General features: G+C 40.4%; 2 protein-coding genes across 4 annotated transcripts in view; one reads left to right on the top strand and one right to left on the bottom strand.

Annotated features, from left to right (window-relative positions):
* cd7al (cd7 antigen-like) overlaps positions 1 to 9877 on the top strand; it is an 11508-nt gene extending 1631 nt beyond the window's left edge. The window contains exons 2-5 of one of the 2 annotated variants that reach the window (XM_016671300.1): positions 1 to 252; positions 2162 to 2521; positions 4616 to 4737; positions 5194 to 9877. The exon at positions 1 to 252 is cut by the window's left edge and continues 102 nt beyond it. In XM_016671300.1, the coding sequence (XP_016526786.1) occupies positions 1 to 252; positions 2162 to 2521; positions 4616 to 4737; positions 5194 to 5403 (944 nt within the window). In that variant the 3' untranslated portion in view covers positions 5404 to 9877. The remainder of the gene's footprint in view (positions 253 to 2161; positions 2522 to 4615; positions 4738 to 5193) is intronic. The other variant, XM_007551549.2, reaches the window with a different exon arrangement.
* A 4623-nt stretch (positions 9878 to 14500) lies between these two features.
* On the bottom strand, positions 14501 to 64153 carry tnrc6c2 (trinucleotide repeat containing adaptor 6C2). 2 transcript variants are annotated; one of them, XM_007551547.2, is made up of 22 exons: positions 63310 to 64153; positions 50881 to 50981; positions 50605 to 50626; positions 39135 to 39527; positions 27312 to 29735; positions 26698 to 26901; positions 26057 to 26220; positions 25860 to 25937; positions 25583 to 25640; positions 25289 to 25431; positions 25029 to 25175; positions 24116 to 24259; positions 23770 to 23889; positions 22478 to 22561; positions 21811 to 22090; positions 21373 to 21540; positions 20569 to 20760; positions 19206 to 19355; positions 18065 to 18280; positions 16861 to 16934; positions 16619 to 16758; positions 14501 to 14982 (listed from the first exon to the last, which is right to left on the bottom strand). In XM_007551547.2, the coding sequence occupies exons 2-22, from the start codon at positions 50941 to 50943 to the stop codon at positions 14628 to 14630; spliced, it is 5619 nt and encodes a 1872-aa protein (XP_007551609.1). In that variant the 5' UTR covers positions 50944 to 50981; positions 63310 to 64153; the 3' UTR covers positions 14501 to 14627. The 2 variants fall into 2 exon arrangements, with proteins under 2 accessions (XP_007551609.1, XP_007551610.1); XM_007551548.2 differs by lacking the exon at positions 39135 to 39527.
* Positions 64154 to 72089: the final 7936 nt, after the last annotated feature.

Genomic DNA, 72089 nt, shown 5'->3' with positions numbered 1-72089 from the left:
TGAGGCGCAGCTGGCTCCGTCCCGTGGACGTCCTCTTCAAGTACACCAAGAGCGACGCCACCGTCAACGAGTCCTTCAGAGGCCGAGTGAGCGTCAGCGGAGACCCGAGCGATTTCTCCGTCAATGTGACCCTCTCCCAGCTCGGGGCCGCCGACACAGACCGCTACACCTGCGAATTCATGGTGGAGAGAATTGGCGCAGAGGATGAAAAGATCCCAGGCAACACCGAAGTCTTCCTCCAAGTCAGCCCTCGTGAGTCTCTCTTTTTTTTCTTTCTTTCTTTCTCTCTCGTTTGTTCGCGCACGACTTGGAGACAGGAAGTAGTGAGGAAGTGAAACTTCCAGAGAGACCACTCGGCTTTCCTCTTCTCACAGATGGACAGTCGCAAGGGCGTACAGAGGCCTTTGAAGGGACAAGGGCTTCTGGACTTTTTATGTCTGATGATTGAACTATTCTGATCCATGAAATCTAAAACAACATGGAGTCAAACACTAAGTTAAGCAGGATAAAATAGTTCACTTTATATATTTTCCTCATCTGTTTTAACAAGAGATTTTTCCAAACAAAAACACCAAAACCCGAGAGATTTTCTGTTATTTTTTTTTTAGTTTTGTTTCCTCATAAACGATTACAAACATATCCAACCCCACTTCCAGTACGATAACCTGACTTAAACTGCTGAACTTTTGCTGTTGCTACTGGAAGACGTACATTTCTCCTCTGTCATTTTTATTTGAATAAGAGAAGAAAAAACTTTGAATATATTCTGAGTTGAATATTTGACCACCAGTGTGCATGTTGGTGCCAGTGTGCAAAAATGTCTTTGGCACACAGAGGAGCTTGTATCAGGTTTTAAGTTGTTGGTGACTGTTTAAAGTATAGATGAAATTAAAACAAAACTCTGCATTTTATATACATTTAAACAAACTAACAATATTCAGGGACATATGATGTGAGCTTTCATATTTTTTATTTCATTTCCTCATATTAGTGACCATACAAGCTCTGAAAGTGACTGATGAGTATTATTAAGACATAAATAAAGACAGTGTTCTCTTCCTCTGCAGAAACAATTAGCAAGCTGAACCTTTTGAATGTCACTTAATTGTGTCTCTTATCATTTTAGGGTTATCTCATGTAAAATGATTAAAAAAAACATGATAAAGATCTAGTAATCAATAGCAAACTGTCTGATCCTTAACATAACAGGAAACTAGAAATATTCTTCATTATTCTTCAATTGTACAAGCAGCAAAGTGAAAGGTTAATGGAAATGTGTAGATTCACACAAAGGTAATCAGATTTAACAAAACTATGATTTAAAAATGTACCAAATATGAACTCTCACTTTACTCATGTTCTGCTCCACTGGCCTTGCTTAAAAAGTCTCAATCTGGTGATTTCAGTTTCTGTCTGACACATATTGTTAGCTAATCACTTAACTTGTGTAATTAGAGCCAAAGTCATCTTAAAAGTGGACTTGTTTTGGTCTAAGTGTCAAAGAGACACTTGGTTTCTATATTTCTGTATCGAAACACTGCTCACTGGAGAGCGGTGTGCAAACTGGGACCATTTCAGTTTTCCCTGGTCGAATGCAGCATTGTTTTAAACCTGGACACATGCAGAACGTCTGCATGTGGAGCTGAAGCGCAAAACTCTAACCTCCTCCACCGCAGTGGACCATAGCGGCAGAGTAAGAGGACTCCACATTTTCACCAACGTCTGCTAATTGAAAACATTAAAGTTTCCCATTCAGTTCCTGTGACAAATAGGTTAAAGTTCAACTTGAGCGACGTTTAGCATTCAACCAGCCCCAACATGTCCATCTCTACGCCACAGAAGACATGGAGCCTCACAATAACGTCACAGTCTTACTCAAACATGCTGAAACCACACTGACCATTTCCAAGTGGGTTTAAGAGAACCAAAATTTCCACTGGGTTCTTTACTGTCCAACTATTTTCTGAAAATGTTAACGCCTCATGTTCACCTTTGACTGAAGTATGTTTCCCGAAAATGTATTGAACCGTGTTTTTGTCTGCTCTCTAAAATGTGTCACTATAAATCATTATGAGAGACATTAGACTCAGTATGATCGTCTTCTTTAAGTGATCACGTCCACGATGTCGCAGCCATTTTTAATTCCCTTTTCTCCCTGGAGATGCTCAAAGCTCCGTGGACCTGGACCTGATCCAGACCTGCTCCGGAGGTTCCGCTGTGCTTCCCTGTTTCACCCCAAATAGCGAAGGCTCGGCTGTGGAAGGTGTGGTTCTGAACAGGCAAAGGGGCCGGGCCCCCGTGGAGGTGGCCTACCACTCTCAACGGCGCCACACTTCCCTGTTCCCCACTGAGAGAGTCCTGCTGTCGTCTGCGCCCGGTCCGGGCGGCATCACCTTCAACGTGACGCTGCTGCAGCTCCAGCCTGAGGACAGCGCCCTCTACAGCTGCCAGCTGCTGCTGCGCGGCAGGCCCGGCAGCAGCACCAGTCTTAGGGGTCAAGTGTTCTTTATTTCCGTGCAAGGTGGGTGACATCACAGGCTGAGCCGTGACCGAATATCTGCAGGCTCCGTTCTCAGCATGTCAGGACGCTTCCGGCTTCAACTAACACACCTCTTCATTTTACCAAATGCTCTCAAATGCGTCCACTGCCTCACCTCAGCTCCTTCCACTTGTTTTATTTGTGCAGCCTGGCTGAAAATATGTGAAGTCAAGAACACAAATTGGAAACAAACACATTGTACATCAGCTTCGTGCTTAACCTTGGTTAAGGAAACGCCCCAGCAAAAATGAATTATCACAAAAAAGAACATGAATTAACATGTATATATGCATTTTTTTTTATTTCCAGGAATGTGACAGAAACCCTACAGCAACTAAATTTGTTTTGTTGTCCTTGCTCTCTTTATGCTTCCAATTTGTTCTTGACAAGGAATTCCTAACACTATTTCTGGTGACAGGATTTTGGCTGTGGAAACGTTGAAATTTTGAATTTGGGTAAAACTGTGGTCCTATCATCTCCATCTGGACGTTTGCACATCAAAAGTAAAGAACAAATTTTGCTCAGTGAGCCCAGTTCATCAGCAGTGTGCATGTGGAAGCACAGCAGGACCGCATGTTTCATTACCGCTTATAACGTTTCTACGTTTTCAACAAACTAATAACAGGAAACTTGAAGTGTTTTCTGTTGAAACCACTTGTTTGAAGTTTCTAAGATCGTCTTGGCAACTAGCTGCCAATTGTTTTTCTGTTTTCTTATGAAGCAGATCATTTGGTCCCATGAAAAAATAAAAAAATAAATTAAAAAAAAAAACAAGTATAAAGGATTTTTGTCAACAACATCTTTTAAGCTAATAAGGCTCTTTGTGACCTTTCATGTGTAAAACCTGCATATTAATCTAAAAACACCCGGACTTATTCTAAAAAAAAAAAACAAAAAAAAAAACAAACTTAAGTAACGACTTCTCAAACCACAATGTCTGTCTCATGAAAACATTTGACCATGACTATAAATATCTGGAAATAATGTCTCATTTGCTCAACAGGAAATATGCCCACAATGAGACTGCAGTCAAGCTAACAGTTTATCTGAGTTTTTCATGAGTTACTTAATGCAAATCACTAAACACAGGGGTGGCTGTAAATATTGGTAAGTTGAATCGTGTCAGAATAATAATATTTAATAAGAACAATCAATATGCAATTTCAATTTTTGCATTAAAATAATGAAACGGAATAGCTGAAATGAATTTTCAGACAGTATCAGTTCTTCAGATTCATTAGATCTATTTTCCTTATTAGTTTAGGAACCGTTCACTTTCTTCACATCAAGTTCCATAAATAGCAACATTCGACTGAAGATTCTTAATTTTTTTGCTATTTAAAAACCCAAAACCAGAAATAAAACTGTGGTCCATTGAAATATTTTCTTGAGCAGATGTTTAGCAAAATTATATAAATAGTCTTGTTTAAAATTTTTTTTTATCAGGTTGTGTAATGTTTGTGGCTCTAAACGAGTTTAACTTACCTGGACTGATGGGGAAAAAATGTCTCTTTGCAGATTATAGATATTTTGTTTTAATGCAACTTCAACCTCGTGGTTCTAAAAGGCTGAAATGTGCAAAAGCTCAGGGGGTGTGAATACTTTTACAAGGCGATGTAAATGTTTTCAGAGTTGCTTCTTTTTTTGGGGGGGGGGACAAAGAATAAATATATAGAAATCTTCCGTTATATTTTCATTCAGTCAGCTGACAGGTATTAGAATCCGGTTGTAGAAAAACATTCATACAGTCGTTCCTGTTGTGTTTTTTTTTTTTATCTCCTACTACCAGGTGAGCGTCTCTTGATAACATGTGGGTTTCTATGAACGGTTTTGCTCTTAATCTTTTCATCTTCATTAATGCTCCTGCTCTCAACAATGGCTGCTTTCGCCTCTGTCAAATATGAAAAGACATCCAAACTGCAGCCCGAGTAGGAAGGAAATCTGTGGTTTCTGCTTCTCGGCCGTCATAGATGGGCTGTTTTTGCGCTCCTTTTGTTATCGCGTGTTGTTTATCTCAAAACCATCACTTCTATTTATCGTCATTCTGTGTGTGTGTGTGTGTGTGTGTTTCTGCAGGCGATAGGTGCGGCTGCTCCAGCTACCCCACGCTGCTCTACGCCTTGTCAGGAGCCGTGGGCGTCCTCTTCCTCCTCCTGCTCCTCGTTGGATGCGTGGCGGCGTGGAAAGTGAGTGGTCGTGTAGGTTTTGTTCTGCTTCTTTGACACCGCGCTCAAACGGGGAGGGGGCCCTACTACAATCAGCACCTGCAAGCCGAGAGCGTGCCAGAGGAGTTCCTCTCCAGCTCGCCACAAAAACCGCAGCGGTTTCATAAGTTTTGCTGCAAGTTGTCAGCATGTTTTTCTTAAAGTTTAGCACCAACAGAAATGTAAATGCAGTCATTAGTTTCGAAATATTACGTGATTCTTGGGGTTACTAAAATGAAAAAAAAAAAAAAGTAAAAGAAAAAGAGTATGTTTCCCAACTTTTGCTGTGGGATTTAAGGGAGTTTCGGGGCCAACATCAAAAGACGCCGTCTGGTCTGAGAATGACAAACTTTGATTTTGACACAGGAAATCGAGATGACATATTTACAGATTTCGCTCAGCTCACTGATTTTTTTTTTTTTCTTCCTGTCTTGTCTCGATGGTGTTCAGGGTAAAACCCGCCAGGGTGCCAAGTCACGCTCTCAGGCGCCCATCTACGAGGAGATGATCGGGGTGCAGTCTCCCAGCCGAAAGCTGCCCGCTCACCGACTGGAGGAAGTCGAATCCACCGAGTACAAAAACTGCTCGTTGAAAAGGGCCAGCCCTGGGAACCATTATGAGAGCCCGAGTGGGGCTCTCTTTCCCAGGAGGGATTTCTGAGAAATGACATGTTAGATCAGAATAGGATGACCCAAAACTTTCTGAAATTTGCAGAACTCTTTCACATCTGTCTATAGATTATCAGAAGATATATTTTTGTGGCCTTTCAAAGAAGAAAAAAAAAGCACAATTCCCCTTGCAGACTTCTTCTGTTTTTGCCGCATTTGAATGTTTCAGAACATCAAACAACAAAATGCAAATTAATTGGCCCTTTTTTCTTAAAATGTGAATTTGTCCTTATCGACCACATATTTTGGAAAGTTTCACATGACCTCATTACGGCTACACATTTAGAATCAAGAAATCATTTAAAGAGCACCTGTCCAACAACAGGAAGGGAGGCCTAATGATCTCAAAAAGCAAACACAGCAGTGGCGAAGAAATGTTAAAAACAGACAAGAAGCAAAGTGCAAAGGTCACAAAGTCATTTCTAAGGCGTTGGAGAAATGTCCACAAATGAGTGAAACAACAGCGGCCAGCCTACAGAAACGACTCCAGGGCCTCATGACAACTGACCCAGAAGGTGGCAAAAGAGCGTAGAACAACATCTAAACTGCCTCGGTAAATCTGGAAAAATATTCTGTGGAGACAAAAGTAGAACGTTTTTCTTGTAACATTTGGAATAAAACTAATGCGCCATTTCAGGAAATAAACCCAAAAAACGTCACTCACTCACTCACTCACTCACTCAGGGTGCTGTGGTGGCGCGGTGGTAAAGCACAACCCACATATGGAGGCCTTGGTCCTCAATGCAGACGTCACAGGTACAAGTCTCAGCCTGATGATCTTTGCCTTATCGTGACGCAGCTTCCTGTCTAACCACTCCTAAATAAAGGCTGTTTAAAAAAAAACAAAAAAAACATCACACCCTCAAACAAGCATGGTCTGAGTCTGGAGATGATTTCTTCTGTAGGAGCTGGATGACCCAGTGCAGTTGATGGAAGAATAAATTCAGTTTCTGATCTTATGACAGAACAGCAACTCCTTTAGCTGATCCTGTTTGGGTTAAGCAGCAAGATGCCAGTCCTGCACTGAATGCCTAAAAATACCCAAAAAACTTGAAAGGTTTTGGACTGGCCTAGTCAAAGTCTACTCTTGAATCTAATTGGGATGATAGGGAATGACCCACAACAGGCTGTTTCTGTGGCCGAATTATAATATCGCTCCTAAGAATAGCTGGCAGAGTGATGTAAAAAGACTCGTTGCCAGTTATTGTAAATATTTCATGTTTGCGAGTCAAGTTTTATATTTAGGGGATAATTACTTTTTCCCACTTAATATTGAATGAAATTACTGTTGGACAACTATATATACCTATATATATTTTTTATCTAGTCAGTTTATCTTTTGATGATGTCAAACATTTACAGGTAACAAAAATCTGGAAAGGGGGGCAAATATTTTTTTATTGGACTGTATATATGAAACAACTCTGTCATTCCTTCATATAGTTTTTTTTCCCCTTGTATTTCATTAAAAGTGTTGAAACAAAAAGTTCAAACTTGTGGGATTTCATTTTCATTTGTCGTCACACCTTCACACCTAGAAACGTTTGGTGACCTGAGGGGGGGTGAAGCTGGTGTCCAGCCGGACCAGTTTAGTTCAGTTCAGTTACGCACAACTCCTATAAAATTGCAATAATCTTGGAACTGCAATTTTATTACCAGTAAAAACAAATCTTATCTAAACAAAAGATGTTAGGTACAACACAAAGTATTTAAAGCAAATATGACCACATCACATACGGAGTGACTTTAACTCAAAAGTTGACTGGTGCAAGAAAATCTCTGAATCTGCTTAATTATTTATTAAAAGTAGTTATTATATATGACAAGTGATTTTAAAGAAAGGGTGACCCAAATCCTGCTATTGCTGAAAATTGACAAAAATATTTTGTACCTTTTTTTAAATAAACAAATTACAGATACAGTTCCTAAAAATATATATATATAAAATTTGGTCCACATGACAGAAAATGTGGAACACCACTGACTGAAGACATTTACCAATAAGAACAGAACAAACCTAAAAATGGTCAAAAAAAATTCTACACCACTGTGATATACACTTTTTTTTTTTTTTTAAAGAAAAGGACAAGACAACGAGTAACAGACGAGAAAATGTGTATTTTATTAATATAGTCTGAAAGAAGCTCCATAATTCATGGAAACATTGTTTTTTTTCCAATGCATGTTTTCAACAATCACATTCTATGAGGAGAAAAAAAGAACATTAAAAGCCACAACTTTGCATTAAATGTACAGACATTTTTCCGTAATGTTTTTTTTTTGTTTTGTTTTTTTTTTCCCCCCCCAAAGTGAAGAGAAAGGCAAAGGCAAAGTCCCCACATCCCACCCTGACCCTCCCACCTGTCCCTAAAAAACAGACAGCCTTAAAAGTCATGGGCTTTTTTCAGTACAACCCACAGTGCTTTAGCAGAAAGATAAGCGCTCATTGGTTAAGGATTACACAGCATGACGACGCAATGTAACGTTTTGCTTAAACATTAGATAAAGACGGGGTTTTTGGGGTGGGGGCGGAGATGAAAGACACGAGAAAAACAAAAACAAAACAAAAAAACAATAACCCCAAAACATCAAACCCCGAAGCCCAGAGTCTTGGTTGACCATCACCTGCAGTACATCTGCAGGTGATTGGACTAGTCCCTCCCACTTGTGCATAGATCAGAATCCTTTTACAACCAGCTTCATCCCTCCACTTAAAAACCACCTGTTACATGGGAGGAAACGTCATCTTAGTCACAGGAACAAACATGCTCTACAACAGACAGGAGAGATTATTAAAAGAAAAAGAAGGGGGGAAAAAATGGCTTGCACCATGCTCCCAAAAAAAAAAAAAACCGGATGGAAAATAAAAGGACATGAAAGAAAAAGAAAAATCTATTTTGTAATAAAAAAAAAACAAAAACAAAAAAACTGATCATTGTTCCAATGTAAAGCAATTTCTACTTGGATTTCACATGTAAAGCGCTCCACTTTTCGCAAAAAAAAAAAAAAAAAAATTGATTCTCAGTCTTATTTGGTAAACATTTAATTTCTAAAAAAAACTTTTTTTTTTCTTTTGTGGTTTGAACTAATAAAACTTTAGTGATTGCTTGGAGTAGAATAGTTGTCAGTTCCTTTAGTTTTTCACCACACTACCATTAAAACGCAGAACTGATGAGGTTTTGGATCTGGAACCCTGGCCTTCCTGAGACAAAAAAAATCCACGTCTTTTTTTGTTTTTGTTTTTTTTTTTTTTGTTTTTTTCTAACAAGTGTGCAAGAAAGTGAGCGAACTGTGTCGCGGTATTACAGGAAACATCAAATCACAACTCAATACACGTACAGAGAGATAGTCACCAAAAAAAAAAAGAGAACTTAAAACCATTTTCTTTTTTTTTCTTTTTTTTTAAAATACGACACAAACACTGATCGATCCCAGAGTTTTGAAGTAGCGTCAAACCTTCGTTCGGCAAGATTTTCATGTCCGTATTTGATGGAAGATTAGCTTCGTCCTTTTGAAGAACATTCCTGTTGTAGAGTCCTGTTTTCTTGAGCTTCAGACAAAATGACATGCTTGTAAACGACAGGTGGCTTTTTGCAAAAACAAAGAAAAGATAGGCACCTCTGAAATGAGTCGTAACAAACTCGCCTCCCATGCTTTTATCCCTTTACATTTCTCCGACAAGTTCACTTCTGGATTACTAGTCCTTCTACAGCTATCTATGGCCACAGTTAGCTTGTTTCCTTCTTCCTTTTTTTTTTAAAATCTCCATTTTTTTTTTAAAAGGTTTTATAATTTTTTTTTTGAACATTTTCCTTTTTGTGTTTTTTGCTACATTTTCTTTACGTAACTGAAACGAAATGGTGCAATACTCCATGATAATCCTCAAATGGGATTATCTCACAATAAAAGCCACTATAAGGTAGATAATTCTTTTTACAGATAGAACGGGGGAGGAGCAAAAAAGATAAAAAATAAAAGTCCTTGAGTAAACATGTACACGTGAATTGTCGCCATCGCCCCTTTGCCCTTAGACGCGTTTACCTACGATTAGCCGAGCAAGGGGTAGAAGACACTCAGTGCAACATTAGAAGATAATCAGAATGAATTAGACCAAAGAAAACAAAAAACAAGACATAACAGAGTTGAACATAACAGCAGGCCATGTGCCGAGTACACAGTTTTTAGAGCACACATTCATACAAACATCTGAGATGAGTTTTCTTTCTTTTCCAAATCTGTAACCTAATGCAATACATATCTGATATTCTCTACACAAAAAAAAAAGCCCATATATGTACCTGTCAGCTGGACAGAAAAAAAATTAAAAATTACTGACTTCACATTGTTATTGGCGTTCCATGATTCAAGTATTTCGTTAAATAACTTTTTTTTGTGGTTTTGATATGTCTGCGATTTAACAACAGGGTAAAATATGTAAATTAGCAGGTGCTTCGGGTCGGGCTTTTTAAAAAAACGTACGCAAATCACGCGCACACACACACACACACACACACACACACACACACACAAAGCGTGCTGTGGTACGCCTCCAAAACCAGAACGTGCATATCTAACGTCGCTTTCAATCAATCAAGTATCAGCTTCCGCTCGACCCCAAACCCTTTCCTTTCTATCCCTTATTTGCAGGGAAAATACATATTGCTCTTTATCGGCTGTAATAAACCAGGACCTTTCAGGGGGACAACAAAAGTCTCAGAGTTTATGATTCAAGAAGTTTGAAGAGGTGATACCACATGTTGGAATATATATTTATATATATGTGTGTGTGTGTGTGTATGTATGCATACAGTTGCGGTTCTTGCATGTATGGTCTTGCCCCCTTCTTCCGTTGCCTCCCAGGAAATGATCCGAGTCCTGCCTGTCCTCAGCACCAACAGGGAACGCCCGCTCAACACGCAACGGAAAGGGCAACAGAAAACCTGCTAAGGAGACAACTGATGGATTTAGACGACTTCATCCGGTCCTCAGACGCCCCGTTTCTATCGCTGCCCTGGGCAGCTGCCCACATCGAAAACCGCCACTGTGTACATGAACGTGAATACATTAGTTGTGGTATCTAGAGAGCTGTGGAAAGGAGACGCTCTCGGTGCTGGTGCAGCATGGGAAAAGCCCCGTCGCTGTCGGGGTTCTCCGGTCAGTACGGGACGCAGGGAGCTTGGATCAAGGCAGTTACAGAAACAGGCAATAGTGATTTTTGCTTGTGTGCTGCAGGACTCCAAGTCCTGAAAGGTAGCCTTTTCTCTCGTTTCTTAATTTCAAATCATTTTTAAGAGATTTTTTTTTGTTTGTTTGTTATTTTCTTAAGACTGTACCTCTTGAAGTGTGCCTCTCTCTTCCTGCAGCTGCAGAGGAAAAGAGAGCGAGGCTGAGGCCTGAAGCCGTCTGTGTGTGAGTGTGTGTGCGTGTGTGTGTGTATGTGTGGAAATGTACAGTTCAGCGGGGGCCCCGCTTTGAGCGGGACACAAACACAAACACGAGATAAATACAGCATCCACAAAACGGCGCCCCGGCCGCTGCGTCCACCCCTTCAGGATGGCGGCGGTGGAGGCTGGCGACCCGGATACGTTTCAGCTAGAAGTGCAGAGCTTTAAACATATCATAGATTTTCTTCTTTTTTTTTAAATTTTTTTTTAAACCATTTAGATTTTTTAAGCATTTTTTAAAGATTTTTATGTCAAACTTCATAAAAATGACGTTAAAATGCGATTTTTTTCATTTTTGGTTTTTAAAAAAATATGTACCCGGGATTACCCATCATCAACTGTGCACTGTAGCAAACTGGAGCCCCTAAACTGAGTAAAGATTTTTCTCCTTAGCATGGGGCCTTCCCCGAAAATAAAAACCAACATACGAAAAAAAAAGAAAAAGAAAAAAAGACACATTTAAAAACTAAACAAACGTCTCAGAGGATGAAGGGAGGGGATGCTGCCACTCTTGTGCTGCTCCTGCCTTCTGCACCCTCTGCAAAAGCTCCTCCAATACAGATAAGAGATACAGTATGACACAGCTAATTCATATTGGCACAATACATTGGCAACTTTCATGTGCACTAATAGCATTTACTGGAGGCGTCAGCTCTATATATATATATATATATATATATATATATATATATGGAGAGCTGCGTCTCATACTTGCAAACATCAACTCCCCTACCCTGAGATTCGGCTGGACGGACGTCTTCAGCACGGAGAGGAAAAAAAATCGACGGAGGCGGCAGCAGCCGGTTTGACGTGTCGACAGGGAGCTCAACGGGGGGGAGGGAGGAAAAAATAAACAAACAAAAAAACGTTACTTTTGGCTCCCCTTCCCCCCCCTCCGCCTCTTTTCTAGTATTCCTTTTGCATAGAAATGTATAGGAGGGTCAGTTGGTCAGGGGAGAGCTACTGGGTCTGGTTGAGGATGAGGAGGAGGTTACAGGGTAGCAGCCGGGCAGAGGGTGAGAAGCAGCGGCTCCGAGCGGCACGCACCTGCATCCCCCGCGTCTGAGATTACCTTAACTTTTTACACGTCGAGATTACTACCTGGAAGTGCTAACGAATACTGTCGACAACAAAAAAAAAAAGCACGAGCAGTTCAACACAATCATTAACGGTCTGTAGTATTGATCCTCGTTTTGCATTCAATACACAGGATGAGCGTACAGAGGCACCTCCGACCAAAGTGTTTCTGCATATGAACAGTGAAGGGCTAGTTCAGCAGCCAGGTATCGTGTAGACCACTGCATGTAGACTAATCATAAAACAAACACACACACACACACACACACACACACACACACACACACACACATTAAACAAAAACAACGGTCTTGTCCAAACAATACAAAGTACACTGGCAAAAAATTCCAGGAATATGACTCTTACATCTTCCAGCTAAAGTGATCTTTGTGTAAAAGGACTGAGAGGCAGAGGAGACGGCGGGACGACCCCCACTTCCTGCTCCTGGTTGGAGATGTGTGGCAGAGAGAAAGAGAAAGAGAGAGAGAGAGAGAGAGAGAGAGAGAGCGAGAGCGAGAGCCGTGATTGGCCAGTCTTTGAGGAGCCCAGGAGAGGAGGTTAGGGTTAGGCACTCAGTGGACACACACCCCACACACACCCCCCGCATCCCGGATCCACTCCGCTCCTTCTCGACTGACAGCTGGAGTCTCGTGCCTCCGGACCAGAACAAGGCTAATGATTTTGGAGTAACAGTGATATTCACTTTAAAAACCGTTCAGTTTCTTTTTTTTGTTTTTTGCTCCCCTCCAAACCACCCCTACCATTTCTTCGCCTCAGAGTGAGTCGGGCTTCCCTTCATCCTGCTAATGGAGGAACGGCGGCCGACACGTTTCCATGGAATCGATACAGTACGTAGAGGAGCAGGAGGTTTGCAAAGTTTCTGCTGCTCTCTCAGTTTTTTTTTTTCTTCTTCTTGATTTATTGGATTGCAGTTGAAGCGATTTGCTCTTCATAAGTGCTATGCTCAAACCCTTTGAATTTATAAAAGTCTTAAGTCTCTTCTGTTTGTACAGTACCAAACGCAAGGAACACTCGTAGGTCTACTGCATTAGGAACCGCCTCCCCACCCTCCACCTCTAATTTGGTATTGTGCCAAGGTAACCAGAAGCGTCCAATCCCGCTGCGGTTTCAGTCTGTGTTGGGTGTGGCTGTGGCGAGCAGAGAGGAAGTGTGCATCGTTCTACAGTTCTTTCAGTACAGCTTGCAGCTCCTCCTCCTCCTCCTCCTTCCTCTTTGCTTTAGAGTTTTTGCTTTTATACCCCCAACAGCTTTGCAGGGATTGGAGGCCTGGAAAAGGAATCAATTGTTTGTTTGTTTTTTCTCAAAAAGTAGGGGGGTGGGAGGGTTTCGAAGTTCCAAAGTCTTTTGCTGAAATCAGCAACAATCATAAAAGAAAATAAAACAAACAAAAAAAAACCCCGGCTCCGTATGGAGCATGGACGGAAGAAAGGTTGATGGTGTATATTGCACAATGTAACTGTCACGTCGAAGTAAAACTGAGGAGTTTTTTTTTTTCTGTTTGTCCTCTGAAAAAAAATAAAAATAAAAATAAAAAATCGGCAGATCGGCGACAAAACGGAGCAAATAAAAAGATTCGACAAAAAGCACCAGTAAGCGACTGGGGTCCAGGCTTCAGGTGATGATTAGATCCAACCGGACGTCACGCGCGCAGCAAGGTTCACGGCTTTAATCTTCTCGCAGCTTATATCTTGTGATAAATGACAACAACAAGAGAGGAAAAATAAGAAACGGCAGGGTTTTGCACGTAAAAAGTCTACAGCTTGTGCAAACCCTACGTTTGAGACGAGTTCAAGGATCTGAGCGGATGATTGGTAGTGCCAGTCAGGCGGTCCCGGAGCTCTTCGCCGCCTCCTGGACCGCTCGTTGGCTCAGAGGTGAACTGTGCAAGATTTCAGCTAATTCTTCACTTACAAAAAACAAAAACAAACAAAAAAAAAAACAACTCAAAAATAAGAATAAAATCAGGTGGCTTGGGAAGGTCCTGGGCCAGAGAGCACTTAAGGCTAATATTAGTGCTGAGAAACAAACATCCACAAAACAAGTAAAGGTCTTTGAACAACATCATTGGCCATGGATACGCTGGGAATGGTTGGTTTCAGTGTTATTTTGGGAGGATTTTCATTTGTTTGTTCATTAAAAAAAAAAAGAAAAAAGTCTCAGGTGGCAGCTTTGATTGCTTCTTCTAAAAAACACTTTGCGCAAAATGTTGTGTATACTTCTGGAAAAACTTGAGAGAAAAAGAAAAACACCTACAAGGGGTTTTTGTTGTGACCATTTCCAGTTTTAGACGCTGAAACTGAAATCCAGTTTGTTTCTGGAAAATACTAAACGGAGACAAAAATAAAAATAAAAATAGATTAATGAAACAGAAAGAGGACCGGGGTAAAGCAGAGGCATCGGGGGTCTGCAGTCTTTGTCAGGGACCCTCAGCTTTCTGATTTACAATTCACAGTTTGAAACAGTTTCACTCGATACTGATTATCGTCACATGATTTGCTTGGGTTTTGCTCTTGCTCATTTCAACCATTTTTTTTTTTTTCTTTTTGCTCTTACTCATTTCAACCATTTTTTTTTTTTTCTTTTTCTGTTTTGGACTTTTCCTTCACTTCTGATCCGATCCCCCACCAGGAAGCTGACACAAGAGGGCGCTGATTGGGTATCGTGGCGTCGCCCACTACATGGACTCTCCGCTCAGCAGATCTCCAGGCAGCAGGGTGTTAATGGGGGTGGGGCTCCCGATCACGCGGGCGTCCTCTCCGTTGGGCGGCCCCCACAGGCTGGAGTACTGGGGGACTCCGCCCCACAGCAGGTCGCTCCCGCTGGCCTTGCTCCCACCGCCGCCGCCGCCACTGCTCCACTGGCCAATCGAGTGGGACTGGGAGGCCCCGCCCATCCGATTTTGATTGCTTCCTGGGTTGGCGTGCCAGCTCGTGGTGGTTGCCCCCAGCGACTGGCCTTGTGCAAAGAAGCGGTTGACGTCCTCCTCCCCGGCGAACTCTGCCAGGATGGTGGTGTTTCCGAGCACACACCTTCCAGCACAAAAAAAACATAAAATTACTAGTCGACATAGAAGCATCACAAAGTATGATGGAGTATTAGTGACACACTAAGAAAATCAGAAAGATAAAATTCAGAGGATAATGTCATAATATGGGAATTGTAGTATCATGGGAACAAAGTCGTAACATTACGTCTTTATTCTCATGTCATTTCAACTTCATTCCTGATTGATTTTGCTGCTGCAGTAATGGTGGTTTTGTTTCCTGGAAAACTACGAGCAGAATCATTTTTCTTGAGAACTAAATAACTAGAGTGGGTCTTTTCTTTAATTCCCAAAGTGTGAGCTGTTACAAAATTCACTTGTATGAAAGTCCATCTGATAGCAGCATGACTTCCCCCCCGCTCCTCTTTCATGTGACTGTCACTAATAGAAGCATTAATGGCTGGTCAGAATGGAAAAGATGAAGTACTTCAGACATGGGAAAACACCAAGATGACAGCAACAACATGAGGTTTCACTCAAGTCATCCTTATTTTCTTTTCTCTGTTCCAGCAGCTTGACTCATTCAGAAAACATGCAGAGGGAATGGTGAAGCGAGTGAATTTCCCTGTTTTACAGAAGTTTTCAAAAAGCCACTGAACTTTTTTCACATTTTGTCACATGGCAGCCACAGACTTTAATGTATTTTATTTGACGGAACAACACAACGCAGCGCACAATTCTGAACTGTTTTCAAATATATTCACGGACTCCTGAGTGAATATTTTGTCGAATCACTATATGCTGCAAGTCTTTTGGGAGTTATTCCTCTACCAGCTTCCTAAACATAAATATATATATATATAGCAAATTCTTTGAAAAACTATCTCAACCTCAGTCAGATTGGGTGGAAAGAATATATAGAGATAATTTTTCACATCTTGCTAAATGTTCCCAATGGGATCCAAGTTTGGACTTTGACTGAGCCATTTTAACGTAAATATTCTTAGATGTCTGTATGTTTATGGTCATTATCCTAAACATGTCAGCCTTTAACTGGTTTTCTGTCAGGGTAGAGTTGTGTTTAGCTTCCCATCAACTCACAGAATGATGCTGCCACTACCACAGTTTGCTGTGAGGATGATGCTTTAATGTAATGGGAAGCTAGTTTTCTGCCACAGAAAGCATTCTACCTGCAAAAAAAAGTTGGATTTTAATTCTATCTGACCAGAGGATCTTTGATGTGTCCCCCTACAGAAATGGTGGATTTTTTCCCCCCCAGCAGTAGAGCTTTTATAAAGGCCAGATTTATTGAGTGCTGACAGATTCTTCCACCTGAGCAGTGAATCTGCAGCTCCTTCAGAGTTACCATGGAGGTCTTGAACAACTTTCTGATTTATGCTCTCTGACCTCTGAAGGTAAGAGGCTGCACTACATTTCATTTAAGGGTCCGAGAGTAAATGGGCCACAATTATGCACTGTTTTCTGTTGATCTGTAGCATGAAATCTCCCAAAACACACCGAATTTCAAAGTTGTGACACAAAAAACATGTTCAAGTACTTTAAATTGAGGAAATGTGCATCCTCTCTCCAACTGCCTTCCTGTTATCTGAGGCAGGCAGCTGTAACACAGCGGTTCTCAGTGACCTCCAACGCTAACGCTGCAGAGACTGAAGGAAGCTTACATGTGCAGGGACTTCTGGGCCTTGGCGGCCTCGTCCTTGGAGCTGTAGCGCACCACAGCGTTCCCCTGAGTCAGGTTGAGATGGAATGTGATCAGGGGACCGTGCTGCATGCACAGGGTCCTCAGAGTTGAGCCATCGATCTGACACGCATAAGAAAACAAAAACAAACAAAAATAAGAGGACTTTATTGCAGATATTTCAGTTAGTTTACAGCTCTACAGGATGTAAGAGCAGAAACGTACCTGTGGGGTGAGATTCCTCAGAACCAGCCAGCTGCTGGTCCTGTTGGAGCTGTCGGTGCTCCATGTGGTTCCCTCTGCAACAGAAGCGCTCAGTTCTTCAACCGCGGCTACTCAGAGAGCATTTTTAGTAGAAATTAATGGGTTTCAACATTAAGCATATGCGCAGAACTTTTTGAAGGCTGCTTAAGGTCAAAGAAACTGTCATATACTTCACTGCGCAGCTCCTGTCGGCGTTACAAACACACAAAAAACAAAAATAAAAGCAGGTTCTCCTATTTCCTGCATGACTCTAGATGTTTCGTGTCACAACAAGGTCACACATACAGAGATGGTAAACCCCAAAATGTCAGTTTAACAGGGTGTGTTCTGCTGACATTTTGAAAGCAAGTGATGTGAGAACTGCACCTGTGAACACAGCGTCCACATCCTCAGTGGAGGATGAGCTGGATGGGTGTGAAACAGATCAGACAGAAAATGATTTATGCTGGTAACTCTGCTGACGAGTTTGAAGGAAATCTGCTGAAACTGAGCTGACTTCTCTTCAGAAGTTGAAGAAAAACACACCTATGAAGTACTTAGAATTGCGTACAACAATGAGATAAACACCGAGATTTAACAGCATTATTATTGCTGTGTACAAATTTACCACAGATCTTTTACTAATTGTAGTAGTAATACAAAATGCTTCTGTATCACATTTTATCTGACTGTAGCTGGAAAGGATTTAGTGAATGGTTTGATTAACTTTTAAATAATCCACAGCAAAGTATTTAAAGCTCTTATTGTGAAGGTTTGGCTGGAGGAGCCGTCTCTCTGTTCATTTGTTAACTAAAAGATAAAAATTAGACTAATAGCTGTACTCTGACATTATTCTGGATTTTATTTTATTTTATTTTTTACCAAATAAGCAGACTAAACGCCACTACATTATTAGGCAAATAATAATACAATATGTCACTATGGTAACCATTAAAAACAGTAACAGCGACGGTAGTTTGTGAAGCTGAAATTATTAATATCATTTTATTTGACTGATATCAATATAACACAATTTAGAGCTGCAGACTGCTTGAAAAACATCAGAAAATGAATAGATGGAAAGGAAGACCTCTGTAAGCAAACACTTCATAGTTTAGCTAAATTTATATGCTGATTGATGCACGCATGTGATGGGAGTTTAATGTAAATGACACTTTGTGCTCACCAGAGGAGTAAGTGGCACTCCAGCCTTGAGCCAGTCCCAACGAGCTGCCGCCCCAGGTGGAGGAGGGCTTGGTGTTGGTGAGACCAGGCGGGGGCCGGGAGGGGGCCGTGGTGCTGCGCGGGCCCTGAGGAACCTTCCACAACTCATGCGACAGAGAGGCTTGGCTCTGAGCAATGGGCCCCGGGGACCAGGTAGACTTCATTTCAGTCAGTTTGCCTTTACATGGACAGAAGAAAATGGGGAGAAAAGGAGAATAGAGTTAAGCATAGAGGGAAAACCAAGCCAGGTTAGCTGCAACATGTTATGCTTGATATTTAGAACTGGAACTCAAAAAGCAAAATAAACCTCTCCTAAGGAAATATTAAAAAGCAGAAATGTGTTTGTATTCTTCTAAAAGTTTGAAAGAAGAAAAAAAAACTGATTTTTATTAAGTAAATTGTTCATGCAAAATAAAATACATGCATGTGCTGCTTCACTTAAAAATACTCAAACTTTTGTAACAAAGACGGTAATCTCACAGGGGGAACTTGCACTTGGTTTCACAGATAGAAAATTTAAAAACAGGTAAGCAATAAAAAAAAAAAAGTGAGAGAAACCCACACATTGTTTTTACACACAAACACACAGAACACACTAGGTCAAGGTGTGGTCCTGATGCAGGGATTGGATGGGTGAGGCCTGTTTTGTGGTTTTTGATCTGCAGCACAGATTGTTCACAATCACGTCAAGGATGTTGTCTGACTTTTTTTTTTTTTTTTTTTTTTTTTCCACTACTGGTATAAGTAAGAAGAAACACACAAGTCAGGGTTTGGGAAAGGCTTAGACGTCTACTGGATGAGTACCTGAGCTCTCTCCATCACTGGACAACAGACTGAGAGAGCTAGATAAGTCACTGATTGGCCAATCGCTGCTGGTGGGAGGCAGAGAGCCATTTCCCAGTGGAGAAACTGGGGAAGTGGCTACATTATTGTGGAGATCGTGGTGGTGTGAGCAAAGACAGACAACAGAAACAAGATTTTAAAAAAAGAGAAAAAGTTAAAACAAAAGAAAATCATTCACGATGCACACAGTATGGAGGTCTGAGGCGTAATGGAGGTAACAGAAGGACAGAGTCGCTGATGACTGAGGCTTCGCTCCGTACCTCCGTTCCTGTCCCGCAGCAGGTAGCGGTTGACATCGTGGATGTTTGTGTTGATGGTGGGACCGCTGGGGACGCTGCCAGGGGTCATGTTGGGGTCATTCTCAGGGTCAATATTCTGAAGGCCCTTCCATGGCACACCTGGGCAGAACTCTGAGGAATAAAAATCATTGATGAGGATAAATAAAGAGCTCACATAAACAATTAAATATATATTTTTTGATAACATTGACTGCTCTAATGGTTTTTACAACGAGCTAAAGACGTCTAGAGATGCCAACTCTGTAATCATTTCAAATTAAAATCCAAGACTGCTTTCTCACAAAGATAACCTGTTTTCAATATCAATAATATATAACTGCTATGTATCACTCATTGCTGAAGGCTAGAAAAACATGTTTTTCAACTTTTTGAAAAAGCTCTTATAGTTTTAAGAACTGTAAAGTTTATAGTTCTTAAAAACAAATCAAAATAAGAATCAAAACAAATCAAAATAAGAATCTTTCCAGTTGGTCGCATCAATTTTTTTTTCCAATCATAATTATAAAGTAAATAAAAATACTGTATTGGTAACAAGGGCAAAAAGAAAAAAAAACCACTAACACAGGAGGCTGAATTCTGGTTACATCACTATTTAGCTTTTAAAGAAAATATTTGAAGAAACATCGGTGGAAAATTCAACAATTTTTTTTTCTTTGGCTGGAGTTCCTGGAGTATTTCCTGTGAGGTCTGACCTGATGATTCTCTTTTGTGCATTCTTACAGAGCTGGTGGCATTTATTCACACTAATATTTACAGTCTGGGTAAAGTGGAAATCTTTCGTTTTTATCTGATTTCCCAGGTTTTCACCTGGCAGTCGGGTCAACGATCAGAGCAGGTCAAAACAAAAACGGCAGGTTTTTGTCGCTTGTAGAGTGACTGAAGAAACATTATGTTCAGTGACATAAACAAGCTTCTTTTCCTGTGTACGTGTCAGGTGTCAGTGGTGGTTGGGGTTGCTGAGGTTTTGCTACAGAAGCCCAACCTGTTGAAGGCTGGTACGGCCCAGGGCCTCTTCACCACTTTGTGTTCCCCTGCCTCTTAAAAGTTGTGGTTTTGACTGAGGGCCTCAAACGTTGCACACAGTTTGCAGTTCAACTCTGCAGCTGCAGGCTCCACTGGCAACATTTGCCGTGTCATGGACTAACCTGAATTTGCATGTTGTTAAAGGATCCGGATATGAATTAGTTTTGCTTTCGCCAACAGTCACATGATTGATGATCGGCTTTTGTTTCAGAAGCAACTCAAAAATGTAACTGAAAAAATAAAAAAAAATAAAAATCTAAGTCATCATCACAAAGTTTTAAAATGTGTGTGCGCTCCTCACCTGGAGGCCAGTTAATGTTGGCCCCATTTGAGATCTTTTCATTGGGGCTCTTGCCTTGGCCCCAGTTGTCAGGAGGCACCAGGGGGCTGCTGGGGGACTCTGAGTTAGAGATTAGATTGTAAGGGCTGTACGAGTCCTCCAGCTGGGGGGGCTTCCCTGGGGGTCCAAGGGTAGAGGCAGCAGATATGACACCTGAAAGGAAAGTACGTACAGACGAAGACAAGTTTTTAGACCCATTAAATTAAAAGGAATTCACAAAACTCAGTGAAATGACCACATCTAAAAGTAAAAATTCAAATTTCTTTTAATCTACATATCTTTTGTATCAGAGAGATGCACAATAGTGTACACATATTGCCCTGCAAAACTGTTATACAACTGATGCAATAATAGTGCAAAACGATCTCAAATAGGAAATTCCTTAAGATTATTGAAATTTTCAGTAGTTTGTTGCTCTAAATTGCAGAAGACTGTGCAGCAAACTATGCAAGCATTTAAACATGTCTGAATATAATCAGAAAATAGCCATAAATATCCATACCCATTAAACATTTTCACATTTTGCCACATTACAGCAAAATCATCAATGCATTTAATTAGAATTTGAACAGACTCTAGAAGGCTCAGTCAAAGTCCAGAGCAACATCCAATCAAGTCCCTGAAGCAAGACTTGAAAAGAAATATTCACAGATTTGTACAATCTTATGTTTTTATTTCATATCACAACGCTGTCCTATATTGTGTTGGTCTTTCATGTATTTAAAGCAGCAAGTAAATTGCTTTCCCCATCTTTTTGAAACATACCATGCTTATTATTGAAGTTATTCTCCAAATTTGAAGAATTGCCAGTGAGGTTGTCCATAGAGTTAGTGTGTGTCCACTGGGACAAGCGAGACTGGGGCTGGGGGGGCTCCTTCAGGGACAGACCCCCAACGTCCATGCCATTTACATTCATGTTTGGATTCAGTCCAGCTGCAGAGAAAACACAAGTGACTTTAAAAATTATATTATTATGCATGACAGCATGACTCTTTGCACAAACATCTGTGCATAAAACTGTTTTAGCTCAAAGCAAGTTGACAGCAGCTTGATCACGTTTTTTTTTCTTAATAGGTTTATTAGTCATTCATTTATTGAACTTTACATTTTTTATTGTAACAATTAGAGTTATATATATATACAATTAGTAAAAAAAAACTAAAATCTGACTTCAACACTGCGTTGTTCTCAATAAGAACTCACAAAGAGGGTAGGTGCTGTAGGCATTGGGCGAAGACGGAGGCTCTTTGGTGTGCAGTGTGTCAGCGAGGCCCGGAGCCTGGTGTGGGCCTGCGAAAGGGTCCAGGGTTGATTTTCCGGAGCCAGGAACTCCAGCAGGGCCACCAGGGGGGTGCAGACCGGCGGATGAGGAGGACGAGGAGGAATGCGAGGGAAGCTGCTGCTGCTTCATCAGCAGCGCCTGGTACAGCTGACGCTGGTGCTGCTGGATCTGCTGCTGCATGTTGGTGATTGTACGTGCAACCTGGAGAAAAGACAATATTGAACTATACATAAGAACACAAGAGTTTGCTGCAGAAAGAGTACAAAAGAAATGCAAAGTCAGGGTGGTGGGTGTGTCACTATGGAAACAATTTTAGGGAGACGTTACTATGGTTTCGGTAATTTAAGACCCGCACTATAAAAAAATAGTTAAAAACTATTGAGCAGTTTCTTCGAGCAGTAAAGAAGCTTCAGTAGTTGGTACTTAATAGATTGCGTTGTGACAAAGGATCTTTCCTTTTTGCCATTAGAGCAACATGTGACATTTGAAGTTGTGCCATAGCCATGGGAGACACAACCTCCATACGGTCACACAACATAATGAGTTATGAAATATTGTTTTTCTGTGAGAATGCACATGTTGACTCACTTGCTGCTCCTGTTGCCTAATGGGGCCGGACACATTGCGTTGCGCCTGCATCATCTGCTGCTGGATTTGTAAACGCTGGTATGCCTGAATGGAAAGAAAAAAAACATAAGTAAAAGAAAAGAAAACAATGCAAGGAAGGCTCAAAACATGCCTGAATAATCAAATCTTTGTTCGTAACACAATAATTTATCTTTTTATTGTTTTTGTTAAGGGTTAATGGAATCTAATGCTGCTGTCATATATTCTGGAGTCCCACAGGGATGTAATTTGAGGCCAGTTTGATTTCATTAAAGTCGTATGTCTTATGCATGCAACTATGTTGGGAAAAAATATTACAAAATACATTTTACAGAACAGAGTTTCTGCCATTTAGTTCTATATTCAGACGTTTCCAACTTCTCTCTTTGTCACTTTTTAGTCACTGTTTTAGTAAAAACGTGATATTTAAATCAGATTAAGTTAGTGCTTTTCTTAAAACCATTTTCTTCCACTTCCCTTGACAATACTTTGATTCAGCCACATATATTCTGTGGCTTTCGATATTAAATGCTGTAGAAAGAATTTGCAGAGTTTACTCTTGAAAGGACTATTCGTTGTACTTTTACTGTTAATAAATGGCAGGTTCATGCTCTCTGCTTTCGACGCTCATTTTCTGCCACCGGCAAAGTGCCTTATTTTTCTAAAGTATCAATTATAGAACTTGTAATTAATTAATCACAATGACTATGTTAAAAGTCTTTTAACTACAAATATTGCAACACATACACGTTTCCTGTGTGTTGTGATAGGTAAAAATATAGACATGAAGAGTCATACTTGGTTTGTTTCAACTAAAATATCTGAAAGGATTATTTGTGAATACATCATTAATATCTAGTTTGTTCATCAATAATTTATAAATTGCAACTGTGCATAGGCCATCATATATTCTCTGTTCAGTTCTTATATATAAAATTCTTTACATAAGGAAGGTCTGATAGACAGGAAATGACTTGTTCTGTTATCTGTATCTAGCTCTTTGTTATGAGTTCCTTCCAAATATACGTTTTATATGTATTGCATTAGATTCAGCTTCCTTTTTTAAGTGGGCATTGAGTATGTTCACATGCATTTTTGTTTTCTCTGTGTATTTTTAATATGGTAATGGTATTAGTGGTTTTATCAACCACTGGCGTTTCATTTTAACCTCGACAGTATTTTTACTCTTATAAATTGCGATAAATAGATTTTTGTGCATCTGTGTACCAGCTTGTGCTTTAAATGCAACGAATGAAATGAAACAGAAGTCTTACCATTTGCAGTTGCTGAAGTTGGTACAACAGGGTCATTTGTTGAGGGTTTATTGGTGAGGTTAAAAGTGCAGGGTTAAGACCAATGTTTTTTGCTGCAAACTGCAAGAGTTGTGCTTGGACCTGACAGGAGCAGAGGGATGAGGAAGAAGGAGAAAAAAAAGAGCTTTAAAAATGGCAACAGCAAAACACAACAGCTCCATCTAGTGGGAGAATCAAACTAATACATCAGTTTTTAGATTCTTGGGAATGTAACGGTCTGTATATTATTATATATATATGTGTGTGTGTGTGTGTGTGTGTGTGCGTGCGTGCGTGTGTGTGTGTGCGTTAAATGCCATGTGCCTACCTGAGGGGAAAGAAACTGAGGCACTTGAGCACGTAGACTAGGCTGGGAGGAGCTGAGAGGTGGCACTGGTGGCTGAGGAGGCTGCTGCTGCTGCATGGCCCGGGTTTGTGCTGCTCCATTACCGCCAAACATTCCATTGGGTATCTGAAAGTACAGCAGATGACAACCCAGGAACATTCGGTTAAATTTCACTTACACAAGTATTTAATGAAGCACAAAAAAAAGCAACAGAAATTGACGAAAATGCTGAACCGGTCAACAAATCCATTTAACAATACTTTTAAAAGCATTGAAAGGAAGAAAAACAACTGACAATAAAGGTGCTGCCAATGATGTGAACAACATACCTTTTAGAATATTTGAATCAAAGAATAAAATAAATACAGAAAAATATAATATATCCAAGGACAAAGATGGTAAACTGTAATGAGATCTGAGCATATTTGACCATTTTGAGCAAACAAAAAAAAAATAGAAAATGGTCAGTAAAACTGTCTGGTCTTTATAGGACTCTTTAGATCATTCAATAAATTGAGTGAATGCATTTAAAGTCAATGAAGAGTTCATGAAACACACTCAAAAGCTTGGAAAACTAATATTTATAATTTATATGCAAATATAAAGACTAAAGATATGTATTTTTTGCATTCAACTACAATTTTGTATCGATACAAAATGCTCAGGCAAACTACTGGTAACCCTTAACTATTCACAAGAGTATGCAGTTTTTCACTATTCTAAACCCAACACAAAATAAAAACCTTTTTTTGTTCTGATATCTGATTATACTGTAGTGCATAAAAGCCATTAAGTACAGCTTTTAATATACAGGTGTTTTATTTTCTCTTCTTATCTATTTGGAAACAGTGCTCTACGTTGTATAGCGAAACAGAAAATGCTTCTTCTAATGTACCTGTCTGTTGTTCAAGTTTTGCATGGCCAGCCCCGGATTGCCCTGTCCCAAACCCTGCCCAGGAAGGCTACCGTTGGCCAGGGGGAGCTTCAGGCTGGGGGAAGGCAAAAATGGTGATGGGGGAGCGTCATCTGACAGGACGCCATCCTGGAGAACACACAAACCCACGACCGATCAGAAAGGAGAAAGCGACAACAACAAAATAAAACTTTTTCTCATAACTTCTGTGTAAAAGACTGCTCAGGTAATTGTTTTCTCACCTTGTCAAGAAATGTGTTGCGGTCAGAGGGGTCTTTGGAGAGAGCGGAGGGCCGACACACTAGGGTCTTGTTCATGCCGTTGCTGTAGTCAGACATCCCCAAACCCCGCTTGTCCAGGTCTGTCTTTTTCTCCAAGAGAGCAGCTGCAAGGAGACAGAAGAATGGTGGGAGACAGCTAGGGTTAAAATCAGTTTCTCAACATAAATCATTGACAGTATTTAGCAGTTTTTAATTTACCTAAAATGAAGAAAGTATATAATTTTGACACAATAAAGAAAATTATTCTAAACTTACTCATGGCTTGGTCAAGGTTCATGTTGTTGCTCTTCAAAGCCTCCTCAGCAGGGTCTCTCTGTAATACGAGAAGAAAATAAGACGTATTTTCTAATCAAAAACCTGTTTTTCCCGACTAATTCAAAAACAAAATAACAAAAAAAAAAAAAAACTGCACAGGAATGCAGCGATGCAACTGCATGTACTTCTTTTTTTGGGGGGAGGAATCAAAATAACTACTTCTACCTCAGAATTTACAGGATAGGATATTTAGTTTATTTAAACAATGCATTCATACCGGAAAGCCCATGTCAGTGAGCTGTTTAATCAGACGGTTCATGATCCAAGCCTCATCTTGCTTGCTGCCGATCTTCCCCTGAAATACCAGCAAAATACCCGTCAATGCATTTCCACCCGCGCTTCCATCAGTAGAACAACAAGCAAAACACAGAAGTGTCTCTGTGTTGCACACAGAAGTGAAGATTGTTCTCTGACCTTGCTTGGACACTTTTTGGGTCCGTTGCCCCAGGAATTACACGAGGAACCGCTGTCCTGCGATGTGGGACTGTTCCATACATCCCCATCCTCAGTGTCCCATTGGCTGGTAGACATGCTCATTTCTTCTCCATTTCCCCAGCCATCTTGCATAGGTTTGGGGCCTAAAAACATGCATTGAATGTATAAATGAACTATAATAACAGCAGCAACAACAACAACAAAAACCCTTAAGATTCTCATTTTTCATGAATCTCATATTAACATGATTCGTTCCGTTTAAAAAAGGTGTCAAGCAGGTTGTTCTTAGTCGGACCACTAGGTGCCACTGTTGCCATTTGCCATCTTTACCTTTTCCCAGCAACCCTTCTATAATTTCAAACACTTTCACCCAGCAGTAAAAACAACCACAACCTATTGATGCGTGGAATTGCTTTAATCTTAGCAACACACCACTCAAGGAACATCAACAAACACCTTCTGACTACAATTTGAAATCCCTGAAGTAAAAAAACACATGCATACACTTTTTGAGTGTCATCCTGAAGACTAAATCTCCAGCAAATTCCCAGGTTACATATACAGCAAAGTCTAGAATATATAACTTTAACCTAAAGCAAAATGTTTGTCAAACAGGTTACCTGATTTGCAAGGTGCAGAACCTGTGTGTCCATTTGACCTCACGTAAGGGCCAGGTGGCTCATGGCCACCGTCTCCCCATCCTCCAACACCACCTGGGGGTTTCCCCCAAGCAGATGTACCATTGTCAACAGCTGAAGTTGGAGCTGCTGGCTCTCCCCACGCAGGCTCCGGCTTGGGCTGGACACTGGGAAGCTCTCCCCAACCTGGAAGAAATGTACATCAATTTAGAAAAAGAAAACAGAGCTAAAAAGAGAAGTCTTGGCTCACATCTTGTCTCATCACTGTACATAAGATCTTACTTCTGGTAACCAAAACCAGGGTTCTACTTTCTCTACCTTATCTGTGTATTCATTGCTCAGGCTTATTGGAACTGACTTTTTAACTTATAAATGGGCTACCACAAGGTCTTACGAAGACCCATATTTATATTGCCATCCAGCCCAGGAAAGAGGATAATAAAGAAGGAAAAAATAAACTTCAACTGAGAATAAAGGCTAATTTTCTAGGTCTTAAGCATTAGCCAGAAAAAAACTATTAAAAATATTTTTCACATTTTTAATATCAAACTACTATCAAATGCATTGTTTGAGGTGTTTAAAACTGTTTTCAGTACCTGGATTTGCAAGGGGCGGTCTACCCTGGGGTCCCCCAGCCGGATGAGAGGCAGCATTATTTGGTGACCCATTGTTGTTTCCTTGGTGCAGCATGTGACTTGGGGGCTGGCCATGGTGAGAATGGTGGTGCATGTGGTGAGAGTGATTGTTGTTATTATTGATCATTGCTACTGCACCATTCTTGCTGGGTGGCGGGCCGCTGTTGCCTGGGTTGTTATTTGGATTGTTGCGATCCCACATGTTGACGGTCTTGCTGTAGGCGTTGGGATCACCCCAAGTTGATGTTCCGTCATCGATCTCCATCTTCCGGCGGATGGAGGGAGGGGAGGGCTCCTCCCAACCGGTGGGCTCCATCCCCGGCTCCTGCTTGCTAACGTTTCCCCAGCCAGGGTTGCTTTGCTTCACTGAGCCAGGACCACCCCAGGAACCAATGCTGACACATCCTCCACTACCAGTGCTGCTGCCACTGCTGCTGCTTTCCTGGGGCTTTGCAGAGCCCCAGCCTCCCTGCACTGGACCATTGGCACGTGGGGTCTCTCCCCAGTTGCTGTTGCTCACAGCAGGAGTAGGTTTCCCCCAGCTCCCACCTCCTCTGATTCCTCCTCTCGGGCTTTCATTCCACCCACTGCTTTCTCCATTGCTTCCTTCTCCTTCCCACATGCTGCTGGAGGAACTATTTTTCTTCATGTCTGGGGCCCCCCACTCGCCTGTGGTAGAACTACTGGAAGCCCCATTACTGTTGCCCCAGCTATGGGAGTTTTTGGGGCCTTCTCCCCAGCTGCTAGGCTTGTTTTTCATCATGCCATCATCCCAGCTAGATGACTTCTCATCGGAACCCCAGGATGAGCTGTCCTCATTTTTAGGACCGCTGGTAGGTAAAGGGTCTCCCCAGCCACATGCTGTGCCATTTGGGGCTTTGGTTGCTGAAAGTGGGGGGTCCCCCCATCCTGATCCAGTTTGAATCGGCTGCGGTGGAGGAGCGCCCCAACCAGAGGAGGATGATCCTTCACTGTCCATTTTTCCTCCAGATCCAGGCCTCTGGCTGGGCCCAATGTTTGGGTTAATAGCACCTCCATTGGTTGATGAGGGTCCACCATTAGAGCTGGAGCATGCCATGGTGTCTGAGCTGCTAGTGCTCTTCCCATCATCAGAATTGGCTTCTTCCATCTCCCACACAGTGTGCTGCCGGATGGGGGTCTGTCCCCAACCCGAGTTACTCAGCACTCGGGGGTCTAGGTCCTGCCGGGGGAGCAGAGGGGCAAATTCCATGCTGGAGGACCTGTCTCTGCATTGGGATCGCCCTTCACTGCTGTCTCCGCTATCCTCACTCGCTGGAGCTGTTCCTGATTGTTTGCCCCATGAACTCATTTGCTGATCCTGGCCTGGACCAGAATTACCAGCATCCACTGAGTCCCAGCCTTTGGATATATCCCCACCTCCAGAGGACTTCCCCCAGTCTCCCCAGCCACCACTGCCACTACTTCCACCACCACTGCCATGGCGGCCCCAGGCAGAAAGGCCTCCAGAGGGAGATGAGTCCCAGCCCGAGTCTTTTGGAGACTCTGTTGGCTTGTTTTCTCCTCCACCCCACACAGAGCTGCCTGTTGTGTCCCCACTGAGCTGGGAAGACTCAGTGGGTGAATGACCACCCCAGCCAGTAAGACCGTGGATGGGGCTCATAGGCTCCTGAGCTTGTTGTTGTTTAGTGTAGTTTGGTCCATCAGTGTTAAGGTTACCAGGCTCCATATTGAAAGATAAGTTTTTGTTGGTTGAAAGGTGCTGCTGATCATTGTCATTACCACTTATCATGCTGACCCAACTCCCCCCACCAGTGTCCGCATTCCCGTTTCCCACATTTCCATTTCCATGTATGCCTGGTGGGAGGGACGAAGAGCTGGGTCCATTAACACCTCCCGTACCACCTTCATGGCCCAAGACAGGCCAGGCCGATGGGTTGGCATTGGGGTTGAGGTTCAAGTTAAAATTCGGTGATCCCCAGTTACTGGGGGCTGCTACTCTTCCACCATTCATGCCATCTTGTTTCCCATCTGAACCCCAGCCTCTACTAGCTGCTAACGTGCTGGTTGACACAGGTCCCGTCATCATGGTACCGTTTGGTTTGAGAGAGTTATAGTGGGCCTGCTGGCCAGTGGCACCTGCGGCCATACTCAGAAGACCACTCCTACTTCTAGAAGCGACAGCACTGGTGTCTAAGTTAGAGCTAGCTGAGCCCAAGGAGCATTCTGGGTTTGATGGCTGGCCGGAGTCGATATTATGCTTAATGGATGGCCAAGCTTCTGTATCACTTCCGTCAATGATCACTTTGTCCCAATTGTTGGCACTGGAAGGTCCGTCAACAGGTACTGAAGTGCCCCAATGAGACTTCTCATACTGGGCACCAGAGCTGCTCAGTAGGGATATGTCTGAGGGAAGACAGACAAAAGAACGTCATTAAGGAGACGTCACCTTAAGAGATGTACAAGGACATGAAATAATAATAGTGAGGAATTCCAATAAATACATAAATTGGGAATAATAATGGAGATTAAGAATGTAACAGAATGTCTTTACATAAAATCAATCAATACTGAAAAGATAGTAAAAAAAAAATGTCATGAGAAAAGCTGTCTAGTTGTCTAGTGTCTAGTCTAGTGTAAAATACTGGGAAAAATGGAGAAATTATTTGCTGAATATTACAATATCATCACATTTTTATCAGTTTAAAGGACAATAGCAGTCCATCTAAACGAACGTATACGTTATAGGACGTTATCGTTCAAATCCACAGCACCTGTAATGTAGCCCATCAAATATTTGTAATATTTGGAGCTGAAAGGAATTTGCGATTGTAATATTGAAAATAGAAATAACGATGATGACTGGGATTCAATATATTGTACCCTGCTAACAGACAGGATGAAAAATGGGGAGGGAGAATTGTTATATGGCGAAGAGAATGCATCATATTCAATTGAGGAACACCATGTTTTACAGCAAGGTTCACTGTCAGCCTATATTTAGTTGCCTGAACCAATTTTGATCTCCTTCGTTTATTAATGCAAGCTATCTGCCCTGACAGGCAGAGACGGTCACGCTTCCACTATGTAAAATTTATCACATAATCAAAATGTACAGTCAAGCGTGTTCCATGTCATATCAACTATGGCATATCCATATATCCCCACAATTGTGCAGTGGACCAAATAGAAACACTTAGCAGGCGCCTTCCTCTTCCAAAACCCATCCTTTTAGTTTCTCTTGTATAAAATCCTTCAGTTCACCTCTTTTTTAAAAGCCGATTCTTCTTTTGTGTCCTTACAGTACACACATATCAGTTATTTTAATGTTCCTTCAGAGCAAATTGTTTCCTCCCTCTTTTTTCCCCTCCCCTCCCGTCCTTCCTCCTAACCCCCAGCAGTAAGAGGCCCATCAGTCTCCATCGGAGCTTTGCTGGCTGGCCCTGTGAAGGTAAGACCAAGTGGAACGCTCCTCGTTTACTGGAATGAAACCAAGGCGGCTTCTCATCCATCACTCCTTATGCTTTGCCGGTTCCACTCCTCCTCTAACTACATGGCATTAAAACCAAAAATAGCATCTTACTCCAACTTGTTTTCACTACCCGCATATAAGGAAGAGAGTAAAATCTATTCAACTAATGCTTTTCTTCTTGTTTTTACACACCAGGTACCTCAAAGTTACTGCAGGTTTGCAATCAGCAGCAAGCAAATTTATGGAGCACAAAAGCTTCCATCAGATGGGGATGGGGGCTTAACTAATAATACATTAAGTCAATGGTGTAAAAGGGTAATCAATCATTGGGGGGGCAGCTAATCAATGACCTTATTAATGCTAGTGGGTGAGAGCAGGGAGACTATCGATTCAGTATGCAAACACCAGGACCGCTAGGCCAGCCGCAGGCAACTGAATGGGATAAAATATATAAATACCACCAGCAAAAAGGTCAAAGACGCGAATAAAAACCAGACAGAAATGGAGCAGCACTTATTCATCAGAGTTCATATGAAATACAGCAGTAGTGCAAGGCTCAAACATCAAACCAGAGGATGTTATAATTCAAATAAAAAGTGACAAAAGGTGGTTCAGAAAATGGCAAAGCAAACACCTCATTCCAAATGAAAATACAAAAAATATCTGCAAGGGGAAAAAAATGAAAATTCCTCACAGGCTTAACTGTACTGATTTGTTTGATCGTTCCCTGATTTAGAAAACACGTTACATTTACTTTTTCTCTACTGGAAATTTCCATCCGACAGTCGGACCATTGTAGTCATTTCAAAACAGCTAAAATAACTATTAGAGAAACAGGTCAAAATGATTCCCGCAGATGAGGAGAAAATGTTGATTTGCTTGAGGCGTGTGGACTGCTACAGAAATCGTGGAATATTTGTTGCGTTAAGATGCTAAGATGCATGGCATAAGGGTAGCACAGAATAAAAACATGTCCTTGTGTATCTCTTGTACCCTGGTGGCATTATTGTTGAAATGTAAACCTGCCAACAAAAAATCTGCAGTTCAGTTCAAATCAGAAAAAGGGAACCATATACAGTGATTATGCTTTTCTCTTTAAATAAAGTTAAAAGTTGGTGTAGCTTGAATGGAAATGGGAGGCTTCAGTTAAAATGATGGTTTTTATGAGCACTTAACAGTGATTGCTTTTTACAGCAGCAGTTAAGGATAGTTTACATGACAAACACCTACAACAGGGGCAACCTTTGCACATTAAGCTGCACAATAAATACTCAGCCTTAAAAAGGAGCAGAAAAGGCAAACACAAATTGCAAAACCAAATGGAGCAAATTAAATTCTAGTATTTGTGTCTGCTTTTTAAAGTATAATGATATGAAAGTTATAAAAAAAAAAGTTACAAGTAGTAAATATTTGATAAATAACAGCGATGAAAAATCCAAACAAATTTGTTCTAATGCATATTAAGAATCTCCATCCAGCTCCAGAACCAATCCCCTTGTGTCCCAACTAGACGTCCCTTAAAACAAACAAACAAACAAACAAACAAAAAAAAAAAACAATCCCTGATACCTGTTGGTGTGCCATCAGGGACTTTACCACAGCTGCCCCCCAGTGAGTTGTGAAGCCACATTTTCCGTGGCCTATTTCTGAGAAACTGTCTCATATTTTGTTGATCTAATTATTTTAGGATTTCCCTGACAAAGAGTGACTTTCACAGTTAAAGACACTGCAGTTCCTTGTCAATGTATGTTATGAGCTTTAAAGAAAAAAAAATGCTTTGAGCTGAATTATCAACAAATCATATTTAAAATAAATAAATAAATAAAACAGAGCAAACTTGTTCGCCTGGAACTAAAGCAAACCGCTCAGGATCAAAACAGTCAGCAAGAGCAAGGCGATAGCTTAAAGATGCACATGTCATCTTCAGAAATAAATTAGAAACCTACACCTGTTTGAAATAATGTTGTTTTAACCAATCAAAGCAACATTTAAGGAGGATTTATCTGCAGAAAACAGTTCTGGCGAAATATCTAGGATGGATATAAGATAGATTAAGTGGGACACAATCACATCCTGATGTAAACCATGGAAGACTGGTGCAATGTAGAGTGGTTTTACAGCATCTATGCAAAGCATACTGAAGCACTGGACGAGGACTCGAGACATCTCTACTTTATGTTTTATTAGCATAACTAATTAGGTACTTTTTTGTTTTATGAAATGGAGGCATAGTGCTTCCTCAAAGGAGAATATATTGTTATCAAGTTATTACCAATACATACTGATTGCAATTAAATCAAAAGAATTAGATAGATGCTACCACCTCTTAACAAAAAGATTTGAGAATCATTTGCACGCGCCATCCTGTTGCAATAAACAGAAGCCAAACAGCTAGTCTTTAAATTTTTACACGTTAGCATCTCAGTGACTTGTAGGCGTCTAGTTAAAAAAAAACAAAAAAAAACACGAATCATGACAGTCTTTAATACCACGCCATGTTCCCGCTTTCTGCTAAGGTAGCTTTTTATAGCTTTCAGACGAGCAAAGAGACGTTTTTATCAGAGCTGGATTGCATCCAAGATGCTCAGCCGCTGCCACAAAAAGGAAATCTGTATTTGGTTCAGTCAACCCCACACTCAGCCTGCATCTCTTCTTCCCTCATTTGCACATTCAGTTTTCTTAAGGATGCAAAAATAGGTTACGTGACAGGCTGCCGTTCTTTAATCCCTCCCATCTGATATAACATAAATCTCAAAGAAAGAGCTTACAAAACAAAAGGCAAAAAAGAACCATGAGGAGACGGTGCTTACACTGGTAGGAGAAAAAGAAAAAAAAAAAAAAGGAGTCGGTCTGAGAGAGAGAGGGAGAATGGAAAAATACCCAGAGAAAGGTGCACCAGCTTTTGCACGGAGACATTGCACAGATCCATGAAGAAAATGGGCACGAGCAGCCAGCGTGTTAGTATGTCTGCTGCATGGCGCACAAGCTGAGCAGCCTGTGAAGGTATTCGCTTTCTGTATCTTATGTAAACAGTTAATCAGAGTATCTGCCGCATGACTGAGCTAAATCTGTTTTCATAAGTCCTTCATCGAATTCCTAAAAGGTCTTGCTAATTTCTTAGCAAAACGGCGATTTAAAAATCGCTGATTTAAAAGAGCATAAATGCAAGTTGGATGTAAAAACAAAAAAAAAAAAACAGAGCTGAAGGTGATTATTCCCATCTAGCGTTTGCAGTCATGTGGAATAATGCGCTTCTGGGCTCATTCAGGTTGCAATTAGAAGGGCAGTCTCTGATTATGACCTCTAAATGAACGGATGAAAAAAAGAGAAAAACAAAGGGTCCCTCTATAGCTTCACACGGTGACCAGGTCTGCCTTTGTGTGCACATATGAGAGGAAGCTTGACTTCTGCATGAATCTGAAGTGTTTTTAGTGATGCACAAACAATCAATGACGATCAAAGATCAGCGACGCCTTGTGCCGCCATGCAGAGCTGAGGCAAAAATAACAAAAGATGAACTTCATATAATGAAGGCTTGCTGCCATCACAGAAATGGGCATTCTGCCAAGAAGTAAATGTCGTCCCCTCCCCTTTAAATGAAATGAAACGCTTGGTGACAGAACGAGTAAGAGCAAAGGTGGGGGGCGGGGAGGAAGATAGAGGAGAACCTGGGGGGAGGGGATCATTTATTCAGAGTGGAGGAAGTGGGGAGAGAATAAGAGGAGCAACAAACTGATTTTTTCAGTTTGACACCGAAATCTGGCCCAAGCTCAGCTGTAGAATCCCATAAAACCAGAACCAGAAGCAAGAGGGGGGGACATTTAGTAGTCTTTTGTCCCCTTAATAGACCCTCTTGGCTTCTCACTCAAGGACGGCGTGTACTTGTTTTTCCGGAAGCAGGGAGAAAAAAGGGACAGTGAGGGAATGGTCTCGAGAGAGAGAGAGCGAGAAAAAAAAAAAAAGCTCATCATTCACGTCTGTTTACTTCTGCTGAGAGACGAGGGAACTTACAAGAGGGGAATCGCGGTGACTTCTCTGGTTTCCCTGACTGAGTCGGCGTTAATGAAGCCACCGGGGGGGTTCTGCGGAACGAGTGTGTCGCAGCGTGAGCACAAGGGCCAATCCATACCTCCCTGGCTTCATTAGGACCAAGCAGTCATCTGAATATTTGATCACTTTTAAAAACATGCAAACAACCAAGAGCTGCTGATACAAGCGGACGGCATCAGAGTAGCGGGCGATGTGGACTTAGAGTTTTATCGCAATGTTTTGTGGTACTATTGTGATAATGAGAAAAATAATAAGACTTTTACTTCTTTTTTAGGTAAATGCATGGCACAGCATTCATAGTGCCACATATATACATTATGGTCTTGAAAAACATTCCTATTTGAAATAAGCTTCGTATATATATTTAAAATTTTATTGATATTTATTGATGCTGTTGTTGGAAAAACACGGGAGAACCATAATAAATCAAAATTTGAATCATAAGAAAAGTTTCACAATAAATGACAAACGGTACGATAAATGCTCGCCCCCAACGTCAGGCTGACGTGATAAAGATGGAACTGTCTGAACTGTTCAGTTAGTCATAGTTTAATTTAAAGGAAGCGCACAAAGATTTAACTGAGAAATAAATAAAAAAAAACCCAGACACTTAGTTTTAAGTCAACAGGTTGAAGGGGGTGTGGAAGTGCAAATGAAAGGGCTGAGTGTTTAAACAAAGTGACCCTCTGGCTGCGCGCTCTGTCTGGATGACGGACAGCCAGCTGTTCCCGCTGCACTTCCCACACTCCTAACAGACGCCCATTTCAGCACCTGCCGGTGGGAAGTCCGTCTGGACGGCTGCTAGCCGCTTCCGACCACTTAATGCTCCCAGGTCAGCTGGAGACACGGCAGTAGCGGGTGTGACAGAGAGACGGAAAGGGACGAGGGGGGGAGGGCTATCTGTCTGGTAAGACAATTGAATGCATTCTGAAGGGTAGAGGTCATGCGAGGGTCTTAAATGGCCTTCAATTTAAAGCAGGTGCCCAAATAGATTTTTTTTTCTTTTCTTTTTTTTGAGGCTGTCTGACAGCCAGCTGGAGGCTTTGAAATTTTTATGTGCTCATCTGAATTTTGAACAGATAAAGTAAAAATTGAAAAACATGAAGACATTTAAGAAATTAATGCTTTAAGATTATTTCTGGTATTTCATCTATTTAAAACGTCCTTTTCTGCATCAATGGTATCTATGCGCGAGTGTGTGTGTGCGTATGTGTGTCGGCATGGTTGTTTCCTTGTGATGGACTGATGACCAGAGTGTGCCCTGCTTCTCACCCAACTTATCACATGTTTATCCTTCGAGGGATGGAAAGATGTACAGAAGTTAAACAATGATTGGTTGCATCATAAAATCCCTCGGGTCCCAAATAGGAATCAAAGTTTTAAAAAGTTAAAAAGGTTCAAAACCTCAAAAAACCTTCTAGGAAGTTGTTCTGGTTGCTAACAGACTTTTCAATGTGACGTCAGAGAAAGACAAGCAGTTAGTCTGACAAACCTGTGGATCCTTGTCTCACTTGTGTTTTATATATTATCAATGTTGCAGTGGACATGTACGCTTTTTATTGCGTTATATTAAAGGATTGTGTTAATTGTGAAATCTTACTTTGAGAATGTCATAAATTAAAGCATAATTCTGAAACTTCAAACCACAGGGTTTCTAAAAGTTTTGGGAAATTTAATTTAAGAACTTTTAAATTCAACACCCACGTGAATTAAAACTCATAACTTAATATGTTAGTGTAATAACTCACTTAAATAATAACCAATGTCTATAAGATGTGATATTAAATAGTCAAGAAGAGTTCCAATAAAAAACAGACAGCTTAATTTGCAAGAGCAGGGTGAATGTTTAGACTGAAAAGTTTTGTCTCATCTTCATAAAACTCTCCGTTGTTAGAATAATGAAATTAAGGAAATACACAGACTCTGTTTCTCACACCCTGTCTGACATATTAAGAAAATCTGGACATATTTGTGACTTTTTGAAGGCCTTAGATTTAGATTCTTACAAATTAGATTTTTCATGTTTTTTAGACCCTGCAGAATGCTTGGTAGCAATCAGAAACAAGAACCAAATGTAAACGAAAACAAATATTTACAGTATATATAATATATATGTATGTATTAACATATACTTGACATATGTACTTTTTACCTAATTAAAATGAACCCTAACCTCAATTATTTTTAAGATCGCAATATGTCTGCAACTTAGACGCACAATGTAAAAAAAAAAAAACAAAACGAAAAAAATACAAAAGTATGAGTAAATAAAACGGTATGAAAACAGAGAATTTAACTACTGTGTCTTCTCTGTAATTTACAGCCAAACAGTTGGTGCAACAACAAGGCTGCTGGCTATTAGCTGACAAGAAACAACGGGCTGCGCCTCGGAAGCCCTTAGGACAAAACCACGAGTATGAAGGAGGGGGAAACCCTGCCACAGGCTGTTTTCGTAGCAGACCCCTGGGAAAAATAAGAGCAAGGTGAGTGCCAAGCAGGACAACAATTGCTGCACTAAAGCATTATAGGTTAATATATCGGACCAAGGCATCTTAACTAGCATTAATCCCACAGGAGAGACATCTTTGTTTGACTTTCAAGGCTTAAACAGTTTGCTTCTCTGCTGAGAATACAGCCTGGAGCCAAACCAAGATCTTGGGTTCCGGCTGAGGACACCATACAGTCGCAGAGTACAATCGGGAAATACTTTATACATCAACGGAATTCATTTCCCAACAGATACATAACCAACAACACTCCCGAAAAACTATTTTTAAATAAACAGGCCTTCAGCAATCAATTACATAGCATTTAGGCTTCCATTTGAGGCAGTGGCTGGTGAACTGGCTTCATCACAAGAACAGCAGCAACATAGAGCTCTGCACTGCTTTCATGACTCGGTGAATGTGCGCAGCAGCTGCTGCAGATCTGTTTACAGGGAGCGCGCTCGGTGTGCTCACAGCAAACGTCGAGCCGGTAATCAAAGGCAGCACAGAGTGGCAGAGCTCTGCTGATCAAAAAAACAAAAACAAAAAACAAACAAGCAAGCAAAGGGAAGCTAAACTAAGAAGCAAGCATGGGCTCACACTAGGTCCCACTTAGAGAAATAACCGTAAAAACACAGCGCCGCGCATCATCCCATTCAAGTCTTCAACGGGACAGTAGGCTAATGTTGGAAGATGAAAGGAACCGTAGGTTTGGTGAGCTAATGATGTAGACTGAAAACTCTTCGTACATTCATGACAACAAAACAGTTGTTTTAAATAATAATGTTTGGTCGGAAAAAGGTCAACAGCAGTGCTAATATGCAAGAGAAGAGAAGCCGGGCTCCAACACTGATGTAACTCACCACTAAGACATTACTTACAAATACAAACAAACACTTCACAAGGAGCCCCTTGAGGCAAGTTCAGCAGAACTGATCCTATGAGCCAACAGGGAACTCATTAAAAGTCTAGCACTGGCTAAGGAGGTCACAGCAGAACTAAACCTCTTCATTTTCACTAGATGACTAACATTTTCAAATGGCTTGGTGTAACTTGACAGAAACAATTTTAACATATCGGCCGAGGCGCTTCTAACACAAAGTACTCATTCCTTGACGTTCTTCTCTGACGGTTTGTTATTTAGACTTTTATGAGACAGACTAACACAAAACAGTGTATAATTGTGGAGTGGAAAGGACTGGATGGTATTCAAAATTCTTTACAAATAAAAGTCTTCAAATTTTTTAAACATACTGAACGTAAGATCAAAATAAAAAACAATAAATTCTGCAGAACCCCTTTTTGTTGCAACTGTAGCTGCAAGCATTGAGAAACATGTTTCCACCAACTTTGCAAGTCTTGAAATTGAGAAAATCAGCTCAAGCTAAATCCTATTGGACGGCGAGGCTGTGAAGCCCTGCATCAGATTGATTAAATTTGAGCCTTGGACTAGACCATTCTGACATGAATATTTTTGGATTGAAAACATTCCATTGCCACTCTGACTGCACGTTTGGAGTCATTATCTTGTAGTAGTTGACCTTTCCCCACAGCCTAAACTAGAAAAAACTGAATATGGAATCCAAAAAAATGATCAAGTAATGAAAAAATGTTCAACAGTTAAAACAAACACAAATAGATGAATTAGAAAATGAACGTCCAACATTCAAAAAAAGTGACGAATCAAACTGAAAGCAGTTCTGGAAAAAAAAAAAAAAAAAAAAGCCCACGCACATTAACCACTGAACAAAAGAAATAAAACAAGCGGAAACATAAACCGACTACACTGACACAAACCTGGCTTGTGTTTGCTTGTAGCGGACGTGGCAGAGTTTTGGGTCGTAGCGGATGACGACAGAGACGCTGAGGGCGAAGAGGAGGGAGAGGAAGGAGGGAGGGTGAGCGCGCCGAAGGCTCCTGCGGGCAGCGGCTGGCCTCTCTTCAGTAGCTGCTTGTGCTCCTGCTGACGGAAGCGCGGGGGCACCTCTCTGGGCGGATAGCGGCCACTGGCAGAGGACAAGTGGCACTGCTGCAGGGGGGGGCTCTGAGTCAGGACCTGGCTACCACATGGGGGGCCCTTGCCATTGCCAGAAGAAGAGGTGGAGAAGGAGGAGAGGGGCAGCGTGGGGCTGGAGGGTTGGAGGTGGTGAGATGAACCAGGACTGGGCTTAGTGGGGACAGGCTCTGGCACTGGACAGATACAATAGCATTCATTTCAGGGAACAGAGGCAGCAAACTGATGTCAACAGAGTAGAAGGAAACGATCTTGTGTCATACAGAGTTTTGCATTTAGCTTTTCTATGTATTGCTGCGTTACAACAAAAGAAACTTCAAACACAAGTGCATCCTTGTGATATGAAAAGTATGGAGTGAATTTGTATTCAGTTCCCAGAGTGAATACATCAAACTATTTAATAAAGGAGCAAAAATTTCAATCTACAGTCAGGCTGGATAGAAAGCCTTTGTAAAACAACAACTGCAACAGATTCATTTAGGTCTGAGCTTCAACTCGCATGTATATGTTTCGATTTAAACTGCTCCAATAAACCTCTGGCTGTGTGTTTAGTCTTTTGCAGTCTCTAACAGATGATCTTCCAGCCAACATGTTTCACCATGGCGACTGTGTGCTCAGGGTGAGGTCCCAACTGATTAAATCATCTTCCCCGACATGACATGGCAAACTGAAGCAGGACTTTTGAATGTTTAAAACTATTTATGATTTCACTTCCACTTCACAATTGTGCACTTATTTGCATTTTTAACAAATTAAATTAAGGGACAAGAGTGGTTGTAAAGGGGAAAAATCTGGAAACGTTCATTATGAATGATTTTGCCAGGCACCATTTATAATTGCATTTGTTTCACTTAGTCTGTCGGGTTCGTCTGGATCTTTAGAAGAGCTTCATTCAGCCTGCAGTTGAACATGTGTAACAGGGGTTGACACCCTTTAAAAGGTCAGCTTATTCTGCCAACATCTATAACTAGCAGAAACCTCCCATCTTCTTCTTTCAAAGTCCTTTGTTGCACTGCCCGTCATCACACACACAAGCCAAGACGCGTCCTGCTATTGATTGGGCCTGAGTGTGACCCTGTTATTACTGTGACCAACCAGCCAACTAATATGACACTGGACAGAAAAGTGACAGACGGAGCTGTACAGCCACCAACCAACCAAGCAAAGTGATAAAAAGAAAAGGTCTGGCCTGGACACTGCCTGAGAGTTCACACACAAATATCCAAGAGAGTTTAAGGCTAAGTGTAGGGATGTTATAAGTGATTATTTTTATAATTGATTAAAATTTTTCTATTATTTTAAGCTTTACCATGGTATTTTTATTATAAAAGAACCACAAAACACTAAGTCCATATCTCCCACCTTTAGTTGAGAGTCTGCATTATTACCTTTAAAGGCCTACGCTGCAGTGCCGGTAATGAAGCACACAGTGACATGAACACACAGGTCACACTGGAGGCTAAACTGAATTGAGTGCAGAGGTATTCTTGCAGAGCCTGCCAAAAGCTTGTCTAAAAGCACGGCAGAAAGTGCAGGCGCTGTCAGGCCGACCACACGCTGCAGCAGACAATAGGAAGCAATAATAGGAAGCAAAAATTCGTAGTTACATTACATACATGTCTCCTCGGGAGATCAAGTTCACATGCCTGAAATAAACTGAAAAATCCAGGCAGACACGCAAAGCGCTCACAGGGGTCTTTAAGTTTTTCAAGCCAGTGAGATCAGTGTCAACCCGAGGCAGAGGGAGAGTTTGCTTCGCTCAAACAGTGTGACCGCCTGTTGGCTTAGAGCTGCAGATGGTGACGCACATTTCTGATTAAAGTCAGCTCAGCCCGCCTGACGTCGCCTTGGCCAATCAGGCAATGGCACGATGAACGCTCACCACCCTACTCCTGTTTGACCTACACTGTCGTCTCTCCAGTTTACTCCTCGTTATTCCATCAGCATCTCTCCATTTCGCTTGTTTTTCTTTTGCATCCAGCTGCTCTTCTCCACCCACCTTCTTGTACCTTTTCTGTTATTTTTAATATTTTGATCCTTGGTTCCTCTTCAATTCTCTCCCCCAGTCTGTCTGTAATTGGTTTTTTTTTGTTGTTTTTTTCAGTTTCTTTCATGTCTCCTCCAAACTCAGCTGGATGTTTCCCCAACAACAACCTAATTTTACCTCAATCCGGCTTCCTTCTGAAGCAAGGTGGCTCTACTAATTGCTGGAATGGTACATTTTATGAAAATCAGCAACCTGTTACACTTTAAAAAATACTCTGGTTTGGAAGAACACAATGTTCAAGACCAAAGGGTCTTTCTTGTAAAATGGAGAAAATAGCACTGAAGTAGTTTCGGGTAGCATGTTGGCGAAAGATGAAGCATTTAGCCAGGAGTGAAGAAATGCCCAAGCAACTCTATGAATCTGCTGCTTGTCTAAATTCATAAATGCATGCACTTAAATAATATACAAGCAATGTTTAATTCACAATGTATGCCAACATGCCCAGGTTAATGACACTAAAACCAAAGATTATAAGGCCCACTTCAATCTTTGCTCAGCATTTAAGTCAGTACAACACTGATGAAACCCAATATCAATCGGCAGTGCACCAACACGTTAGGAGGAGAAAGTATTAATATCAGGTTATAAATCCATTTAGGTTTTCAGTAGATCACAACTGAACATCAGCTGAAAGAAAAAAAAAAACCCTTGTGATCAGAGCTGACCATTTTGTAGGCTTATGGGTACTGACCAGTGGGCAGACAGACGGAAACTAAAAATCTATCATTTTTCATATTGGACATCGCACCACAACAAATCCTACCAGGTTACACCAACTTTGTGCGGGAAGTGATATTGAGTGGAGCAACCAACTCTGCTTTTAGTGTCAGTGAAATCTTTAAAATAAAGTCAGGAGAAGCTCAGACATGCAAAAAGAAAATTGGTTTAAATTGTATTTCTATGACATGCAGGAGCATGTTTGTGGTTTATTCAGATTGAGAAAGTAAATCTCTCAGCAGATTATAGAAAGGGTAAATGTATCACAGCAACATTTTTCTGTCTTCGAAAAAAAAATCAACCCCTTGTTTATAGCTGATATAAATAACTGATGGAAATCAGCCACAAAATTCTGATCAGTGCATCTCTACACACAATGAGACTCATGATAGATGTTAAATCTATCATGAGATACTTAAACTATGTATAATGACATAGACTTTTACATTCTAATAGTTACAAGACTTTGCCAACAATGGCCATCCAAACTTTTGCAGTGTAGCGTAGCATGTAGAGGGGGCAGAGGGGGAAAACTGCGGCCCTGAAGACGACAGCTAATTAAATAAGCGCAGGGATCAAGTGACGAAATTCCATTAAACTCTCCTGCTGAGGCTTTCTCAGCAACCTTGCGCACAAGTTTTAATTACAGCCTTTCTTGATACTAACTGGTTAATTACACTGTTTAAGAGAAAGTAAGATATAGCACCGTCTCAGGAAGAACAACACAAATGAGAAACAATGAGTAAAATGGAAATACATGAGAGAATCAGACATTTAATTGGAAATCCAAGAACAAGGCACAATTGGCAAAGAGATTGTTACAAAAAGAACCAGCTGGCTCCCTGGGCTTAGTGGCTGGTGGTGCAGGTTCCCACATCTCCGTTGACTATTGTCTGCAGATCCACATTATTATGCAGTCATGTTTGTGGATGGGGGAGGGATGGACATCGCACGTAGGCTTGCAAGCTCTGCACAATGGTGCAATTCTTAGACTAAGAATAGCTGAAAAGTTATGTAAGTGAGAAAATACATTTGGTGACGTTTCACAAAAGAGCATTTAAAAAAAAAAAATCTCTACTGCCATGTGAGAAAATGTTTGCGTTCAAAGAACAGGTTAAAAGAAAAGGGGTTTATGAAATATCCATTAAAAAAAATACAAAGGATCAAAGTAGTGAAAAACCGAGAAAGAAAAGGCTTGCCAAATTTATGAATTCAACCCACAACAAAAACAGAATAGACTTCAAACGTATTTTGGTTCTTCCTTTTTTAAACAAAGCAGATCTGGATTATTTGTTTATCTGAACACTAAGAGTGCTACTACTTCAATATATATTTAATATCAATACAGAAGAGTAATACTTTTAAATACTGACTTAGAATGTCAAAATTTCATGTTGTGCCAAACTGTCTTTTTATTTTTTTTTTTGAAAAAATCCTAAACATAAAAAACCTGACAGCGAACAGATGAATGTATAGAGGGGTGAATTGATGGATAGTAGTAATGTTTGATGGACAAAAATTAAAATGGACAAATGAGAAAATAATAATAATAATAATTAAAAAAACATACGAATGTAATTAAAGTCTGGAAAACCTTTTTCTATCATTATATAGTTATCCAGACCTGAAAAATACCATAAAAATCAAAATCCTGTCTTTTCCATATTAAATAGGAATCCTGAGAAAGGGGAAAAAATGAATTAAAAAAATAAACTCATTCCTGGGAAAGAAACAAAGGCTATTATTTGAATTATCATAGTTATAAACAACCCAGTGCTGCAAATAAACAGAAAACTAGCAAGCCTGTTTCCTTAGTCAGTGTAACAAACGGAACCCTTGAGTCTGAGATTTTAAGTGTATTAGTGTTTATGTTCTGAATTGATCAAATGAGCGCACCGATGAAACGTCCCATCTGTCAGCATCAGCAGAGAACAACAGGAACTCGCCCCTTTCACTTCCACACAAAACGCAGGCAAAATTTCCCACTGCTTGCCCAATCTATAATGAGTGGTTGCTATAGAGACTGACAGTTGCCTAATGCACCTCCATGTGCCTCCTATGAGCCCCGGCGACCCATTCCCATACTTCGCCTATTAATTAGCTCGTCCAACCTTTGTCTGCTCCAAGTTTTTTTTGTTTTGTTTGTTTTATAATTCTCTTTTGAGTTTCTTCTGTCCTGTAGGAAACATGAAAAAGTTGCCTCAAGAAACCCCTGATGGTAAGTGAGGGTAGAAAGCTTGAGGTCAGCGCCTGAGGGCAATGAATGCCTCGGGCAACATGCCTTCTGAATCCAAGACCTGAACTCTACGACTTAATTTCTTTTTTAAAAGCTCACATAACGCAGGAGTGCAGTCTTCCACAATTAAGAGCCCCGGGCTGGTGAGGTAAAAGAAAGTGTTGGTTGCATTGGTAAAACTCCAAAGAATCTAAAAAGTTTTAGAATAAGAAAACCATGAGGCAGCATTAAGAAACGGAGGTAAAAAAAAAAAAAAAGGGGGAAAAAAAACATCTTCTTTGTGGTTGTGTACCTACGGGAAGAACAGAAAAGCCCCCACATGGTGACATACAGACACGCTTTCAACCTTTCAATAAACACTGCCATTCAAACAAATGCCCCCAAAACACAGCCTGAACTATCACTCATCTCACTGTGCTGCGTGCTATTAATCTGCCTTGCATTTGACATGAAGCAGTTTAATGTTGAGTTGAGGGGTATGTTGGGGGGATAGAAAGGGAGAGGGGCGAGAGGCACTGAATAGGCTCATATATCTGTGGTGTGTGACTGATCATACAACATGAATAAACAGAGAGGAAAGCATTGTTTAAGTTTGAGCCTTCCTCTTGTTTGGACCATCCCTCATCCTCCTCTTGCTCGTGTTGAGAGAGCAAACAGAAGATGGCAGAGAAACAATTACGCTGCGCAGTCATAAATCTACTGGACGTAATTCACAGGCTATACACTATTAATTCGTCGTGTGTTTATAAATGTGTTTAACTCAAGAGGGATGGGAGGGGAGAAAGAAAGGAGCAAGGCAGAAAGCTAAAGTAAATTAGCCCCTAATTAGATTGCGATTAATGAAATTCCGTTTTAAAAGTGTTGACGCAATTAATAGCATGTGAAATTGCAAATTAATCCAATACAAAACGAGGGGATGCACTTGGGTTTTTAAGAGCGTCGCTCGCCACTTTGAAAAATATAATGCTGTTATCACCATGGCGACACCGTGCAAATATGTTTCTCCTCAGGTTTGGTGGCAGTGGCTGAGCAGAGGGTGGGTGAAACGACGCAGACATCAGGAGCAGAGAAGAAGGATGACACTGGCTCGCCAGCCTTTTGAGATGAAAACACACATGCTGCAGCAATACACAGAAGATTTCCTGATTATGATGGTGCAGAATGCGGCAGCCACACAGATATTACTGTGCCTTTCTGAATCTGTACGTAGACTCCTATAACCCGAATGGAACTGATCAAACTTCCTGCCTGAACAGCACTTTCTCATAACCTCAATAATACGTGCATGCTTCTATGTAAATACCAAAAGATATGACACCACAGCAAATACAGTATCATCTCTGTTGCATAATCTGCAAACATATCTAGTCCCATTCAACATTATCTGAAGCTGGAACCACAAAATTCAATGTATTTTGTTGGGATGTTGTAAACAGTTGTTAAATTTAGCAGATTCTCAGGTGGATTTAGGTTTGGACTTTCACTGGGCCAACAAACCACATTAATATTCTTAGATGTAAATTTAATTTTAGTTCTGGTTACAATTTCCAATTTTAAGTCTTTTCAACCTCTAACAGCTTACTGGATTGCTCTCTATTTAACTTCTTCCATTTCCCCATCAACTCTCAGTAGCGTTCATGTCCCTGTTAAAAGAAAGCATTTCCACACAATGATGCCGCTATTCCCATGAATCAGGCATGGTGATGTGAAGTTAGAGCACACAGGATTTTGTGCATACGCTTTGGTTCGTTTGACACAATGCAGTGTGAAAGTGAACACGAAGATCTGGCAATGTTGCAACTTTGCTCCCCAACAGAACTAAGTTACCAAATTATCAAGTGTGAGAACAACCTTATTTAGGGGTATCAGAGTAAAGGGAGCTGAATAGAAATGCAGACCACACTTAAGGTTTCAAAAAGCCATTTTTCCACACACTTATGTCTGTGTTTGTCTATCACACAAACCTACAAATAAACATTAATTGAAGACTGTTTTTGACAAGACTCAACACAATACATTGCAATCTTTCATGTCTCTAAGGGTATAGCAGGTCTTGATGCTCAATTCAGATTTCTTTCCTGTAATCAGATTTTTTTTTTTTTTGAGAGTTCATACCACTCATTAAATGCAACCAATCAGGACTTAAACTGTTTATGACTCCAAAGTGATACGCGTGCACAGAAGAAGACAGGACATGTCACACAGCAGCAAACTGATCATTAAGTATAAATGGATACCGTCATCTATGAATCAATTTTAAAGCTATTGAAGCAATGGGACAGACAGTATTGTCACAAGATCATAACACAGGAAGTCAAGTGTCTGGATTTACTGCATCTGGCTTCTTCTAGTACAGAATGGCCATGCATGTCTCATGTCTGTGAGTCATAAAGATTGGACAAAATGTGATATGACAGTTCAGAGGGCAAACACTTTGAAAACAGTCGTATATCTATGTATATATTCTTTTTAGTACCACATACATCAGAGGGAGAAAAGATCGGTATTGTGCCGCTCAGACTGCAATAAAAAAGTCTGGGCAAAAAAAGTGGATTTGGGTTGCATTTGCCTGCTGTGTGAACGCAGCCTTATTTTGTCAGAACTAATGTGCATGTGTAGTTAAAAAAAAAAAAAAACTAAGCGGCTGTGATTGCCGTGGCGGCAGAGATTGTGAAGAAGCTGCTGTATGCCGTCAGTGAATAATCTCCATCCCTTGGAGGAGACTTGAAAGGAAAATGGGAGGAGGGTCTGTATCAGAGGTCCAGCCTATATGTGTGGGTGCAGCAGAGGGGGGTGGGGGGAAGTGGGCTAGGGCACTGGGGATGCTGCCTCCAGAAACCCTGCATTCGGTGAAGCTCCGTGCCTAATAGGGGGCAGAGAAGTTAATTCCAGCGTACCGAAGCTTCATCTCATTTTCATACATATGAAGCCGAGATCGATTACCGCAAACAAATTGAATGCCTGGGTCCAAGGAGGGCCTGCAGAGAGGAAAAAGGGGAGGAGGGGATGCTACGTGGCTGCGACTATGAATTCCTAAAAGACTATAAGGATGGTAGAATGCACTGATATGGATGAAAATACACAAATCACTGCTGCATACTGATTTGCTCCCTTCCTGCATATATATATATATATACTCACACACCTCTATTATCTAGTGCCACGCATAAAAAGCAATCTCTGTCCAGTTGACGCCACCTTCCATTTAAAAGATATCAGAGATTTTAGGTTGCAGGCCAACTCCCAGGAGTCCTGATGGCTCTCTGAGTGATTAGTTTTTAAACCGGACTTCTTTCCGCAATGTTCTTTTTATTTCCATCTACATGTGCATCCACTTTGTACACACATTCAGAATCACATTCCCAATCCATCTTCATCTTTCATTTAACATTGTATAACAACTGCTCACATTTTTAGCCGTCTTCCGTATTTATACCAACGCTGAGCATTTAGGATCATTTCGTTGCACTCGTCGAATACAAAGAGCCGCTTCACTGCTTTCGTTTCCCTGTGTTTTTGCTTTCATCTGTCCAAAAACAGCTCATTACAATTTTTCCCTTTTTAATTATTCTTTTTAACGGTCTCACTGTTGTCTCTTTGTGAACCACTCTAACAAGCTGTGATTTTAAAACTTCATCTCTGACTCTCGAACAAAGCAGTCTGATTTTTGTAGATAAAGAGTAGTTTAATCACTATTGGTCCAAAAGATAAAGAGGCGTTTCATGACTTTCTCCGTCTAAAATATTTTTGTGTCTATTCCTCATTAGAAGAACAGATCAATCTTTGACTAAAATGCTTCCAATGGATGAGTGCTGCCAAGTCTGACTGCGCTGGGAGGATGAAATTTGTACTTTTATCTGGACCCTTGTGGTTATTCCAAGAACTGTTACACATTTCTTTTGACTTGATTCCAGGAGGGCACCGACAACCAGGAGGTCAAACAAACAACCCAGAGCGCCACCTACAGCACTGTTGGTTTGCCTCAGTTAAGATCAGTGTTACTGATTAAACCATTTAAAAATAGACGAGGCTAAAAGCACATTGTTACGAAAAGAAAACATACAAACATGCATACAATGTCATCTTCTTCTGGACTTTTGGTGAGTTGCTGTTTTTGATTTATCCATTCATTCTGCTCTCTAGCTGAAATTATGACTACAAGCTTTAGAAAATCAAATAAGGGGATATTTTTAATTGAGCTAGTCAAGGCTGCTCGTGCTCAAAAATCATCCAATATGACTAAGAAAAACAATTCTGTAGAGAAAACAGGGTGGAAATTCTTCTACAGTAACACATAAGACTCATTACCAATTATCACCATCGCTTGTTAACAGCTATTGCAAACAGGTGTGTCAGAACCACATTTGGCGGCATCTTGCACAAGGCCAGGTTGGCTTGGATAGTTTTTTCCTTAGCAAATAAAATCAACATTTGAAATATAAACCCTATATTTACCCAGGTTATCTTTGTCTGATATTAAAGGTTGTTTTATGATCTGAAACACTAAAGTATGACAAAAAATTACCACGCTGTAGATTACAGACAAACAAGTGAAATCCTAATATTTTGTGAAATTAGTTAAGCTCACAACTAATTTGAAAACCACAAAGAGTGGGCTGATGTATGCTGACAATCAATGAGCATCACAACAGGAAGCCAATAAGACTCTAATCATAACATTTCCCAGAGTCGAGATGACAAACACACTCTGGGTAAGCACTCATACCATCATGAACATGTTGAGCAAAGCAATAAAACCAAAGCACACAAGTAAAGGTGAGACTGTTGTTGGAAAGGGAGCCAACAAATGTCAAAGTAAAACAAGCTAGAGAAAAATCTCTGCTCTGTGTACCCAGTAATAAAAAATAGATTCTGCACAGTGACCTACCTACTCTGTAATGTGTATTGCTACCACTGTTTACATCATATACCTTTTGTATTAAATTCTAACCCTGGAGGTGGAATGTTAACTCTTGTTCCTCAACAGGAGCAGCCCAATGTTGCTCAGCGTAAAGCTGAAACTTTATTAATCATCCAAGCTTACACACAGTGCAACAGAACAAAGGTGTAAACTTACTAACAATGCCTTGTAGAGGTGTTTTTTGTTTTATTTATTTATTTAAAGCATGTGAATCTCAGTGAAAAGAAGCAGGCAGCAGATCTATTTTAGCAGAAATCACAAACGCCATCTGAGGACAGAGTTCTTTCAGCCTCACTCTTTTGCAATACGGCTCAACTGCCTTTCCTTTTTCATATTCAGCTCGTCCCATCCCCCTCATCTCTTTACCCGCATCACACAGGGTGAGCTGTCTGGGTGCCTGATGCTGTGGGTGCACTGAGCGTCACTCTGTATTACCCTGCCCTGTTTTCGCTCTAAAGTGTGTACGCATGGCTGTGTCAGAGAAGGACAGAGTCAAGTTGCACAATTGTGCACGCATGTGCATAATGTGTGTGTCCATCTGTGTGCAGGAATGCAAAATCCATTAATAAAGTGTGGGTATGGCTGCACAGATAAGTCTGCAGTAATCAGAGCTTATGTATGTATATAAGCAGTTAAAATGCACAGGAAAAGAACGACAGTGTGATGGGAAAACGTCATTCCATCCTTAAAGATTTCTTCTGCTTCATTTTGTTGCCCTTAAATGTCCCAGGTCCAAAGTTTGAATATCAGACAAATAAATACAAAAATAATCATTCCATTTTTCCAGGTGAACAGGCATCCAAATCAACTAGTTTTTTGGGGGGGAAATTATAATTGCCACCCTGATTAAGTAATCATTTAATTGTTATTAACTACATTTTAAGTCATCATGCCCTCCAAAATTAATCCAAGATCACATAAACGGCTCATCCAGGACAACATTTAAAGCACTGTGGGACAAGATTAAAAAAACAACAACAAAACACACACAAAAAAAAAGTTCATGTTAAACCCACTGCTGATTAAAACAAACACCAAACCCCACCTCACATTTATAAAAACCACCTTGGTGATCTCCAAGACTTTTGTGGACTGATGACACAAAAGTGAAGTTTTTTTTTCCCCCCTTAATAAATGAAATCAATTTAAAACTGCTCATTCCATTTAGTCTGATTATCTTTTTCTAATATAAATTTTTGTTTGATGATCAGAAACATTTAAGAGTGACAAAAAAACTGAAACAACAACTATGTAAATGAGCAAATACTTTTTTTTTTTTTTACATCACTGCTTATGTATGAAATGCAGTGTTATAACAGTCATGACACTCACCTTTCGGTTTCTGATCAGAAGCCTGCAGGAGGAAAGAATAAAAGAATCAAAAGGGTTTATAAGCACTGGAAGTATTTTTAAACAATAAAATAATTGGTGGATGTTAACATCATTTAGTCTTTATATTCAAGGACATAATATAAAAGACTAAAAAAAAAATGTTTAGTTTCTTCTTTTAGTTTTTCACCAAATCCTCCACAAATGTTTATTTTTGTGCCATTTAAGAAAAATGTGCTTTTGCTTATTGGTAGAAGCATCTGAGCATGTGAGAATCACCTTTTTCTGAGTGATTTCCTTCTTGGTCTTTTCTTCTTGCCTTTTCTTTTTCTTTTCTTCCATCAAACGGTTCTCTTTCCTGTGTTGCTTGCTTCCATCAGCTGTTCAACAAAAAATGAAAAGAGAGGCGAGTCAGACAAGAGGAGAGACTGCTGAGAATTTAGATCCAATAAACATAATTTACACATGTGCAGCTGCAAAAGTCAAAGTCATTGCTGCGTAAATTACATATGACTTACTTTTAAACCAGTGGAAGTACCGTAATTTCCGGACTATAAGGCACACCTAAAAGCCTTGTATTTTCTCAAAAATCAGCAGTGCGCCTTATAATCCGGTGCGCCTTATAGTCCAGAGAATACGGTAAATGCGGCCATGGCAGACAACTAACATGTTAAGGCATTAATCAAGAGTTTATGTACTTAGTGGACTTAATTTTCTAAGTCAAGTTTCAACAGGATGAAACAAAAAAGACTTTAGGATTCAGGAAGAAACATCTGCAAAGGAGAATACATAAAAATAAAAAACTTCAGGGAAATAAAACCCTGATTTTTTTTTTTTCTTGCAGAGGCGTTTTAAAATTTACTGTAAATTATGTCACAAGTTTGAGGATTTCTGCAAATATAAATGACTACATTATCATAACTCACTGCATACAAACTTTAAGTGCTTGTTCTTTTAGGAACACTTATTTAGAGGCATAAATTAGTAACATTCAGCTCATTTTGATTTCAAAATGGTGCCGTTAATTACAAAAATGCACAGAGAAATAAATGAACTGGTGACTATGGCCAGCTTAAACTTAGAAAGTTGACCTTGTTCCTATCAGCAACAACACTTGTCAAAATGGAAGTTGGTACTGAAAAGACTCAGTTACCTATTTTTAGTATTGGTGAGGAATTTCAAAATAAAAGAAAAGATAAGACGCCATTAAAAAAATAAATTCCACAGGTGCAACTTCTCCATCAGGATTGCTTATTAAGGCGAGAGCAAGACTTTCACCAGATAACAGAAAGGTTTAATGCCTTTCAGCACATTTATAAAAGATGTTACATTTGGAAATGTTGGCAGCACTAGTTATTATAATTAGTCTGCATTCTCTAAGAGATACACAGTTACCAACAATAACTGTTGGTAACTGTCAATATCAGATACTAAAGGCATTTTAAAATATTGATGCTGTGATCATTTTGTGCTTGTATTAAACTAGATTAAAAAGCTGTTTTATATTACATGTCAGAGTTAAGATCATTTGGGACAGCAATGTTACACAGTCCAATCCCTGCTGCTTATATTGTAAATATTTAAGAACCACTGATGGCAGAAAGGGCAAGGCTAGTAACTATTTTTATGCTATTAAATGTAGTCCCTAAAAGAGAAATTGAATCAGGTGAAATCAGTATAAGCAGGTCAAAACTTAAAAACTTGATTTTGTTTTATTTTGTACTTTGGCCCAAAGGTTGACTGGTACATCTGTTTTGTGCCAATTAGGAAATGGTTTTGCTTGGTTTCTAATGTGTCTTTCATATTTAGATATTAACAAAAGCAACAAACTTGTGAATATTTACAAAAAAAATTCTCTGAACTACTGACAACAGTACTACTGACTTTTATGTTTTGCTGCCAATTTCCAGAACTGTGTCTCTAATATTGTAATGCTGTTTGTAATATTCTAGGCATGTTTAGAAATAATGAATCAAGATGAAAAAAAGATCACAGAGCAACATCATAGATTATAGAATGAGCAAATGTAGGTCTAAATCCATTTCCTGACAGAAACAAAGATTTAAAAAAAAACAACACCACACAAAGTGAAAAGCAGAAAACTGACAGCAGGAGGCAAAGCTACTGCAAGCAAGACGAGGTCTAGTTAAACGAAAGAAATGAAAAGAAAATAAGAAGATAAAAGGAGTGAAAGGAAAGTTGACTTTTAGGCCAACGAACTTGTAGAATGAGACAAGATCTTTTAACAAAGAACTTCTTTGAGTGAGTCTGACTCAGACTAGTCAGATAGCACGCCTGAGGGCCAGATGAAACCAAGTACTTCATTTGAGTCTTTATTTCCTTTGGCTCAGCACTAGTGACAGCTCCAGGAAACTGAGGTACGAACTGAAGCTAACAGGACTCTTGGTATTAAATGTTAATAAGTGAAATCGAAAGAGGTCAGCAACAACAGAATTATGGTCATTAAATTCAAACAAAATACCAAAAAACATAAAAAAAAATCTCAGAAAGAAAAAAAAAAAACAAGACTGTTTATTACTGAACACGATGGGAAGGAGCTAAAATTAATGTCTCCAAACATTTGCCAAAATTCCACACTTTTCTAGACAAATAGTGTTATTTCTCTGTGCTCTTAAGACAAATTTTAAATTATAGATCCAAATGTTCTCTATTAATTTATGGCAGATCTTATTACAGTGGTGAGACTGTAAATGTGAACCCTGCAAAGACCACCGAGTGGAGAAAAGAGGATTGCTGGCCGGCTGGAGAAACTGATGGATGGGTTGTTAGACAAACTGGTAAATGGCTGGATAAATAAGGTAACGCATTTATCCAGCCATTAATTCATCCAAGCCAAGTAGGGGGATGAATTAATAAGATCATGGAAAAAGGAATGAACGAATAAACGTGTTTACGCAACATTTTTCTTTTCCGTATTTACACAGAGCTGGAAAATACTTAAACTGCATAAACTTTTCTAAACTTTGTAAAGACCCTGTAGTCTAAACTCATTGCAGCCATTTTGCTTTAAGTTTAAAAAAGTAAAATCTTTCTCAGTCACAAGCTTACTGTAAGCTTCATATTTTCTGGAAACCCTGTTAAATAAGCCAGTCCTATTAAAAGCTCCGTATGCTAGGACAACACTAATGCTTGATCAGGTGCTGAGCTTTTGTGAATAAATGACTGACTTAGTAATATAACAAAACTCAAACTGATGGGATATAATGCTGTTTAATTTTCAGCCTCTCCAACACCAGGAGAAAACGATGGATGGCAGGGATATGGCTCAAAATTTAGATAAATGATTGAATCATAATCCATATAACAGGGTTTTAATAGACGGCCTGTCACCCACTGTGCTGCTCACTGCCAGGGGGAGGAACATGTCTGTCAGAATGACAAGAGAGGCCTAAAAGAGGCGGACAAAGACCAAACACCCCGGCACAGACTGGCGAGCCAAGAGATTTAGTTAAACGTTTTAACGAAAGTAAGTTTAATGTTAAACCACAAAAAAGGCAAATAAATGCAATAAAGATATGCCCCAATAGTTCTCCATCAGTATTTCCCTTCCTACTTTCCCTTACAGTCTCATTTTTCACACCAAGTCTGTGTGTGTAACATTGTGCTATCTCAGCAGCTAGGGGAAGGCCACCCTAAGGTAATAAATAGCAGGCTAAACTATGTGTGGAAGTGAGAGTCTGTATCTGAAGAATGCAAATGCAGTTTGTGCAACGTGGGCTGTGCATGTTCTGCACAGCACCACAATTCTCCTTTATTCTCCTCAGTTTTGAGCCCATCCAGTCTCTCTCTGAACATCTGACACGAAGAAAACTGACAACAAGGTTCACCTAAAGGGGAGAGCAGAGTCTAAAAGTTCCAAGTCAATTTTCCAGAGTTCTCCATCCGATGCAGTCATTCATCTTGAAATGTAAAGTTGACACTAAAGTTTACATTGAACTTATGTCAGATATTTCTGCAGTGGGCAGGCATAAAAAAAGAAGGAAATAAAATAAATGATGGATTATTTTCATCTTTAGCTGGGATTAAAAAATTTAAAAATAATGGGGGAAAAAATGGAAAAAAGAAAGAAGGAAAGGAATGTAGGAAAAGAGGAGAATAAAAGAAAAGAAAGAGGTAGGGTACAATATTTTAAGACCTATTGTCAATGTTTCACCCTTCCAGACCTGCTCAGATCTTCTGGTTCTAATCTGCTCCACTTCCCCAAAACCAGAACCAAACATGGAGAAGCAGCATTCCATTTTTATGCTCCAAGAATCCGGAACAAACTTTCAGAAAACTGCAAAACAGCTCAAACATGGAGTTCCTTTAAAAAAGCCTAAAGAGCATACCTGTTTAGAGCTGCCTTTAATTCATAATTCCTGGAACAATAAAATTTGGAGATGATTCCAATAGTTTGGTAAACAAAGGAGAATTACAATGGAGCAGACAGTTATCGACTGGTCTGCAGTAGTCAACGCCAAGGCTACCTCACATAAAGCCGTGCTGGCCTCTTGCTCTCAGCAGTGCTGACACCAGCACTACCTCAGCACAGATCATTTCTGTGGTGCTGCTGCTGCTGGCATCAGACTTACAAAAGCTCATTTAGACTCACAAGGCTACAGCTTGTTGTCTAATCATCTCATATTGAAGGGTCTTGGATGAACTAGCTCAGGTACAACTCCAAGAAGGTTCAACATGTTACAGCAAAGCTACTCTGTGGTATTGTTCTGAGGTTTTACGGCTGTCTGTCGTGGGTTTGTACATGTTGGTAGTCTTGTAGAAATCGCAGACTTAAGAATCTACAATATCTAGGAAAGGCACAGAGACGAATGATTATTGCCAGCTACGAAGCTAACTGTCTCAATGGCTGAATTAAAGAGCTAAAATTAAATACTTGAACGCACATTTTGACAGACAAGATCATAGCCATCACAATATCAACAATACTGCTATCGCAAAGGACTGATTTCAAGTGCCATCCATTTTCACTCTGGATGTTAATAATACTGGTTGGTTTTTAAACCATCCTTGATGTAAATCATATGTGTATTTTTAAAAAGAAGAGAGTGTGGAGTAAGTGAGTTTATTCTAATCAGCATTGACATCGGAATATTCTGGAATACAATTGCAACTGCATGTGAGCAGCGCATTGAGCAGCATTACCGTTAATTACGGTTCTTAAGAAGAAATGAGTTTTGTCAGTTTGAAGCTTTACAAAACACAAAGACTGTGTTTTCAGAACACGTTTCAAAAGAGTCAAGTCTAGTTCTTTCTTTTTTGGCTCTGACGTCAGCCAACTGTGACTCTTTGTAACTGCATTTAGAACAGAAAGGTCCTTTCTTTGTTTTGGCCATTTGATCCAGACTGTGGTTGGAGCTCTAATCTTAGCCCCGGTCAAGCTGAAAAGGTCTTGGAAAATTGAAAAGGAGTGATTTAGCAAAGGAAGTTTCCTCTCGGTGTTGGACTGAACAGGGCTTCAGGCCTCAGCTACAAGGAAGGACACAAGATAGCGAGGTCTGAATATGAGCACACACAGGAGGAATGAAGAAACAAGCTCGCACAAACAGAAACACCCACGTAAAAACACACATCGAGTATTGCCTCGATGTGTGTGCACAGTGGGCGTAGAGAGCTGGGGGGAGGCAGCGAGGGAAAAGGGGGGTAGGCAGGCAAAGGATGAAAGCCAAGGCAGAGCAATTCCAATTAAAAACGACAGCCGCCGGAGAACCAGACCGGGCAAAGAGAGAAGGAAGGGGGCTACACTGGAACAAGAACAAGGCAGCAAAAACACAGGAGAAATTGGGGAGCTAAAAACAAAACTTAACATAAAAGAACAAGAAGGCCGTTGGACTCTAATATCCCTGCACCTTTACTGCTGGAGCCTACAGAAGGCTAATATGCGAAAGGTTAAAGGGAAAAATAAACTAAGGGTGGCAGAAAATGAAAAAAGAACTACATGCTGTATTTCATAAATAACGAGTGAGACAAAGTCAGAAACATTCTATAAAAAGGAGAAGGGCAATAAAAAACTGCTTCAGTCTCACGTCTTGTGAGCAGCTGTCAGACCAACTGCAGGCAACACTTCCTACAAAGCTGCAGCTCTTCCAGCAAGTAATAATATAAATAATACGATAGCCAGACCAAAACCACACAATGTGGTGAAGCCACTTTCCACCCACACGACCATTCCTGTGGCCTCTCAGAAGCCACAAGCCCTAAATCTTCCCTTACCTGGAAAAGGAATCCGGGGTTGCTGCTCCCGACACGTGAGAGCGAACACTAGTGTTTACTCCGCCCGAATGCGTTTGGGAGGTAAGCTCGTAAATTCCAAAGCTGATAAGCAGCAACAACAATGCAGCAGTATTTTCCTTCAACCCAACAGTCTGATTGGTGGCTTGGATTGTGAAGCATTCTGAGCATACCAGCTTTACTTAAAGCAGCTGGTATTTTAAAAAAAAAAAATTGATATAGTGTCTGATCCTCTATGAAATGAGGCACACATTTCCAGGCGTTGTAAAATCTGTGCTTTACAACCCGACTGCTCTCAACCAGGTAAGTGTTGAGAAATGATGAAGATGATTGCAAACATTGAAAGAAAAAAAAGAATCTCAACAGAATGTTATAAGCACTCTGAGGTTTTCCACCCAGAAAAAATAAATAAATTAAAAATTAGCTCCCAGAGTCTTGACTGCTCCTATGCCAAAGCCGATCTGGAACTTTTTAGCACAGTGGCAGCTCATTAAAATCGGAAAACAGCACAACGGGCAAGACCAAGCGAGCCTGCTCCCTGTCATCACAGCAGCTAAAGCTTTAAGAACTCAACAAGAAGCTGTCAAGACAAGTGTGAGTGTTAGTCCTTACCTCCTGCTTATTTATGTGAACTTATTTAGATATTTTCAGAACCAAATGTAATTATATTTGCTGGTGAAAGTTCTGCAGCCTGTTAATAAAGCCGCATACCATGGCAACAAAGAGGATTTGTTGCTGACTAGCTCACAGTTAATAGTTCAGTGGAATGGATGGATGGACATAATAGACGTAGAAATGTGGAATAATTTTTAAAGGATATGTAAAAATGTCAAAGACCTTCAAAGCTATTCCATGAACAAAGCATGACAGTGCCACTACTATGTTTCACGGTGAGGATGGCGTGTTCTGTGCTTTTAGCTAATGAAATATCAACTTTATTCAGCACATTTTGAAGTATCACATTAAAAAAGGTTGATAGAAACAGGAAAATTCAAAATAACTTATTCAATTTCACAAAAAAAAGGTACCAGCAACAACAATGCAGCTGTATTTTCCTTCCAAACAACAGTCTGACTGGTGGCTCTAAACCGTCCTTGATGTTTGATGCGTTTTTTGGCTTTTTTTTAAAAAAGTTAATGAGCTTAAAGGGAGATGGAAACACATTTGCTGAAACAGTTTTGACGAAGCAAACATTTATTGGCAGGTCAGCTGTTACAGAACTGCATTTCTTTCTCTACATCTCTGGACAGCATGCTACATCACCACACCAAGTTGACATGACAGAACAATTACAACTTGCAGCACATTCCTGAAAACCTCTCTCCATATTTCTGAGATGTGTGGTCAAGTTTAGTTTGCAACCTGTACTTCCTGTTTATTACGCCTCTGCGTAATTTCAATTCAGAATGAAATTACGCTTTCTGTGACCTAGTTGATTCACCCCAAACCAGTAGATTGATTCATGGCTAATCCACATGACTTGTGGAAGAAAACATAACTATAGTTCTGTGTATGCAATATAGTGACAATATCCTTTCTTTCATGTTCTTTCAGTTGAGATGCATTTCTCCAAAGATTAACTGAACAACTGCCATTGCTCATTGCATTGTTTTGTCCACCAAGGTGAAACATTTCATTTATTTGTTGGTACAGTAATCATGATCTCACATTTGTATTTAGCTCATTTGAGCTTCATTTCACTGTTTAACTCATTTATAATTACTTACTTTTTATAAGTATGTGATTTTTAATTTATTTTTTCTATTTACTTATTTATTAAGTTTCTTACACTATCAATCAATCAATCACATTTTATTTGTATAGCACATTTCAGCAGCAAGGCATTTCAAAGTGCTTCACATAATTAAAATAAAAACAGCATGTGACATTGAAAAAAACAGTGAGAAAGACAAAGACATTTTGATAAAGATTTTTTTTTAAAAAGTACTTGAGTCCTAATTTTGTACCATAAACACGTAAGTATGACCTGGTATGACAACGCAGTTCATTGAATCCCTAAAGAATGAATGTTGCCTTAATTTCCGCAGTTCTTTAAAAACAACAGAAACTTCTTCTCTAATATTGACACAAACTATCTCAAGCTCTGAATTAATATTTGAACTTGAAGGTTCAAGGTGGTCATTTCTAAAAGCTACTTTAAGAAACGACAAACCAACAAGGCATAAGTAAACACTTCAAGTTGATAGCAAGGTCATTAACAGCACAGATAACGACACAGTTGATCAGAGTTTATCACCCAGAGCAGTGACCCCAGCTTAAGGTCAGCTAGAGCATGCCAGTGCTATTTACACCGCTTCAACTTAAAGCTTGGGAAGTCCTACTGAGCCTAAGTCTGGTTACATGAGAAGTAATGCTGTCTAACGTTGGCGTGACGGAGAAATGTGGGCTGGATGCCCTGTATGGAATCTATCCATTTTCCATGCGATACCCTTTTCCTTCACTCTACAGCTCTCCAATTAGCCAACACCGAGCGGAGGAAAGGACAGGGGGCCCCAGGCAAACCTCGGCACACAGAACATTCCCCTGGACCCCCGCCAAGACTCACAGGCAGAAGCACTGTGGCTTTGGCTTCATTTCCCCTCCATCCCCCTGCTTCCATCCTGGCTCGGCCAGGCTTACCCCTGTTGGGCCCCTTTAGCCCATGGCCCCTCCATTGGCACACAACTCAAAAGACGGAAGAGGTTACACAGACCTAGCTCCACTCTTTGTATACAAGCAGATCTGAGACTATGGTGGTATGCTTTTGCTGTATGAAGTGGCTTTAGCATATTTTGACCCCTAAAAAGACCAATTTATGGCCAAAAGATTTGGAAAATAAATGTCTCGAAATGACCCCAGGGTCCAACCCTCTGATCCCACATCTTTCTTACATTATCCACTGAATGATGTAATCCACTGTAGAAAACAATGTTGTGACCAAAATACCTACATCTTCCTCACCGTTTACACACCCAAACATACTTTATTTAGCTCCATGAGCACTTCGAACACACATGCCCAGTTAATCTACGTGTCTGCCCTTAACCTCACTTCAAAACGTCCGTGGATAAAGAGAACAAGGAAAGAGGATAATGGCTTTTGGCAGTCTCCAATGGAATCCAGCTGATTCTACTGTCAACGCTCCCCTGCTGGAGCAGCACCCTGCAGCGGTGTTAAGCATGCTATCTATCAGGACTGTGCAAGTCGTCTGAAAAGCCTCCTAATCACAGGTTCACTGATAGCCACATAGGGCCCTGGCTAAGGTCATTCATGGGGGGGGGAAAAAAGGGACAGAACAAAAAAAAATACACACAGGCAAAAAGGAAAAAAGACTTTTTGTTTCACTTGATTGGAAGGATCAGACTAATTATACTATAAAGAAATCCAAAATTGTATTTGAAGAACTAAAACTGTATGCCAGGGGGGATAAAATGAACAACAGGAGCAAGGCTAATGATAACAGGCTTCATGTTTTGTATAATGGGTCAAACGAGGGGAAGCGAGCCTTGGGTTTCCCTTTTATATCAACAATCTCGACCTTCGGTGATAAAAGCGGGCTGCAGATGGCAATTGCAGCCAGGATTTGTCCTCATGGCTTTGTTACAATACAATCTAATCAAAATAATGTCTGAATGCCAACAGCATGCAGCCTGATTCGATCCAGAGCCAATGTGGATAATAGCTTTCAAGTGTACAGCCAAAAAGGACAAAGTAGCACAGTAATTCATTAAGTCGGTCTTGTAATGTCTCAATATTATGGATGACATCGCACTAGGAAAAATATATATGCATTTCCATCCATCTATACATGAGAGAGAAAACATGCAGATGAAGGCAGCACTTCTTTTAAAATTGACAAAAACTGGAAGAAAAACTACAAAACAAACATTCAACAATTAAAGCAAATGCAGGTAATGGCCATCTGATTTGTATTTAACCATAGACTGAACATGGTGAATATTCTTTGTTTTGAGGCATTTATTTAAAAAAATCTTTGGAGTTGATCAAGGAGAAAAAAGCCTCATTCTGAACTTCAATTGATAACAGATTTATTGGTGAATCTCTACTATGTATTCCTATTGAGGTAATTAATTTGCAAGTTCTATAATTACATTTTTTTTGGCTTCAGTGCACTCTAGATACCTACATGCTAAAGTTATGGGGCACTTATGTCTAGTACAGTTAATGAGGTAACATGTACTTGAGGTAACATGGAAACTCCCCTCTCCTTCGCTTTTCCAAGCTTTATCTTGTTTTTCTAAATTGTGTTTTAAGGCAGACAGACAGGGTTGCCCTTGTACAAGAACTTTGCTCTGTTTAAGACTGTGAATCAGCTGCGAGTCTGAGGCACAGATGAGATCTCATTAACAACTGGAGGGCAATAACAAACTGCCTGGGATTTTAAGCTGGAGACGAATGGTTGCAAAGTCCCACAGCAACAAAGGCAGCGGTTACTCGTGTGTAAACAGCGACTGATTCAAACAAACATCACATTTTCTGCACCCTCATGGCAAACCGCATATACAATTAGAGGCAAGCTTAGCTGCATATGTACTTGCTTTGTAGTGTGCATGTGTGGCACTATTACACGTACATGATATATTTTTTTTTCCCCTTTCATCACCTCACTGGTGTGTGAAGATGGAGATAAGACAGTTCGACAAAAATGTCAGTGGGGGATGGGGAGGGCTATGGAGTTGAAATTGAACAGGAAATTATGTACTTCAATTAAGACATGAGGCAGAGATATTAAAAGCTGTACTCCAGTGCCTGGGGGATCGGATGCAGAGAAAAGGCAATGCAATGGAAGGCGACAGTTCAATCAGAATCTCGGGCTTTCGTACCGAAACGGAGGAGAGGGGGTGGAGCCGGGAAGGAGGGAAAGGAAACAGGACAGCTATGTTTAATAATGCACTCGTGTAGTGGAATGTGCAATAGTCTGCAAGATACATGAAGCGATACATTTAGAGAATAAATCACAGGCTGAGTGGCGGTGAAAAGAGGGAGGTTAAATCAGAGGTGCTCCAATCAAGCTACTCCAGTACAGATTTTCTATCTTTCTTTAATGTCTGATGTGCCAATTCTGTTTTTTTTTTTTGTTTTTTTGTTTTTTTTTCCCCCAGGGAGCAAGACTGTAAAATAGGAAACAGAGAAAGTGTGACACAGGTAACACTTTTGCTCCATTTTGCTTCATTCTTTTTTCCAAAGAGAATGAAGCAATTACAAGATTATCCACACTAATGGATCAAAAAAATGTCTCTAACGTCTTCAGAAAGTGACACAAACTGCATGTTTGGTGTTTTTATTCACCATAAATTGAGGGGAATTCTTAGTTTTAATGCAACTAACAAATAAGGGGAAACAATTTTATTAGTATTTGACTGGTGATTGCAGTCAATCAAATGAAAAGTGTCCAATTCTGACCAGGTAGAATGATTGGTGCACCTCCAGTTTAAAATGTAAGAAAATATCTCAGTTACATTTTAGAACACCATAGCGTCAAAAAAAAAGACATCAAGCTAATCATCAAATATTGGCAACTGGTAATATCCTACCCCTTATTAATCAATTTGTGATAAAGATCCAATTAAACCCTCTTTTACCTTAATTACAATAAATTAAAGAGTTGCACAAGGCAATTCTCCCTCTGAAATAGTATAAATGTGATGCACCAATTCATTGATAGGAGATCGGAACTGGCCAATTTTTGCTTGTTCAGCTAAGAAATTTGATTTTGTTCAAGCGTATTAAATAAATCAAAACTAAGACCTCCCACAGTTTTCAATCTATAAAAATGAAAGGACAGCATGTACTTTGATGCATGTTCATTTTTCAAGGTTTAGTCAATTCAGATTTGTGGCAATTTAACTTAACAGATAAATTGGGTTAAATTTGTAATTCCTCCCATTTCTGTGACAAAATTAACACCCCCAACACATTTCTCCCCATATGTTTCACAACAATCTGAATCAACAGATCAAACCTAAAAAAGTATATATAAAAAAATAAGTATTGCCCAAGAAAACCCTAATCGGTGCATCTGTAATCATAGTGTACATTTACATACACAGCCGTTTTCTAGGATACTAAGCCAGTCATAAACATGTTCAATATTTTCCAAGCCACTAACATCATTATTATTCATGAACATACACATTCTAGACACAACCATCACTGGGTATAATAACACGAAGACATGGAAGAAGCTTTTCCATATGCTTCCTAAAGAGCAAAGTGAGTCAGTGGCACCCCATTGGTACTGATAATACCAAAGCTCAGCTTTAACAGTGCATCACAGAAACATGACTTAGGTAAGATGGATTTTCTAAAAGCATTAATAATCATATTAAAATCAATTCATGTCTAATTTTTAAGCTCCAATTTTTCTTTTCAAACATTTAACTGTGACAATAACCGCTAAATCACAATGGGATAAGATGTGGTGGATTTGAAACTTACCTTGCGTTCATAACAGCTTTGGCCGCTTTTAGTGAAGAATCGGTGCATGGCAGGAAAATATGAGAAAAAAATCCGATGTCTGAATTTTTTTTTTTTTTTATGGTTTTCTTTTTTCGAAAAGTTACCCGTAAAACGTTGGTGCAGAGATTTAGTCGCAATTAAAGTCGAACTTGATAGATAAGCCGACTGCTGCGAAGCAGCTTGTGGTGTCAGGATACCGAGGTAAACAACGGCTATGCAGCCAGATATACACACAGCAAGTTCGGTGATTTCTGCTTTGAGCATAAAAAATACTGAAATAAAACACGTTTTGAACTTAAACTAATCGAATAAAATATAACGATATAACGAGGGGTGGGGTGAACGGTGAAACAACACTAATAACAAAAACAAAAAATAAAAAAAATAACAACACGAATAAAATGACTTTTTAAAAAGCAGAATAATGGTGTTAGCTAGTGTTAGCTTGGTTGGCGTTAAGATATCAGTCGTCGACTGAGGAGAGGTTTTGCAAAAACGGAGAATTCAGGCAGTTTTCGAAGGAGTAAAAATCGCCGAAGAGAGTTTTCTCTCTGAGCAAGCCGACGTCCGCCAGCCAGCCAACTTGTTTTAAAGTGCAAAAGAAACGTTTCAGTTTAAGAAGCCGCCTGGACGGCTAGCGACGTGCTGGCTGCCGCGAATGCAAAGCGAGCAGCGGCTCCGGGGAAATACATTCTGCGTGGAATCCAGACGACGGAGCGGACACTCGCGGTGGGCGTTCAGTGAGCTCTAGATGACAGCGGTCTTTCAGCCATTTTGTTCAAACTAACAACACCGCAGTCTGCCTCTCCTCCTTCCAGTGAGAAACACGGACCGGGAAGTGGTTCCCGATACGTCACTCTCGGCCAACCAGAGCAGCGGACGCTGACTCCGCCCATCCGGCCCACCCTCTCCTGCTTTTCTGAGCCCTGGAGCGCTTTCACAGTGAGGACCTTCACGTTATGGGCAGCAGCAGGAGACAGGCACGAAACCAAGCAGTTCACATTTCAATGGCACTAACCGAGGCAAACAGAAAGCAAACTATATGTATTTACGACCAAAAGCGCCTCAATCTATGGAATAAATCAGTGAATGAAAGTTATGTATGTAAATAAACAATAGTTATAAATACAATGGGCTCAAAATATATTAATCTATCAAATGGACAAATAATTAATTCATTAATTCAAACTTGAATTCACTGTGTTCATATGTCGTTATTTCAGCATTTTGTGAGAAGTAGGTCCATATTTCCTTTGCCAGTCCATCATGAAGCCCAACTGACAGACCAATCCCTGAGTATTGCAGAGCATATTAAAGATGTGAGACACAACAAATATCAAATTATATTCTGCAAAACTTAAGTATGAAAAAATATAAATAAATGTATTATTAGAAATCATTTCGAATTAATTTTAACATAGTGCATGCATGCAAGTTTTAAATAACTATTTTCATGTTACTTAAAATATCTATTTAATAAATTATGAAAACATTTAAGTTACCAAAACATTTTAAACCATTACACAAATATTTCTTTATTTACTTGATGCACATACTTCTACCTTTTATGGCATATTTAAATATTTAAAAACTGACTTACTTATGTGCTGAATTACTACTTTTATCTGTCTATGTCTATTATTTTAGTCATTTTCTCTTTGGCCAAATTTAGCATTAGTCTAAATTTTTATTTGATCATACCTAAGGGCAATTTTAAAAGGACTAGTTAATCCAACAGTCAAGTTTTTAAACTGCAGGAGGAAGCCAGAGTATCTGGAGAAAACCCCCACATGTATGGTGAGAACATACTGAATATATTGAACTGGCTTGTGAGAGGGCAAAATCTCTCCAGTATCTTCAGAAACAGGGAGTGACATCAACCATTCACAACATGATACATGCGTAAACCCTTGTGCACCCCAGAACTGCATCTGCAGCCGCCTTAGACAAGTAAAACATGGCCCCCTGTCCATTCTCTGCACTCCATTCTCATGGAAATGACCCCTCGGTGCACAGACAGACACTCACAGATACACACTCAGTTTGCTGGGAACAGGTCAAGATTGCGTTGCACAAAGGGCAAGGCTGACCAGTCAGAACACTCACTTACATCTGCGCTACAGACTACAAATGAGAGAGCAGGAGGGGCTCCGCCAAAAGTTTTTTTTTTTCCTCTCGTTTTCGAGGCAATATGCCCAGAGCTATTAAAGCAGCAAGCTCCCACTGAATGGGGAAAGCAGATGTTCTGTGCTCAGGGTTAAGAGAGGTGAAAGCAGGGGGGAATGCCTAGAGAAACACTGTAGGGGATATGAACTTCACCGTGGCTCAGTCTCTGAATCCAGAAGAATGTGAAGGTATTTATTTTTTTTATCCATGATGATGTTTAAATTTGCGGTTCATTACACACGGCAAAGTCAAGTGCATCATTAGCTGAAGTGGTGTGAGCCGAACAAGAAAAAGTGTGTATTAACGACAAAAAGAGAGCGTGTGTGCCTGTGACAAGACATGCATGTTTGTACTGCCTTGCAAAAGTATTCCTTGGCCTTGATGCAAAGCACTTAGCTTGGCAGAAAACTAATACAACACATCACCCTGAAAACTCAATTCCATTCCTGGCACATGGCGGATGCAGTGTCATGCTGTGGGGGATGCTCTTATTCACCAGGGGGGAGAGGATCTGGTCAGTGATGGCTGGAATGTGGTTTGCACAAACTGAACAACTATTAGCCAAAGTGATGTGAGAAGTAGTGAGCAAAGCTATCAAAAAGACAAAACATTGATGTGAATTTGCTGTGCTCTGCAAAAGGATTCATTGCCCTAAATCCAAAATACTGCAGTCTCTTCCAGTCCCTCAATATGTGATCTACAAACCTCGCAGTTAACTGAAAGGTGAGTTTTCTGTTTGCGTCTGATATGAGAAATTTGTAAATAAGCACTGAATGCATTTGGATCGTCTGGATCAGGGACTGCAACACAGAGCTCAGCCTGATGCAGAGAAAATCCCTCGCACATCGCTCAAGTTAATGCTACGAGTTGTAGGTCTTTGGTTTCAAGATCTCAGCTGTGTGATCTGAAAAAAAAAACAACAAAAAAAACAGCCGGTGATCGCTCTGGATCAACTTAAAGTATGTAGTTGGTTGTTTGTGTGTTTGTGCAGCCTAGTTTCAGGTTGTTATGCCATGTGTAAGAGAAGGTGTTCTCAGTAGAGCTCTCACCTGAACAAACCATGGTGCGACATCACAATGGTAGCATCATACTCTGGAGTTGTATTTGTTCAGTAGGGGGAGGGCAGCTGGTCAGAGTTGATGCGAAGACCATCAACTCTGGTCTTCTGAATTTCTTCTTCCAGGATTTCAGAGCAATCCTGGAAGAAAGCCTGACAGAGACTGCATAAATCTTACAAACGGGGTGGAGGGTTGAACTTCACAACCCCCCAAAAAAGTACAGCCAGAACTACAATGGAATAATTTCTATTACAGCAGTTTCAGGGGAATGGCCCAGTCAAAGTTCAGACCTAAATGCAATTGTGATAAGAATTGAAAACGTATGCTCACATTCAGCAATCTGAATGAACCTGAGCTATTTTGCAACTAAAATGGTGGCAAAGTTTCCTGTTTGTAAAATCTGAACAGTTATAATGGCAACAAAGGATATTTCTGCAAAATATTGATCAAACATTGTGTAGGATCATGACATAAAATCCCAGTTATGTATACATGAGGTTCTGTATGTGTATAGGAGAGTGCACACACCTGTTCTCTCTCTCTCTCTCAGGTGTGTGCACTGTGAGAACAGTGCACAAATCTGTGTGCACTGTCCAAAAAGGGGTATCTGGAGGTTTCTTTGACTTTGGTAATTTGGCTAATTGCTCCCACATTTAACCAGACTGCAGAGAGGGGCGAATCATCAGAGAGGAGCAAATGTAAAGTTGCTCCTTACATTCTGGTAAGGAGCAACCCAGAGAGGAGCTGTTGGACTGCAGTGAGTGAGGATACCTCTCTCCTTCCTCTCCCTTCCCAGCTCACTTCATCTCACCTCGCTTACTCTCAGAGCTCTTCTTGCCTTTTGTTTTAATTCCAGTCCAATCACTTGCCGTGTTCTGCATCAGGTTTTAATTTCAAGCAGCCTGCAAGCTCACGGGTGCATATGTGCTCAAAAATGCATATTCACACACCCAACCTGACATTTCAGGACACACAGTCTCCCCTAACTATCATGCCACTAATACTTGCTTAAGCACTGCATGGCCATATGCATATTTAATACGTCTGCTCTTTGGATATGCTTTAGCATTTAAACATCTCCCCCACGAGACAAAGTATCTCTTTCTTCAAACATCAATAACCACAGTCACTGATAAATGGCAGACAGTTCAGGCAAAATTAAATAAACTTTTAATCGCTTACACAACGATTAAATGTTTATGACAGTGCACTTACATTTAGAGGATCATCAATTAAGAAGAAACCAGATTTGAAAAGATTATTGCAGCTCAAAGCACATCTGTACACGCCTTGTCAGAGGAGTAAAAAACGCAAAATGTCAGACTTTTGAGTGTCCATGTCGCAACAACAGTAAAGTTTATTCTAACTCTAAAGTTCAAAGCACATCTTCATACCTTAACATTTAATCATGTGACATTCACTGGAGAAACATGACCTGAGAGCTAACCAAGCACTGTGATAAGAACAGATCTTGGTTTTAAATCTTTATTCCCCAGGTGCTGCTCTCAACAAGAAGACACTCACATTGAGTTGCGCAATTCAGAATGCCTGATGAGTGCAGGGTGTCTTTCAGCATTGATTCTGCATGCGGAATCTTCCTCAACCCTCCTTACTTAATGCATAAGAGTAATCAAAATGCAGACGGCGAGCCGCCGCCGTTTCGTTCAAAGTGACATTTCCACAGGCATGACTTGACATATGCAAAGAAACCGCCGTGATGTTAATTCTGACGGAGGTAGAAACTGTTTCCTAACTGCACATGAAAAAGGGAATCTTATGCACAAGCTCTCCCAGTTGTGCCACTGCGAGGCATGTTCTGTGAGTGGGAGCTGTGCTGCGGAGCCGGAGACATTCATTGTGAGTTTGTCTCACTGATTAGCAATGTGATTGAAGTGCCTGTCCATTAAATAACAGCGCGGCAGCGTGGTAAAACCCTGCTGAGTTACTCATTGCTCATCTCAAAGGTCTGCAGAGTTTCTGAGAAATAACTGGGATCTGCTCGAAGGCATGCTGGAGCAAAAGAGTAAGAGGAGGGCTGCCCTCTCCTAACTTTAATCAGGTCTGAAGAGCGTATTACTCTGCAAGGTACAGGAACGTCATGGAGCAATAAAATGCAAACACATTTTAAATTTCTTCATGGAAATAAAAATCCTCTTAGATGATTTCATGCTCTCAAACGATGTGAACAAATTGGCAACAAATGTTACCTGGCTGCGTATTCATGTGTTTCTAGAACAGGAAAGCAGAGAAGGATGCATAACTGCGTGTAGAGGACAGGGCACTGCAACTCTTATAATCCAAAGAGCCTTTTTATTTCATGTCCAGCTAAGAAAATTTAATGGATGAGAAAAAGTATAAGCAAGGACTCATTTATCTCGACGATCCAGAAAGATGATGAAGAGGAACGGTCAGTGCTTATTGTTCTCTGTGCTGTCCTATTGGAAAAAGGGAATCTTATAAAGTATGGATAGCAGGTGGAAATTTTCAATGAGTAAATGCACTGCAATTAAAGGTTAGATTGTTAAGTTTGAGGTTATGCTACTGGAAAAAAATATATATATATTTTTAGAGGCATTGCACATGTTGTTTTGATTGGGGCCAGAAAATGTATATATTTAGGTGCTACACAAGCATGCGTGCATTAGTCCATGTCCATACTAAATGTTAGGGTGTTTGCAAAATGTCCATATGAGTGTGTTGGATGGCTGGATGGAGGCAGAGTAGAGCGAGAGGGGAGTAGGAGAGCATTTCTGTGCTGTGCTAATTTCCCCCGAGACAAGCGAGCAGGTAAAGGCCAGCGACAAGAAAGGGGGGGGGCGAGGGGTGGAGTGGGGAGAGATGGAGGCTGGGACGGTGGGAGGGGAGGGCGAGCATAAGGAAGCGAGCGTGGCAGAAAATAATGAGGAATGATACAACGGCGGCGGAGGAGAGACTGGCCGCTTTGCCCGATCAAATGGGCTCTGACTGCACCAACAGCGTCCCAAGGCTGAATGCGGCTGCTCTCATTGTCTGCACATTAACATTTCTATTTTCACTTCAAAATGCCTTATCTTGTTAATGAGTGTTTTTTTTTAACTGACTCATTGTTTTTGTAATGAATTTAACTATTAATTACAAGTGGGCTATTTCTTGATGACCTTGCTTTATTTTGTTGCGAGCCGCAGCTCTTATAATATTAGCATACATTAAGCCATGCTTATCTTTCATCCCCCATAGCTAATACATCAAATTATCACCCAGAAGAAGAAGAAAAAAACAAAAAAGCATCAACCTGCGTTGTGGTTTCTCAGTGTGTGTTTGTGGGTATTCGCTCCTCCCTTTTCTTACTTGCAAACTCATTACAAGTACATAAGACCTGCATGGATTTTATGGTGTTTTGGGAACTGACTGGCTAATCAGATTTATCGCACACTTAAGCTTAATTGATTGACTTTATGGATATAAATGAATAATTAAGCGTTAACAAGCCTGGCCTGTGTTTCATTGTTCCGATATAATGGTAATAACCCATAGAAAGAAAATGGTATTGGGAATGTCAATCAAAAAAAAAAAAAGTATGCTTCTCGACCTGATAGCTTGCTATGTAATTCATGATAAACGTAAGAAAACCAGAAAAATACAAAGCAGAACTGCCACGTTACTGCTCCTGTTGTGATATTTGTCCTTTCTACCAGATGACAGTCATGAAGCTGTGTATCTCGATCAAGGCAGCACAAACAAAGGCAACACATCCTGACCTTCAGATGGTCTTCATCAGATCAATACTATCATCAGCACAGACAAGCGCTGGCAGATTAACCCGGTCTGGTGTAACCATCCCCCCCAATGCACACACACGCACACACACACACACACACACACACACCCCACACNCACACACACACACACACGCAGACACGTGAGCTCGTATACACACCTTATTCAGTTAGGGTCCTGAGAGTATTGATTGCTTTCTACTTGATTGACACGCTGAACCACAGCGTGCACATGCTTGTTGACTTCATTTTCTACCGGCTGGTCGGAGGACGGACATGAGTGAGCCTGAATTGGTGGAGTCCCATTAACTCTGTCGAGCACCAGCTGTTTCGTTTAGGACAAGGATATATACTAAAGCTCCCACTCTGTTATAATTATTGTATTTCAGTGTTTGACATTGGAGAAAAGGGCATGTGCAGTGTGCAGTCATTGACACATGCACACATATCTATATTTTTTCACTCTAATATTTAGGTAAATGTGCCTTTGCGAGTTGCAAAGAAACCACACCCTTTTCGATCAACCGACTCTCTCTTGGCTGGATTTGGTGCCATTTTTCTTATCAAAACTAATGTTTACTTTCACAGAGGTGACGTTTGAACATAATCCTCAAAATGTCAATATTGTTCAAGTCAGGGATGTTCCAGAAGCTTATTTGTTTGGGGATCATTGCACTGTTTGAGCACCTGTGTGCAAGTTTTGCGTGGCAAGTTCCTGATTTGTGGTGAAGTCGGTAGGTTTACTGGTAACATTCCATTCACTTTGCGTAAGTAATATTTACCCCCAGCAGTAAAATAGTTCCACAGCATCATGCTGCCACCAACATGCTTGACATATGGTTGTTAACTCTTATGTTTTAAAGAGTCACTGTGACTCCACCAAACATTGTTCTTGTCACTTTTTCCTCATTTTTTTCTCTTGTCTTACCAGAAATTGCTTCAATTGTTTATGAACACATAAGTTCCGCATGCACTCTTTTAGTGCATGCTGATGTAAAACCAGATTACGTTAATAGGCTTGAGGTTTGATAGTTCACAGGTTATTCTTGAAACCACTCACTACAAGACAAGACTGATGAAAAGTCAAGCTATGTGGACACAGTGGCAAAAACAATGTTTACCAGTTTGGTACAGTCAAGCATGGGCTGCCAGAATCATGTTTGAGTCTGTCTAACTGATTTGCACAAAGTAGATGTAATAATAAACTCTAAAATCATTAACTATACCTCAGATCCACAGCTGGTCAGTTGAAACTTGGACATAATTGGGCATTTTGGTTCTGTAATAGATAAAGTAAGCTAATACTGAGTTTCACCCTGGTGGAAATCTATGCAGTATGGTAACACTATACATAGTTGGCCCAAAATTGTGACAGGATCCTGATTTCGGCAACAGAAAATGTTTAATTTCTTTGAAACATTCTAAGAAACATGCATAGAAATATTAGTGAGAATGTATGTATATTTTTGATCTTGTGAGGATTGGAGAAAACTTGCACTATACTCAATTCTTGTTTTCAGACTCAGTGACATTCTGTGTTATATCAGTATGCCACTCTGAAAATATGACTGCGATAAATCATGAAAAAGCCAGAAGTTACTGTGACATTCACGATCATGATGAGTGCATGTAAACTTCTGCACATCCATATTTCCATTTACACACACGCACACACACACGCACACACAGCCATAAACATGTGCATCTGGCTCTCAGCCAGTCACTTATGCAAAGCAATCACTAAGGCAGTGAGCAAAACAAATAAATTGATACCGATACG

This window comes from Poecilia formosa, unplaced genomic scaffold, assembly GCF_000485575.1.
Source record: "Poecilia formosa unplaced genomic scaffold, Poecilia_formosa-5.1.2 Scaffold43, whole genome shotgun sequence".
Taxonomy (NCBI): domain Eukaryota; kingdom Metazoa; phylum Chordata; class Actinopteri; order Cyprinodontiformes; family Poeciliidae; genus Poecilia; species Poecilia formosa.
This window is presented reverse-complemented; position numbering and strand designations above follow the sequence as displayed.

Coding starts and splice junctions, on each gene's coding strand:
- tnrc6c2 (XM_007551547.2), bottom strand. CDS start 50,943: ATGGAAGAAAAGAAAAAGAAAAGGCAAGAAGAAAAGACCAAGAAGGAA. Junction 22,091..22,477: donor TTAGGCAACAGGAGCAGCAA/GTGAGTCAACAT, acceptor TCTTTTCTCCAG/GTTGCACGTACAATCACCAA. Junction 14,983..16,618: donor GCCCAGAAGTCCCTGCACAT/GTAAGCTTCCTT, acceptor TTGTGCTGGAAG/GTGTGTGCTCGGAAACACCA.